Source organism: Epinephelus moara, chromosome 5 (genome assembly GCF_006386435.1).
Source record: "Epinephelus moara isolate mb chromosome 5, YSFRI_EMoa_1.0, whole genome shotgun sequence".
In the NCBI taxonomy this organism is placed as follows: domain Eukaryota; kingdom Metazoa; phylum Chordata; class Actinopteri; order Perciformes; family Serranidae; genus Epinephelus; species Epinephelus moara.
The window spans coordinates 21,028,081-21,099,462 of NC_065510.1; the positions used below are offsets into that span (position 1 = coordinate 21,028,081).

The following is a 71,382-nucleotide window of genomic DNA, read 5'->3' on the forward strand; positions in this document are numbered from 1 at the left end:
GGCTGATTAGGTGAGAAGGTAGACCGCAACTTAATTACAGTTGAGTGCACCATTGGTGAGCTACTCAGGATAGATTGCATCATGCATCGCTGATATGCCAGATGACTTCTTCAGTGTGAGGGCATATGTGCAGCCTGTGTGGAAAAAGGGACACAGCTGATGAGAAAGAAATGCTATTTAATGATTTGAGGATGTGTGGTCTGTTGCAGCCATTTTTAACAGTGGCCAGACATGACACAAAGTGTAATATTCTAGGCTATATTAATGGTATAGAATAGTGGATTACAATGAATGGTCCATTTTTAAAACATCACTATAATCTCATGCATATTGGGAATCTGGCATCATCTTGTGGTTAAATTGGGAAAGGCATTTTTTTTTTTTATTCTATCAGCAGAAACCAACCTCATCTGCAGACTGTAATTTCAACAACAGTGCAGCCAGTTTCGGTTTGTCTGTGAGAAAGGCCTTGGGGTCATTATGAGTCAGTGGGTAAACACTCCTCTCGTGTACATCTACTGTCCAGCTAAAGCTTAAAATACACGATATTTGAACGATGGTTGTCTGTGTGTAGCTGTGAAGCACAGTCCATGCAGTGCAGGCTGGTGCAGACAGCAGCAAAGTGTGAACAGTAGATGGCGCTGCAGCAGCGTTGAGGACTGACAGGCTGGCGTGGCATATGAGATGTTCATTGATATCTGGAAATTAACGTTTCAATGACTTAAAGCTTGTTTTCTCAGACTGTGTACGCTATTTCCGGCATAAATTGCGAAATACTCGCTCCCAAAACACCTTTATAAGAATCCACGTGTAATTTTTTAAAGTAAGAATGCATTTCATCCAATATCCTTGATTTCTTAGGTGCGTCTCTTTACGTGCGTTGAAACGGCTGTGTGTCTGGTTGGATCATGAACGCACCACAGCCAGACTGTTGTCAAGAGAAACGTTGCTAACATTAACTTAACCACACGGCTAATAGCTTGCAAGTGATTATAAGTTTGAGTGTGTCTTTGTCTCTTCGGCAGGAGGGTAAGATTAATTTCAGCTTCTTGTTCAACATCATTAAAAACCATTAAGTACATCAGTGCTTACGACGCAACCTAATCTAAGTTAACACAGCTAGCTAACAGTTGGGCGAACACAGTGACAACCTGTTGTCTGAACCGGTTAACTGTCATCTGAGTTTTGAAGCTAGTTAGCTCATTTCGTTAATTAAAATCAGAGGTAACTAGCTATCAGTTTGCTAACACGTGGGTAGACCGTGTGCTGAAGCGCCACTAAACTCGCCCAATCTTTCTAGTTTAACATAAACGAAATGTTCACGTTTAGTCTGAAGTTAGCATTAGCGCTAATGCTAGCTACCACAATGCTATTGTTTTGGCTGTTGGCTAGCCTTCTCTCTTCAGCTCTTCCTTTCACATTAGCATGGTCCCATTTTATTGTAGGTTATATATTAGTGTTTTAATGGTGGCTTACGATCAGTTGACCCTCTCCTGTATTGAATGCTGCTTTTTTAAAATGCAGAATATTGTCTAAACTACTCTGAACACTGGCCATTGTCATCATGACACAGACACTAGTGTTTCAGTCATCACAATGGGATTGGGAACGTGTCGTGTGGCAGTGGTGGAAATTAAGAACGTACATTTAACGTTACTCAGGCACTGTGCTTAAAAACAGTGTGGAGGTAGATGTACTACACTTGAATATTTCCATTTTAAGTTGCTTTGTACTTCTACTCTGATACATTTAAATCATATGATCAGCTTGTTAAATGTGATGCCTTGTTATAGGTCAAAATGCCCATCTGTATAAAAGATGGCATTTAGAGCTGTACCAATTCGTCAATTAATCGATTAGCTGTGGGATAGACAGGTAGCTGGTAAGTAGCTCTTATGGTAATTGTTTATGGTTACAGCTCCTTTTTTTCTTTTTAACTTTTATTGTGTTGCATTATAGTAAATTGAATAACATATTTTGTACAAGACATCTGGTGATCAACTTGGACTCTATGAAATCTTGATGGTTATTAGTATTTTATTTTATTTTTTTTCCCAATACGTTTTAAATGTTAAAACCAAATATAAATAAAAAAAAAGAATATAGCAGATTAATTGATAATGGAAATAATAATCAGTTGCAGCCCTAATAAACACAGCTCCAGCTTGACCAGCTACAATGTTAATAAATGCAAATAAAGCCCACTTGAATTTTAAAATTTGATTATTTAAATAACATTTCATGGCACCGCTTATCCTGTTAGGGGTCACAGGGGGGCTGGAGCCTATCTCAGCTGAAACTGGGTGTGAGACAGGATACACCCTGGACAGGTCACCAGTTTATCACAGCGCTGACACATAGAGACAGACAACCATTCACACTCACATTCACACCTACGGGTAATTTATATCACTAATTAACCTAACCTGCTTCACTTTGCACTGTGGGAGGAAGCCGGAGTACCCAGAGAAAACCCACGCTGACACGGGGAGAACATGCAAACTCTGTACAGAAGGACTAACATACAGGATACAGGAATAAGTTAGATGAGAAAATGAATAATTACAAAAAGAGGGACTATCTCACTCAGATATTAATAGTAATAGGACTTTTACTATTAAATGAACTGCTTGTACACAAATACTGTATATGTATACACGTGCCTACACATATCCATATAAAGCACAAACAGACACATGAATACGTGTATGCACATATCACTCATGTTCACTCACATAGTGAACAAAAGAGTGATGACCACCCCGATTCATATAGATACATTTTGCCTGACCTTCTCCAGTGTTAATTACCATAGCCCTGTTTGATCGGGCAAAAATATTATGTCTTATAATGGGGTAACCCATTGAGAAATATGGAGTGCATGTGGTAGTAGTACTTTTACTAAGTACTGTCTCCCCCCCATGTTAGTTGATATTTATAATGCTGACCTTGCATAAGTGTTTTAACTTCTTGGCTTTGATCACATGCAACCTTATACTTTATACTGCCAGGTAGTTTTTTGATCCATAGCTTGCAATGATATTTCTTGCACTCAAGAATGAAAATCAAAGAGTTACCCCTGCTGTAGGACCGTCCATCACCGATGGCTACGGGAGTCAAATTTGTCTGCTTGTCAGAGTCAGATTTTTCCACCTAAATTACAGGGTGTCCGCGGGGTCTTTAAAAGTATTAAAAGTTGATAAATCAAATGCCAGAAAATTAAGGCCCTTAAAAAGTATTAAAAAGTCTTAATCGCGATTTTATGACATATTAAATTTTCTTGGCATTCAAACTTTGACAGAAAGTATCCATGAATGTATAATTTATTTTCCTCCTCGCGACTATTACNAATCAAATGTCAGAAAATTAAGGCCCTTAAAAAGTATTAAAAAGTCTTAATCGCGATTTTAATGACGTATTAAATTTTCTTGGCATTCAAACTTTGACAGAAAGTATCCATGAATGTATAATTTATTTTCCTCCTCGCGACTATTACAAACAACGATGTGTAGGTAGGCACACGCGTTACTGTGTGACATCACGAGACGGCGCACGTCCAGGCGCCAAACAGAGGAGCAAAAGACAATAAAAAATCCGTCTCATCTTATCTGAGTTCTCTTCTATGTTTGTGCTCCATATATTTAATTGCAAACTACAACTGACTAGTAAGTTAAAGATGCGTTGCTGCTAAAGACAGCTTGAAGTGGCTTTGAGGTCTTAAGGTTTTTTTGTAAGGTCTTAAAAAAGTCTTAAAAAGGTATTGAAATTAACCTCAGGATTCCTGCATATACCCTGAATTACTTAAGCGCCCCCTGTCTTTTCTCTGTCCGTGCTGCAGAAGATGCTGGGGTATATCTGGCAGTACGTCTACACGTCATTCCTGAGGTACTGGCTGAAGTGGTTCATCAGACAAGCAACAGGGAAATGTGAGCTGCAGAGAATATGCTCTGGATACAAGCCTGGGGCCACAAGGACAACAAAAGCAGGTGAATGAAATTATCCCAAATCCAGTTTGCTTCTCCTGCTTAAGTATACATTATTTTCCATCATATTAATCTGCTTCTCATGTCCTGTTGTAGAATATTCTCTCCGCTCATCAAAGAGCAAGGTAAGAAAATGTTAACTCTCAGTTTTTTAGTAGATATGTTTGGTTATAGAGATACCAAGCATTGCTCCTGGGCGATTTCCAGGGTCAGCTTAAATATTCGTGGTGTAATAATAGCTTTCAGCATGACTATTTGTGCTATTACTATTACTGTACTATTTAAGTTAAATTTTCGTTTATATGGCTGACAGACAATCACATGATCACTTCAGCACAAACTTGCTGACCAACAGCAAAATGACCTATAACAATTACGGTAATCTGTCAGTGCTTTTGGTCGGTAAGATGTTTTTTGATTTTTTGATACGTACTGTATATACACAGTGGAAATATTGTATGGGCCATGAAAGTAGGTCACTTAATCAAAATGCAAAGACATGAGTTCTTCAGATGCATTAGAAGCTGTTTTTCTCCAATGCCATGAAAGCAAAACTGTGTTCTCAGACTGTTTGAGTCTGCACTGTGAGTTGGCAGGCAGTCTTTGTTGGGCAGACTTGAGGCCCTTTCAGAAATATGATATGAGCAACCATTTGGGATTTTCAAAACAAACAGTATGTCTGCAGCCAGTGTTAACACGCCAGGATTGGGGCAATGTGATCCCTTTCTGTAGATCTGGACAGTAGTCTCACTGCAGATGTGTGTGATTAATTGTTGTAAAACTATGCCGGCTCACAAAGAAGTGTAGAGGAAACACCTCTTGCTAGATTACTGACCTGCTCATTATCTGTAAGGCTGTTGTAGGATGTATGAACTCCAATAAAACATATCCTGTGAGCGTAATCAGTTCTTATCTTAAAATATACTTGCCAATCTCAGATGAATTGACTCTACTTGTCATTTAGAGCAAGGTAAGCATTTTCCGATTCAACAGCCCATTCAGTGTAGAAACAGAAATGCCTGGCCATCTTTTTCATTGTTTCTGAGGCTGACTTTGAAAGGGTTTTTTTTCTCTGGCTGACAGCACAGATTATTAAGAAACCACTGCGGATTTTCTGTCTGGTTGCTCACTGTGTTATTACCCTTCTGTGGCTACCTCCTTCTCTCCTGTGCTTTCCTTCTCTGTAGGTTTTAAGAGGAGCTTTGGAAACCAACAAGGATAATTTAGAGCAATGTGTGGATCAAATTATGAAAGAGAAGAATATCAAACCTCAGAAAGATCCGCTGTAAGCTCACTTCTTATCTGTTGTTTTGCAATTACTTGTCACCATCAATTTCATTATGTCCAAATCATATTAAATGTAGTGGTAGTGTGATTTTTGAATCAGTGTATTCATTATTTGCTGAATCCCCTTATCTATCTAGGTTCAGGGGAAGCCTACACATCTGTCTGTTACAGATAACAGGAACCAACAGCCTGTATGTTTCTGTGGAAGAACTGAGAAAGGAAGTCTTCAGCTCTGAGAATGAAGAGCACGAGGCCATGCTGTTGAAGGTGTGTGTTCGTGTGTTCCTGCTTCTCAATCCATTTTTTTAGCCGTATGGTAACTGTTCCTCAGAACAAATGAGGCCCCGATCACATAGAAACTGCACCGCACAACACCACTAGTACTGGGGCGGCAGTAGCTCAGTCCATAGGGACTTGGGTTGGGAACCGGAGGGTCGCCTGTTCGAGTCCCCGTCCGGACCAAATATGGAGTGTGGACTGGTGGCTGGAGAGGGGCCAGTTCACCTCCTGGGCACTGCCGAGGTGCCCCTGAGCAAGGCACCGAACCCCCCAACCGCTCGGGGCACCTCACCAAGGGCAGCCCCCTCACTCTGACATCTCTCCACTTTGTGCATGTATAGGTCCTGTTTGTGCATGTGTGTGTCTTTTGGACCTGTGTGTAATTGACAAGCAAGAGTGAAAACATTGAATTTCTCCTCAGGGGATTAATAAAGTATATAAATTTAAATAAACTTAAAAAAGCTTGCTGCGCCTTTTTAATGTTGCCAGGCAACCACCCCAACATCTCCTTACCCTAACCTCCCTGTGTTATCAATCTGCCATTTATTTATTTGATTTATTTATTTCACAGTAATTTGTATCTAGTTACTAAAACGGACAGGCAGAGGGTACTTGCTTTAGCTTTGGTTGAGGGTGAGAGGCGCTCAGCATGTAGTTTGATGGGCACAGCGAAACAGAGATCTCTGTGGGTACATGACACCCTAAAAAAGAGGGTGGAGTACCACCAGTTGGTCCAGCAGTTCCGTCTCAATGACGGCTGTTTCAGGCACTGCACTTACCTGCTTCCACACCTGCTGTTTTCTATGGAGATTGTGGTAACTGTGGTTTGTAAAGTCATATAGCTCTGGGTATTCAGCAACCGCTACCACTAGTTTCTCCTCCAATGTTTACCAAGTGTTAACTTGTCCTGACCATCACAGAAGGCCCGCATTTCAAATCATCTGATTTGATAATAGGAAAAAAGTGGAGATGACATGGGGTGCTTTTCTGCTCTGAGTTGAAGTTTTTTCAGCTTGAGGAGTTCAGAGTGCTCCAGCAAAACACCAGGCGTTTAGAGCGCAGAAGCATGAGGCTTGTAGCAATGCAAAAACAACGAGCCAAAAGCTTAATTCTCATTAAAAACAATTTTAAAATGCCGCCTCCAGCTTCTATAACGCTTTGTGTGATCAGGGCCCAAGAATGTTCAGAGTACACATATATCTATTATGGTACAATTCTGAACATGGTGAACCACTGACATATTTTTACAATTCAGTGGTATTTTGGATGAGTCTTTGAGGACCCGTAACACAGTGAAGTGACAGTTTGATTTGATTGATAAATACAGCATTTTTAAACAGACTCAACACCATGAACCAGAATTATTACAGTTATGTATTTTTCATTGGTATTTTTATATATTTTGTTTTAAAGTTTTTTGTTCGCAATTCAGTTAAGTTTCACTTAGTTTTCATTGTTTAAGTTTCATTTAGTCTCAGTATTAATTTTAGTTTTTTAATTGACAAAGACTAAATTTTTTTTAAACAAAAAACATTTCCTGCATATTTTTATTTGTTATTTTTGTAAGTACACCATATTGTTAGTTTTTTTTTTATTTCAATTAACTAAAATGTTTGTTCACACCCAGTTTAGTTTTAGTATCTATAATAACCTTGCCATGAGCTAAAATGGGCATATTGAAGATAGTTGAGGCTTTAGAAGGAGATTTATGAAATGTAATTGAGTGAGACAGCACAATAAAATGGCATGATTTAGATTACATTATTGAAAGTATTGATTATGAATCTAGAATGTTATGCTCAGTGTCATTGTACCTGTGACTCAGCACAGTGGCAATTAAAATGTGTAACCCTTGAATTATTTGTGCTCTCAGCTGTGGGACCTGTTGATGCCAACGGTCAAACTGGAGTCGAGGATAACCAAACAGTGGGGAGACATCGGATTCCAAGGAGACGACCCGAAGACTGACTTCAGAGGAATGGGCCTGCTGGGCCTCATCAACCTTGTGTGAGTCCTTAATAAATAAAAAGGAGACATTTATGAGCTACTAAAGAACTGCAGATTATATCAGTACTGACCATCAGAACCTGAGACCATTACCATCCACTGTCATCTCTTTCACCACTTACTTTATCAATGATGGAAAGACATGTACCCTTTTAACTCGTAAGTTTAATTTACATCTAAATACAATCACATGAAAATTGATATAAACCTTTTGTAACATACTGGGTTTTATATGATCTTAGGCTTCTCTCTGGGCAGTTTTACCTCTAAGTAACCTTGTTGCAAGGCAGTCAGTAAATAAAAAGCAACAAAACATAAGGAAAGAGTGAGACACGACACAGATAGAGAATCTGACCAAGCAAACTAAACCTGTTTTCCAGCTGTGTGTCAATAGGAGCTTGAAAGTTCAATCCCAAATCTAAAAGGATATATAATCAGCTGGACTTCATACTGGTGCCGAAACCAAGCAAAACTGCAGCGAAGGTTTTGATTGAACTGGCCCCATGTACAGAGAAGCTTCACAGATCCCTGTTAATGATTCATCTGTGTAGGGTCATGCATGTGTGTTTACGTCTGGCAGTCTAGTTGCCTATGTTGTAACATACCATGATGAAACACATGAAAGCCGGGGCAGAATATTGAGAGAAAGAAGTATCAGCATCCTCTTGAGTCTTCTTGATGGAAAAACAGACCATGGAGTTATCAGAGCCCTTAATCGGTATTACAAGAGGCAGTTATAGCTGTGACTATGACAAAGCACATGAAGAGTCCATAGGCTGCAACATGTCGACAAGGGTGACAACTGTACCCTGTCAGAGTGTAATAATAAAAAATAATATAATGGTTGATAAAATGTTCACCATGAGAAATAGAAGCATGTTAGATTTACTACTCACTGTCATCAAAACAACCATCATGTCCTGCACTGATGACGCAGTCTTTGTTGGGGACACATGAGTATGGCGTCCTAGACAACCTTGGCAAGTGGTTTGAGTGATCGGATCACAATACATATCGGTGGCTGGTTACACCTGTACTAAGTGCTGTCCATTTGTGATCAGATCACCCGAGACGCATGTTAATACCAGGTCTAAACAGTCTCTAAAAGCCAAGGACACCATCGGCGCCGTTTATGCGAGTTCCAAGTAGTGACGTGTCGATACTAGTTTTCCTAGCACATTCACCATACCATGTGTCACACGCTACATAGCATAACTCCAATATAAGCTAAAGTTAAAGGAGATAGAGAAGATAAACTCACAGCATCAGCAAACACACTCACCGTGCAGCATGGTCTGAAACAAAAGGGATTCAAATAGGCCACTCCCACACTTAAATAACCTCCCTCTTCCTGGATTTTCTCCTGAGAGGACTGATTGGTGGATCTCTCCACCTGATCTCAAGGAGTTATGTACCCTGCTTAGTAGGTCCCCCTGCTAGCCCCCAACTGACATTATTCCTCCTCATCCAAATCCACTGACTAGATCTAGCTGCTTCATCTTACAAATTATAATGAAATGTTTATATTACAGTTTCTTCAGTGAAAACTACACAGAGGAGGCTCGTCAGGTGTTGTCTCATGCAAACCATCCTAAACTCGGGTAGGAGACATTCATATATGTACAGTATTAATATCCCCATATTTTCAGTATTATGGCTTTTATGTGCACAGTCGCTTTTGGCATGCACTTTATGCTAATATCATAATCCTCATATTTCAGGTATTCATATGCCATCGTTGGGATCAACCTGACAGAGATGGCCTACAGCCTCCTGAAGAGCGGGGCTTTGAAACCCCATTTCTATAACACAGTACAGGGCGCACCTGAGCTCCGGCACTTCCATCAGCTATACTGTGAGTGAAAAACAATACATAATTTTTCTATTCTTCACCATCTGCTAGAAAAATAAAACACATTTTTTAAAAGAAACTGAAGTTTGGTTGTCTGTTTTTATAAGGAATTCTCTTGTGTGTGTGTTTCTTGTCTTCTAGGTTATCTGGCGTATGAATTTGATAAATTCTGGGTGGCAGAAGAACCAGAAAGCATCATGCAGTTCAATCAGTACAGAGAAAAATTCCATAACATAGTCAAGATGCATCTACAGGACCCTGCCGTAACCCTCACATTGACTGTCCGCTCTAAAAACTAACATTATTCAGAAGTGTTCCCTCACCTCTCCACCTCGCCCTGACGAAGGCAAGAAGCTTAAGCAGTGCTGAACATTAAAGGCATAAAAAACAGATTGAAGTTGGCCAGTCACTCAAAAATCTGAACACATGAATCCTCTTATATTCGGTTTTTGTGGCTCATTAGTCCTGCTCTGTTTATCCTGTTAAAGTGAGAGTTAAGGGTTTTAAAATGGAGCACAAAGCTAACACCCTATACCTCAAAAATGACCATTCCAGTGTTTAATTAACCTTCGTACTGTGGAGGCGAAATGAGAGCTGCTGCAGAGGACTGTACAGATAACGGGTCTGTCTTTTGTGAGGCTTTAAGCACTTTCAGCGAGCAAGCAGCCAAAATTGTTGCAGTTAAAAGATTAAACTACCATATGTGTAGCTGTCTTGTTTGTAGTGATGTAAACAAGATCTCACAGTTGTTCCACTCAGGAATTTGATTTTCTATGTCCAGAGACCATGGCTAAGTTTGTGCATGTTCTAATGTGTCCCCGTTGATGGCATCTGTATTCTGTAATATAGGTGATGTGGAACTCAAAATGGTTGTTTGCTTCCTTTTTCATGAATTTGTATGTCTGAAGACTGCATTTTTATTACCTGTTGTTATTATGCTGTGATCTGCTTTTGAGGAAGGTATGTAAAGATTAACACGTCTGACTCAGAGTTAATAAATACACATTTTAATGTTTTGAAATGTGTTTCGTGTGGTGGAAGTGATCGCACAAGTTCATTAGCAAGCACCAGTATTTTTTATTATTGGCACCAGTGTTATGGAACGGTGCACTGCTGTAAGCTGCCAAAAATGTACGGACTGTTTCAGACGTCTCATAATATTTTAAATGGGTCCTTTTGTATTTCTGTTATATTTGCAGGATATGTGAATGACATACGCTGACAGGAAGTAAACGTGGACCCAAGCTGTTGCCTGGCAATACAAGTGAAACAGTCCATACTTTGCAGATTTACAGATCTTAAAGTGCAAACTCAACTTCCCAAAGGAGGGCTATCACAACCTGGTGTTGGCAACATTCACTCCCATTAAATTTCAAATAGGTTCATTTATGAAAAATGATAAATATAAAGATAGAACTGCATTTCTTCATCAGTTCAACATAGAGTCAAGTACACACTGCACTCCACTCTGATATCCCTTTTTCAACAAAGGATTTCCTTCTTTGTCACCACAGGACAAAAAGAACAAAACTAAAATTGATATTATCGTATCGAGGTTCCAACCCAGTAGTTTTTCAGATTTTTCAGTCCCACTTTGAAACGGGCATCTCAGTTTCTGTCCTCAATCCTCTTCTTTGTCACCATCATGGCTCTCTTGATTTGTTCGAATGAGACAAACATCACAACGTTCCACGATCCCAGCCTCAGAAATGAGGGAATAAACCTTGAGGAGACAAAGAAAATGAAAGGTTTAATAGGTCTGTAAATGCAGCTTAGCTTAAAACATTTGTTATCAAATGACCTCCAGCAAAGGCCTAGGGTTCATTTTTGGGGGACGTCTACCATGACATTTTGGTTGATTTGTATGCACCAAATAGTGCTGTTTTTCATTCATTTATGGTGTTAATGTCTTAATTAATGTCTTAATTAAAAGTTTTGATCTTCCATGCTACTTCCATGTTTTTATTGGGGGTGGCAAATTCATGACGGGTGTGTGTCCTCTACTTCCCCCCCTTCCCTACACCTGCAACCTCAAGTACCAACATTCTCTGAACCAATGAGAGTGTGCTGGGGTCAGAGAGGAGGAGCTCACCCTTTGTAGAAAGCCGTCGGCCCCTCTTTCGTCATCATGGTCCAGGCACAGTTGATCGCGCTCCTGTACTGGCCCGGTGGTGAGTTCATGTATCTAGTTTTCACCACATCTACTGGGGAAGCAATCACGGTGGTGACAAAGCCAGCACCAAACGCAGATACAAAGTGGCAGGGCAGATTGTCTGTGGAGAGAAAGATTGTGAACAAAGTGAAAAGTATGAAGGCAACCAGAGGGCCTTTGCTCTGAGCTGAGCAGGACAGAAACTCATGTCAGCAGATTACGTAACGTTGTGAATGAGGCAATATAAATGATTGAGATAAATGTTGTATTAACTACTGTATTTACAGCGCTGTGGGGGGGATATTGCACCATGTTCTGTACCAGCTTGTGCGCTGTTATCAGCTGTGGAAGAGTTGAAGGGGCGAGAGGGTGTGTGGATCTCTAACCAATCAGCTGTCTCTCTGGGATGGCAGTGTGTGTGTGTGTGTGTTGCTGTAACCCAGGCACACATGAGCTTTGTCACTCACCTGACATCAGATTGTGTCTGAGGATGGCCTCTTTGATCAGGTCGTATGTCACCAGCTCTGTGCAGTTGACCAGTGCATTTCTTGTGATGTTGGGTAATGTGCCTAAAGGGGCCAGAAAAAAGAAACCACACAGTTAAAAGTCATCTCTGGGTCGTATTTTCATGTTAGATGAGGCACAAAGTAGCACCTTTCCAGAGTCCACGTAAACCCTCATTCTGGAAGATGTGTTTGTAGGCCTGCATGGTGCCACTGTAGCGACGGGCAACGCCGTCCAGGTTCATCTGGGCTTGAAATCGAACCTTTACCACATCAGTGGGTTGTGCAAAAGACACTGCCATGGCGCCTGTGGTGCAGCCAGCCAGGATACGGATCAGCACACTAGGGTCTGGAGAGGGATAGATGGAAAAGATCAGTGGTGGAACATAAGTACATCTACTCAATCACTGTAACTAAGTGCAGCTTTGAGGTGCTTGTACTTTGATTTATATACATATGTGTGTATGTGAGTGTGTGTGAGAGGGAGTATGTGTGTATATATTAACACCTGCTATCTATAAAACTCAGTCTTTTGCATCCATGCGCTGCTCAGATGCTCTCTTTTGCAGAATTGGGAAGTTGTTCCTCTGACTTCAGTGTGTTAATGAGCTTGAAGTCATAATGTGGAAACAACATGGATGCTTCAAAGAAGTTGTGTTCTATTTTATTGCTCAGAGCATTCAAACAATACGTTAATAACAGTTTGAAGCTTCATATTACAAAGTGATTTTGTCCCAGACTGATGTTGGACTAGCACATGCCCTAAATCTACTAAAATGTTGCTTTAAATGACTAATGATAGTAAATAGCGCTTCTAACTACCCTAGGTTACTTGACATGGACAACTACCAAAGTTTACAACCTAAAACCATATTTCAAAATACATGTGGGCAAAAAATGTACATGAAATGTGTGAATTATTACCATCAACTGAACATTTACTTTTATCTGCCATGTTTCTGCATGTATGATGTCAACTCGGCAACTCGTGTACCAACATTTGTGCAGACTTTTGGAGTTGTTGTTCCGACTTGAGGGGGCGTTCATGTGAATTTTAGTCGGCAAATCATTTTTCTGATTATTTTGACACCATGTGAATGAAAGTCTGACTCTGAAAACATCAGTTTGTGTCACTGCCCTCAGATCTTCTTCACTTTGCCCTAAACCAGAGATACTCAACTTGCTTTACCACAGGGGGCACTTCTGCAAAACGTCAAGAGGCCATTTAATAAACAAGAAATAATTTATATATAAATATGCTGTATTTGACTGCAATCAGGGGGGATCCTCCCCTGGCACTTTGTTTTTTATAAACAAGCTCTAATTTGATGCTTTTTAATACACTCTTGCAACTTATTTACACCAAAAGTATTTCATAAAAATTTCCAGTGTAAATCAGTGTATTTTACTTTTGAATTAGAAAATGGTCTGATGGGCCAACCCAGCTCTAAGTTGAGTATCACTGCCCTAAACTCTTACTACACCTGATATTGACTTCATATTACATGCTGTGTACTTTATTTACTTGGTATTGTAATTGTATCCCAGTATTAATATTCTGCTGCTGTTACATCTGTCTGTATTATATATACACAGAAGCTGTTGCACATATGTCAGTGCTGGATAACAGGTACCCACTACTGTTGCCCTTCCTCAGGCTTCTTGCTTTTTCCTCCAGTTTGATTTTTTGTTGTTCTTTCTTGTTTTTTTTGATTGGAGGAAAATTGGTTTTCTTTATCTACACTGATAGTCTATGGATAGAGGGTGTGATTTGTTGTGTGCATTGTAAAGCCCTCTTGAGACCGAGGAGTGATTTCGAGCTTGATAAATAAAATTGACTGGTGTTGCTATTCACCTTTCATGTAAGGATTTTGGTTATTGTATAGTCTGGCTTAAGTTAAGTTTATAAGTTTATTTACTTTATCAATCCCCCTGAGGGGAAATTCAATGTTTTCACTCTTGCTTGTCAATTACACACAGGTCCGAAAGACACATACATGCACAAACAGGACCTATACATGCACAAAGTGGAGAGTTGTGAAAGATTTATTTAGAAACATGTAATTAAAAGAAGCCCTGCAAATAACCACTTACTGTCTGTGCCCCCAGTGTAGAAACTTTTGACATTGTCGTAGAGGCCGATCCTGATGGAGGCAAAGCACACTTGTCTCTGCAGCCCTGCCACCAGCCCGTTGTACAGAGACCGGGGCCCCTCCGTTCGGATCATGGTGCTGATTGTGCCAAACACCCCTCTGTAGCGGATGCCTGCCACTCCCTGTTTCTCTCCCTGAATCTGGGGTCACAGATTTTGCTCATGGTTAAAACCAACTTTACAGAACAGATGTAGAAAATATTTAAACTAAATGTTTCAGCGTGTTGCTACAGAAGTACAATTGATTTTAGGAGTAGAGAAGTGGTCAAAGTTTAAAAAGTCAAGCTCAGTCAATAGTGGCCAACATCGGACTGTGTTACAAAGATCATTAACACTGTTAGCTACATTGTAGTCAATGTGAAGACAACATGTTTTATGATACTGGTGATGAATGAACAAAGGTTTTCCTCTTTCATTGTCAGTATCACTGAGTGGATACCTGTAGTCTGACTTTAGCTGTGTCCAGAGGGAATGTGACAAGGTCTGCTACACAGGCTGCAGCACCAGCACTCGCCATCTTCACCCCGAGTGGAGGGGGAACATCTGAGGGTTTAAGTCCTACCATGTTTCCTAATACTGGGGCTATAGCTATGCACAAACACACAGAGACACACAGTCAGAACCAGGAGGAAAAACACCATGTAAACATTAACCTCATGTACTTCATTTCACTGTAAGGTTAGTGAATATTTTATAAGCCAGTTATCAAAGTGATGGTAAAAACATAAAGAGATACTTACAATGTTTGTCTAAAATGTAAGGTTCCTTTTGATCCTCAGTCGTTTGTTGCCAGGCAGGATTTGATTGGCCAGATTATAATCCATAAAGGGCGCCACTCCGCAGAAAGCAACGATGCATCTTTAGCTCTGTATTTATATATATGCTGGCTGGGCTTTTTTTTTTTTTTTTTCTTTATGACATCCACAGAGAGGCGTTACTGTGTACTCCTTGACGCACAGGTCAAAGCAAAGTCCACTGACTGTCAGAAAGTCAATGTTCAATTTACCCCTCAGTGCAGGCACATTTCAGACAACTCTTTTACTTCCCCTGTTGTGACTCAATTTCACAAAAGTGTCTATAACATTTTTTAATTGCTGTTCTCTTTCCTTCAAATATAACCAACATTATATCCATTCACATTTGGTACAATGAGTATATTTCCTGTCTGTCCTATATCTGTCACTTAATATTAAATAATTTACTTAATTAGACCAACAGTCTGCACACTTAACAGTTGTGATAAAGTATTATCAAAAAACAGCCAATGACAGAGCAGGTGTGAACAACAGAGAAAGCGTATGGAGCTGATTGGCTAAAAATCTTCAAAGCCTTAAATCACATTGTTCTTTCACTTTTGTAGCAGCATTATTGTATCAAACAGTATTTGCTCACTTGTTCATATACACATTGTATTTGATTTAAGCTATCATAATAACACATTACAAAAGAGGTGCACTTACTTTTTTTTGAAAAGCTTTTGGGGGGGCGTAGTGACGTGAAGTAGAGACTGAAGTTCAGTATGGATCAGATAAGAACTTTGCGTCACAGCATGTTGGCCTCTCAGCAGTTTGGCAGTGAAGGTGCCTCTTTCATAAGACTCTTCCCTAAATCCAACCTTTGCAGTTTCTCATGCATCATAGAACTTCCATGGCAAAAATTTGATTTTGGGGAAAAAGAAACAGGGATGAACATGCGACCTTATTCCTACAACACTCAGTTGCCTGTTTGAACTACTGGGGCTAAAATTAACACAGCCAAATACAACAGTCCTGCAATAAATCCTTCATGAAAGTTACAGTATAATGTTCATGTTTGGTTCAAACTGTTTAGGAGTTAATGGTCATTTTGGAGGCTGTAGTTTGTGGTGCTGTTGAGTTGTTTGTGTTACATTGAGAGGTGTTCCTAATATTTTGGCCATTATCACCAATATTTTAGTTGACTGCAGAGGAATACTTTTAAAAGTTAAATCTGCCTCTCTAAAACTGAACATAGGGCTATGACCTTCACCATGGTAGGAAGTATTGTAGGCCTCTTGTATTAGACTGCATTCATCTTAGCAGAGATGAAGTAAGATTCTTTGTGTGTGCTGTAGTCTAAACTTCTCGGTTCATTGTTGTGGTAGCCGGTCTAGACATGTGCATGTGAATCTTTGTGAGTGTGCCCCACTGGGTAGTTTATCGCACGGCACTTAAACGTCAGTTACTGCTGATAACACTTGACTGACTGACAGTGGTGGAACAGCACTGTTGTAGAAGCACAACAACCACAATGTGGTTCCACCCCCTGGTTAACAGTTAGCTGTGTCAGCATGAAACCAAAAAAGTTCCACTTCTGGATATAAATGACCCAATTTTACATGTTGTTCAGCCCATCGAGCAAGCACACCAAAGACTAGAGACATGACGTACCCCAGAGGTTGTGATTCCACAGTTTGGCCATTACGTCAAATTACTTGTGGGCATGGTTAGCTGCTGGCCACTGGAACAGCCTTCTCCATGATGAGAGCTGTGTTGAGGCAATCCCGGCTCAGACTCTGAATCATAGATATGCCCTGAATGTTGCCTACAGCTCCTTTACAAAACAAAATAATGCTAAATATTGGAGAAAACATTGATTTTATGTTTGAGATAGTTGAACAGGAGCTGAAGCACAAGAGAGAAAACCAGACTTTAAAGCTTCTTATCAACTGTCTTTGTCATCATGTCTCTAATAATATCAGTAACTATTAAAAAGAAACCTTTAATATCCATATTTGATAGATATGATAAAACTTTACAAGACTCTTGTCTTTTGAGGTTAAGAATTTCTTGGAATCAAAACAGTGAGACAACCCCAGAAGAGATAAGAAATATGTAATCTGTCCTATTTTACAATGATTGTTTTTGATAGATTAATCATTTATAACTTTCATGTGTCTGAGAGGGGAAGCCTCTTTAAAATGTGCTGAACGTCCTGTTTTAAGTGAGCTCACTTTGCTGTGATTGGTCAACCTGAGCCACATCCCCAATCTGTTTGGTCTACCGAGAGAGACAGAGAAAGGCCCTGTTACCAACTGATGTTTGATACAGCTGTACTCAAGGTACAGGTTTTCTCTTTCCCTCTGAATTTTAGGAGTAAAAGTATAATGTGACATGAAAACAAAATATCCAAGTAAAGGCAAGTACCTCAAATTAGTACTTGAGAACAGAACTTGAGTAAAAAGTACAGAGTTACATTCAACCACAGTGAACAAGATAAATGTGCATGTGCTTTCACAGTGAGCATGTTTGTTGTATTAATACTCCATGTGGACTATATCAGTGGTGAAAGAAGTATTTAGATCCTTTAACTTAAGTTAACAAAATAATACCATAAGTGTAGTGTAAAGATACTTTGTTACAAGTCCTGCATTAAGTTAACTAAAATATGAGAGTTATTAACATTTGTTTACATTATTATTATTATTATTATTTTTTTTTTTTAAAAAGGTAAAAGTACTCATTATGCAATGTCACAAACCAAACACTTTAAAGTGTACTCCTCAAAAGTGCTTAACCTCAATTTAGCATTCACAAACTACAAGAGTCACAAACCAGATTGATCATATATAACAAATCAAGCCTAATGTGTTACACTAAGGCAATCATAGCCTTACCTTAGCCTATGGATCGGACGAGCCCCCATTTGTCACCAACTGGCTCAGTGAATGTGACAAGAAGGGAGTCCACACAAAAGATTTACTTAAAACAAGACAAATTTATTAAACTAAAATTAACTTAAATAATCAATGGAGTGTGTAGGTCAGCAAAGTCAGTTATGAAAGCCATGCATGGGTGAGTGTCAGGTGTGCTGTGGAGGTGTAAAAAACCAAAGATGCACAGTGGATATCAGCTGAAGGAGGGGAGAGACCAAGTGAACAGAGGAGGCAGCTTTTATAGCCTGGAAGCCCAGGTGAGCCTAATCAAGGTAACAACCCTCCCATGTCAGCCAACTTCCTGATGAGGCTGGCTGGAACATTGTCCAAGACAGTGGGAGGGGCATCACAGCAACAAAATGGTCCCTGTGAGTACTATAAGATTAGATTATGGTTACTAATACATGAACATGTGAGCACCATTTTAATGTTGAAGCTGATTTAATCAATACCCAGTGGTGCAAAATAACTAAGTACATTGTACACTTACTCAAGCGCTGTACTTAAGTACAATGTTGAGGTACTTTATTTTAATTTTCTGCTACTTTATACTTCTACTTAACTGCATCTCAGATGGAAACATTGTACTTTTCATTCCAGTGATTTTATTTGATAACTTTAGTTACTTTGTAGAGTCGGATTAATGACACAAAATATAATCAAGGAATAAATTCTAAGATAAGGTAAAACTCAACTGGTTCATTGGGGGTAAATTCACAAGCTACCCAACAGTATACACAGTAATTAGCATTAACTCCACCAGCTGCAACATTAAAGGACCAGTGTGCATGATTTAGTAGCTCTTTGCACTGAGGTTTCAGATTGCAACTACCTGAATATCCTCCAGTCTGAGAAGCTACAGTGGCCTTTAAGTAATTTAAAAATGTGGATGGCCCTATTTGGAGCCAATATTTGTTTGTCTGTTCTGGGCTACTGTAGAAACATGGCGGACTCTGTTGAAGAGGACCAGCTCCATATGTAAATATAAACCGCTCATTCTAAGGTAACGAAAACACGATGACTATTAGTTTCAGGTGGTTAAACACTAACAAAAATGTAGTTTTAAATATTCAGTTTCTGCCAGTAGATCCCCCTAAATCCTTCACACTGGACCCTCAAAGTAATGTTTACATTAAAGCAGCTGTGCAGAACTTTTTACCATTTATAAAACTGTCCCTAGTTCGTATCACCCCCCCTTGAAGATCTGCATATTAATTTGAACCCAACAGTGACAAAAAAGCCTTTCTCTATATGGCTATTTAGCGTAGCCTGGCTCAGGTCAGACACAGCGGAAGTCAGCAAACCAGAATACGGCACCTGGAGGCGGAAGTAAGTCTGCATGCCCACAGCGGCCCGCAGCCATTAAACCACAGAAGAACAAAGAGCCATGTTTACAGAGAGTGTTTTTCGAGTAAGCGGTACGCAACGGGCATTGCTGAACACATAACAGTTTTACCAGAGATGTATCTATAAGGACTTGGTTGTACTTTCGATGTCATGGCGGATAAAGAAGGAGCACCATCTAAAAGAAAAAGAACAGAAGAAGGCTAAACGGGACAGTGATAGGGCTCGAGCCCAAACACGTGCAAACCTCGGTCGGGCATTCACCAAGTGGAGAGAGCTGAGAGATTTGAAAGGTTTTAAAACTGATCCCGAGTTGGCCCTTTTCCTAATCGACAGGTATGTAATTTTTGTTTTTATTTAGAGAATACACCGCAACTTGTTAGACGTTGTGTCACTTCAATATATGACGACATGGAAGTTATAAGCAAGCTAAATGTAACGTTAGCTGATGTGAACCGCTTTTGTCTAGTAACGTTACAACAAACGCCACAAAATTATCTGTGACTGTTACCATGAACACAAATATACAGCAGGCAGTTGTCCTCAGTTTATAAGAAATTCAGAGCTACACCAGAACATTTATGATTTTCCTCTCGCTCTCCATAACAAATGCATGCGGTAATTGCCGGTTGCAGTCGAGATTTTACGAATGAAGCCGAATGCCGGCTGCAGTCGGAATTTTACAACACCAGGCTGTGGGTGTCATACCTCTTCGACCAAAGGGGGCGCTATAATCAACAAAAACGTAAAGTTCCGCACAGCTGCTTTAATACATAAATGATTATGCTCTAGTGACACGTTACTCTGAGATGGGCCATATTGCTGAGTGCCTTTGTTTACTTTCAAGGTTCAGTGTGTAGGATTTATGGGAATATTTCAACAGAAATGGAAATGAATATCCATAAGTATGAAAATAAGAATGGTTGTTTCGTTACCTTAGAACAAGCCTTTTAATGGCTACATACAGAGTAGGTCCTCTTTACATAGTCTACCATGTTGTTCTACAGTAGCCCAGAATGGACAAACCAAACAGTGGCTTTAGACAGGGCCATTCACATTTTGCGTCGGCCACCGCGGTTCTCCTACATGCTTGGCACACGGGAGAAGTTTCAGTTGATTGCAATCTGCAACCTCAGCACTAGATGCCACTAAATCCTACACACTAGACCTTTAAGTATAGTTTGATGCCAATACTTTTGCACGTGTCCCTATACTTTTTGTACTGAAGTTAAATTCTAAATGGAATTCTAAATTCTAAAAAGGACTATTTCTACACTGTGCTATTGCTAGTGTTACGATCTGAGTAGTTCTCCTACTGCTGTATACAAAATACATTATCTTTTGGAAACTGATCTTATGTTTTGTATATAAAATCTTAATCTGCAAATTAAAAACTAACTTTAGCTGTCAAATAAATGCAGTTGAGAAGAAGAGTATGTTTCCCTTCTCCTGAAATTAAGTGGAATATGAGTGAAAACTAACATGAAAATAAAAATAGTACAGTTCAAGTAGCTTCAAAATGTACTTAGTAACATTTTACTTTACTAGAGTCACACTAGTCTGTGGCAGTTATTTAAATAATGTGAAATATTTGTGAATAACAGCTTAAACTAGTTCAAAGACAAAAAAATGGTAATACAATTTCTGCATCTGTGAATCATATTTCACAATTAAAATTGATGTCTTCAGTAAATAAATGAATGGTAGGATATAAGATCTAACACCAGATGGCAGCAACACTCAGTGTTTTCTGTCACATGGTAGCACTCAGTCTGATGAAGTCAATAAAAAAGGCTTGAAGCGCTGTTCTGTGCAGCTTCGAATCAATCGTACTGTTACTTTAATTAGATGGAGTGACACACAATGCATCAGAATCCAGAGTAATAATACCTGGACATTTAAAATAATAATAAAAAAAAAATATTCACATAAAAAAACAGCAATGTAAAAATGTACAGAGCAAAAAGGTTAAAACATGTTAAGAAAAAAAGGCCATAATGTATTAGTGGATCACATTATGTTGTAAACGTACAGAAAGTGCAGGTCCTTCATTCAACAGTAGTGTAATCATCGTTTCTTAGGACACGTTGATTCCTCAGCCATCAGGTGTGTTTTCTTTTGAGTCAAAAAAAAAAAAAGATTGAGATTACCAATAAATAGCGGGGGAAACGGCAGTTATTGGGAACATTATTTTAGTGAGTGTAGGTCTAGGAAGTCGTAGGTGTGTGTCTATGTGTGGGTGTGTGTGGAAAGCCAAAGTGACACATAATAATATGTACATGAAAATTCATTCATCGTTGAATTTTCACAGCTTCGTTTTCTATCTGTATTGTCATTCGATGAAGAAATTAAAAACGTTTTGTGATTAACAGCAAATGGAATTGAAAGTAAGGAAGCGATAGTTTGAGCTTGTATAATGTTAGGTGATCGTACGTAGACTATCGTTATCCCAGTTTGGAACTGTAAGGTTTCTGTGGACATTTACATCTACATCGCCTAAGAGTACTAGAGATTACAATATTAACACCTATGCATAATATCTTTATAAAGTACAGCTACTACAGTACATGTACACACTGATTTCATCTGAGCAAACCTTAATATTAACGTCCAATTCTCTCTCAGCTGGACAGAATCTGGTGATTGTTATAATAAAAGTCTTTCACATCTGGTAAAATTTGTCGCTAAGAGCAGTTTTTGGTCACATTCATTCAGCTATCATACACATACACTGACCTTCATTGTCCTCTAAAACTCAGCGAGACATTTATACACAATGACTGATGATCACATTTCCCTTTTAAAAAGTCTGTGTGTGAAATCTTTAGCCAGATAGCGAGATCTCATAGTCACTTGTCGACAGCGAGGGGCGCCCGACTTTCCGCACATTCTTGGCGTTAGTTATACGAGCAGCCACCTCCACTGGCTTCTCAAAATAATGCACCAGGGCCTGCTCAGTGAGCACCGAGGCCAGGAACTGCTCAAACGTGATGGCCCAGTCTTTATCAATGCTTGTGCTGTGAGGCAGCCCTCTGTCATGGGGTCCACCACCGTGGGGCTGGTTACCTGTTTCACCGCTGGGGCCGCTGTCGCTGCGCACCAGCACTGTGTCGTCTGCAATGTCCTCGCACTGCAGCTTCTCATCCAGCTCGTGGGAGCCTGCGCTGAGCACCGAGTAAGACGACATCGAAGTGTCATCTTTAGTTTCATCATCCGAGATGAGCATGGCGGACGACGTGCCTGTGTCTTTGGGAGACGAGTCCTCCAGCTTGATGTCTTGCATAGGTGGCAGCTGCTCGCTCCCTTCGTCCCCTTTCCCCTCCTCACAAGGGCTTGGCTTGGTCTCCAGACCTGCAGAAGCAAAGCCGTCGCCCTGGCCCCGCTGCTGGAACACGCCATCGAGCACGGCCTCCTGGGTGGTTTTGGGATCTGTGGCATCTCTTGTACACAGGCTCGGCTCTGATTTACTCTCCATGTTGTGGTCCTTTCTGCCAGTGGAGGAGAAGAGCTTTCCCACCTCTCCCATCTCCAGCAGCAGACTGGTGACCGTCGCTGTGGCGTGATAGAGCTCCTGCTCTGCAACGTCCTCACTGAACATGCTGTAGAGGGTCTTGCAAAGCTCGATAAACTGGCTCTGGAAAAGAAACATAAGAGATCAGTTATACCCCAATGTGACTCGTCTGTTTCTTATGCACAATTTTTGAAGTCAACTTGTGGCCTGCTGTTGCTGTAAAATCCATTTATCCATTTGTTTACCTGTGTATTTATTTTTAGTGTAATACACTTTCTGTACTCTTGGTGGCAGTAATCAATTCTGGGACTGCATTTATACAGAAAGGGTAGTTGCAGTCAGGTGTGTGGCATGCCAGGGGGAAGCATACAGTTGTTCGACCATGATAGTGACGTCTGCAGGTAGCATGGCAGTACCTCAAAGTGTGGTTAGGCTACTATACTGTGGGATTGACAATGATCTACAGGGATGGAGAAAAGATATCTGCCCGAGGACATTCCGGTTTGTGCGCTACAGCTGATGCCTGCTGCACATTTCAATTAAGTTCCCCAACACTGCAGCACCAGTAACTTAATGGAAAGCCACTGTAGTTGCTATGTGACTATGGCGTGGGGGAAAGATTAGTCACGGTGCAGAGAACTGCTCGGAAAAAAACTGCAAATTAAGGTAGTTTTCTTTGTGACATAAACATGTCATAATGCTGAAGAGCTGCTGGGTGACTGGCTGTACATGTTTGACATCACAGCAGTTTAGGAATCACAAATGAAAAACTGGTTTGCAGCCATCAAGAGGGCCCATGTAAACATCGTCGGGGGTGTCAGCCAAACAGGCCCTGGTCCCCCGAGTCAAATCACACTTATGTCTGCTCTACCCATTTCACAACCAGTGGGAATAATTAAAGAATGTCCTACTAACAACTCATATAATAATGGTATAATAGTGACACTCTGAGCCTGTGTTTGGTCTTTTATTGGTGGTCATTAAAAGCTCAGCCTTGGCCAGTTTAAAGTAGCTGTACTTTAATTACTTCTTTAAGCTAGTGAGATGTAGTGGTATTACGTAAGACAACCTCAGGCATGATTAAAGGTTTTCTCTAATATCTTGGGCTTTAAAATAATTAAACACCATGTTGGCATCATCATTCTCCAATCAAAATAGATCTCAAGGCTGTGAAATTAAACAGAAAGGATGAAAAACCAATACTCACTTAGGACTTTAGAGTCTAGAGACCAGAGACCTGACAGAGAATACACACCCCCTTTACCGCAAACAAAGCTGGCAGCGATCGTGTGATGTCACATTGACTACGCTAATAGCGATTTCCCTGAAGCATTCCTAAATGCTTAACCGGTTATATGAACAAGCACATGCACTTTGACTTGTCACATTACGGGCATGAGCCATATGGTTGCACTGTTGTGTGTGCGTGTGTGTTTTTGTCGACACTCCTTGTGATAATATGTTTTGTTGTTGAGGCAATTTTCCAAAATGACTTTGAATGATATGGTAATAAATGATTGAATCTTGATATAAAACCAAAGACAGAGGGTGAAGTCTTACCTGATTCAGCTTGGGGAGGTCTTTTGTGTTTTCTAGTTTAGGTTTTGTCTCCTGGTTCCACAGTTTCAGGTAATGGCGATATTCAGGAGTGTTCAGTTTCTTCACTGTAACATGTACACAACGTGTTACTAACATATCAGAGTATCTCAGGCACAAACTCCTATTGTGGTTTTAAAAAAGCATGAAGATGTAACCAGTGTCTGACTTTATGATATAAGCGTAGAGCTGATCATAATTTTTCCCCTGGTACAGTAAACACAAATCTTCAATTAATGTGAGTATTTTGTTAAATAATTACAGCTTGCTGTTGCTACCATCTTGGATATATTCTGCATTTATATATATGTTGTTTTCAATAACTGACTATGCTGCTCACCTTTTTCAGTCTTAAATGTAACTCTGACGAATCCATCATCCCGTTCACCTCTGCACTTTGAGTCGTGACCTGAGAAGAGAGGATCAAACATCATTTGTTAACTTAAAGTAGTCAAATTATCCATTACTCCAAATAATGCTGCAACAATTACTCAACTGAAAGGAAGTTAAACTGACAACTACTTTGATAGTAGATTCATCATTTCAGTCAATTTTGAAACAAAAATGTCAACATTTGCCGGTTCCAGATTCTTAAATGTCAACATTTGCTGCTGCCTAGACACTTTATTCATCCCGAGGGAAATTCACATCTTCCAGCAGTATCCACAGATTTAAGATAAAAAGATCAGAAAAATAACACTTTGGAGCAGGACAGTAATAGTAGCTTGTCACTGAAACTGCTCATTTGCCTGTGGATGGTACTGTGCAGTGGATGCAGTGGATTGTCTATGACTGACAGGAGCCTGCTCAGCGCCCGTCTCTCTGCCATGGATGTCAGGCTGTCCAGCTCAGTGCCCACAACAGAGCCCGCTTTCCTCACTATCTAGTCGTGAGGCGTCCCTCTTCTTGATGCTGCCTCCACAGCACAGTTTTTTGCAGATGTTTTTTGCATGATGATACCTTGCGTGAATTATGGCCGCAACTTCCAACACTAGACCGGAACCAGTGTTGGTTGTGATAAACTAACAGTATGCTAATTATAGTTAATGGAGCCACTGGGAGAGGAAATAAAACATGTGGAACACACCATCTGTTGAACCTCAGATGGGATAACCTGATCGTACCTCTAAGTTACAGCACTCTGCAGGGACATTTTAGAAAATGCTAATTTAACACTAGTTAAATAAATGTAACATAGAACAAAATACTGTAACAAAGCAGTATTTACTAAACTAAAGGTGAGTTACTTTGTAAAAGAACTGTTGTCAGTGGTTAGCCACCAAGATTAGCCACAGGACTAACCATAGATTGGAAGTTGCACCTATAATCACTTCTACAGTTGCAGGAATAACTTGGATATTTTATTTTCTTACTTCCACACTACATACTGCAGGTTTTTGATCATACAGTATATACACAGAGTCCTACTGTACTTCTCTACTCCCAGGACAGGGTGTAGTGTAACAGTGTATCATCATCAGTGCCTTATAAAAATTTAATTATCCAAACAACAGCTTTCAGATCAACAAAGGTGTTTGAGGCAGTTTCTTTGTCTTCTGCATATTAAGCACAGGGTGCTCCTGCAGCCCTAAGCCTTACACACATAATGTAATTTGTGTACACATTTCAGTGCCTTTCAGCACACTGTCAGTGTGCACAATGCAGGCTGCACGCTCTGTCTGCGGTTTCAAGGTTAATACAACCACAATTTCCCCTGCAAATCACATGAGATGCCTATAACCACAAAAACAGATTTCACTTGTGCAGATATCACCATGGTATTCTCAAGTTATATTATGAATAACAACATCATCAAGAAAACAGGCCAACAAATGACTTAGGGGGAAATCTCTTTGACAAAATAAGTGATCATGTGTCATTGTAAGTTTCAGAGTTTTTTTGTTTTCATGTACTTTTGTTTGATTTATCTTTTTATTATACAATTTCTCTTTTTATCTGTCACCTCCTGGATGTCTTTTATCTTGAGTTACATGGTTCTGGGTGGGGTAAAGTGGTTATAAAATGTTATGTTGATAAGAGGGCTGAAAAAATTGGGACACCCTGTCAAAGTGTTGGGACATACAGTGCTCATGTTGATGTATGGTTATGTGATTGTGCTTAAGGAAAGGATGTAATCAAAGCAACACAAATTGGATGACAAAGTAAGTTGATCTTACCGATGGACGTCTCTGGAGTGATGTCTTCAAAGAAATACTGCGTGGCCTCAAAGGCAGAGTCAGGCTCTTCCTGTTCATGAGTGACTTCTGGGAAAACACAATTTCAGAAAATTAAATGGGCTTGTGACAAAATTCTGTCAACCTTTCTCTGTCATTATATGACACCTCTTTTCTGTGCAGCTAATAATCCTGCTCCACTGACAAAAAATATTTTCTGTAGTTTCCTAAAGTTGACTTTCTGAGATCACTGAACTGAACTGATGCACTCACCAGGTATGACGTGCATCTTGTAGAGGAGCTTCAGCTTCTCAGTGAGGTCCCCGTGATAGAGGACACCTAAAACACACCAACAAGCTTCAGATTACGGACACGTCTGAACTGCTTCAATCATGACAGCATCAATTTGTCAGCTGAGCAGCTATGATACAAACCATTACTACCTAAGAATATTTACAAGGACACATGCCCAATCATACTGTACTTACCAAGGCCATTAATAAACTCCCGAAAATTGATGAGAGTGTCTCCATTTTGGTCGAGGAGACGGAAGAAGCGCAAAGCCAGGGGGTCTGAGTGGGATCCGTTGGCCCAGGGGAACAGAAGATTGAACAGGCCTTTGAACTGCTCCACGTCAATGCGGTACTGCTCCAGGTAGGGCAGGCTGGGGTCGTGACGCTCTGTGGGGTTGCTGCTGCCGCCCCAGTAGCAGCTGGTCAGGTGCTCAGCCTGAGGAGAGCAGGAGAGGAGTGAGGACTGTGGTATCATATGCAAATCAATCCCATTTAAATATAAACTTAAAAAAAACCACAAGCATACATAAATAGATGGATTTTAAAGATAAATGTCATGAAACAATAAATTTTAGCATAGTTTCATTGTCAGGTTTGTGAAACACACTTTGACGGCATGTTTGGAAGCATTTCACTCTTAAAGTGATAAGATGTTACTTCAGGGACCTCCATCTGAAAAGATTTTGGGCTTTTACACATGATTAAGACCAGGACTCTGGACCCCTGGTTTGGAACCACTGTTCTCAAGGAAGATAGCTGGAGTGCTAATGTAAGGATTCACAGGCTATGATTTATTTTCTCTGTAAAGATTAAAAGAGGGTTGGATTTCCTGCCTATATCTCACCTTTAGTGTGGCGGCAGAAGGTGCAGAGTCCCACAACATGAATATGTAAGATGCAACTCACCTTGAAGAGAACATAGAGCTCCTCCAACTCGTCAATACTGAAGGCAGTCTCTGTTACAATAGTCCTGACCTGAAACACAACATAATTACATTAAGTAAAAATAGAACATAGAGAATATTGTTAAGCATGAAGAGTAATCGCCTGATTACTATTCTGCTGTCTGCACGATAGGGTTGAGCGAGAACATTGTCGTAAATAGAGTCGGTGTGTCCTTACCACGTTGCGTTTAGTTGTATCTTCAATGGTCTGGATGACCCTCAGTCTCTGTTTGAAACGCATCTGTTCGATCACATCTGCACGGATTGAACCGAATTTCTGACACAAAAGGAGAAGAACAAAGAGAGAGGAAAATGGGTCAATCCAGCTGTGATGTTATGCAAAATCTGTTATCACAGTGGAAACAACCAGGACAGCTGGAGACAGCTGTGAGATTGTGAGGAGACAGCAGGGCTTTTCAGCGAGATACATTTAAAGTAAATTAAATTTCATTTCAAATCATATAAACTGAAAACATACTGCATTTTATTGAAAGCGGTAACATTCCAGCTTTCTTGAGGAAGGAGATGAATGACTCAATTCGATTAGGAAGCACTTAAAACACAGCAGATTTGTGCTTTTCCCCCGCATGTCTCAACACCAAACACAGAGGAGGACACAGTTTTACACACACACGCACACATTAGGTTAAATACCTCGTAGGAGCTGCGGACCAGCTTGAAGATGTCGACCTCTGGATGGGGTTCTCCATTGTCTGTCAGTAAGGAGTGCAGGTGGGGGATGGGAGGGAGGGTGCTGTCCTTGTTGGTCACACTGTCCAAATATCTACAACACACAAATGATGTAGGGTAATATTTGTGTTTCCACAGTGACTCCTGAGGCATTAATGAAAGACACCCTAAATATCCAGAATCTGGACATTTCGTCTGTTTTACCTGCCCAGTACGGTCATGGCCTCTCCGTCATCCTTGCAGCCCAGCAGCTGATGGATGTTAGCGTGCAGCACGGATAGCGCCAGCTGAAAGATGACCTTGATGCCGTCGTAGAAGAAGCAGTCCACCACCACCACTGCACTCTCGAACGGCATGACAGACAGGAAGAGGGTGAGGAACCAGGAGAGCGAGATAGTGGAGATGACACCGAGGTCCTGCATGCAGTCGTACAGCTGAGGAACATACTCGCGGGCCAGCTCCTCGAACACCCCCTGATCCACCAGGGCACCTGGGGAAGACGCGGTAAAAAGAAGAGGACGTTAAACACATATATATTTTTCAATCAAACACCCTAATAGACAGAAGCACGTACTGACCTACGACCCTAGTGTTGTAGTAGTCAGGCAGCATCCTCTCACAGAGCGCCACGAGCAGCCAAAAAGCCTCCTCTTCTTTGGCGTAGAGCAGCAGCACAGATGTCACAATATTCATAGCCTTCGGTGTTGAGGGAGAGAAGAATAAAAATTCAAGTAGTGTCAAGGACTGCAGGGTTTCTGTCAGTCTGTGTCAAAATCAAAACAAGGCTGTGTGTACCTGACAGTATCCGATGTTGGGGTTTCTGAACGCGTAGGCTGTGAGGACCCTGCGGAGGGCAGCAATGCCCATCTCATTCTGAAAGGCCGGGTGCTCGGGGAGAGAGCGGTGCAGGTCCCTCTCGATCTCCTCTGTTGCCAGGTTGTATTTGCCCATCGACTTCTCCACCAGGTCTTCGTAGTAGCCGGGGTGGGTGGCCATCTCGTTGATCGCTCCTGTGGAAAACACAAGATCACCTGTTATCTATCTGCGTACTTTTATGTTTTTTAAATCAGTAACATCTGTACATCTATTGTTGCCTTTTTGTATGTGTTATCTGTCCGATATTGTCTACATGTATTTACCACCATTAGGTAAACAAAGGAGAAAAAACAGTCTGTGTGATGGGGTTGATTTCATCCAAAGCTGTCATTAAATATTTAAACCTATAATATCAAATCAGCTTTATTGAAGGGGGAATTTAAGTGTCACACCAGCAGAAGTACACAAAGATATGCAAAGATAAGCAACTTTTGCACAAGTAATAAAACAATAAAACATCATACACTCATTAATATATAAAGGATTGTGCTGGTGATGTTAAAAAAAACTCAATTTATAAAGACATCTCACCAAAAAAGGAAACAACTGCTGTACTTATTTCTGATAACATCTACACATGGTAAGTAAAGTAGATCTGCTTATACAGTTTGGAGAACTGCATAACCCATCATGTTAAACACCAAACCTTGAACTGATCTTTATCGGAGTTTCAGTCATGTTACATCATTTCATTATGTATTCCAGCATCTTATCAATGTGCACATCACACTCTTATACCCTGCACACTGTCTGCAGCCTGACAGCTACAAGGAGAAACAGTCGACTCCTCTGGCTCCCTCAAAAGTTGCTTTGCAGTCCTTGTTGTCACATCAAGGTTGTCTTGATTTGGCATCTTCTTGTGCTGCTTTCAGACACCTTTGACGTGTATTTAAACCTTTAAACCCTGAGCTAATTGGTGTGATTACTTTCAAAGACATTGAAAAAAGGCAATGAGCAACTTGGTAAGAAGAAGAAGACAAAAAGAATAAAAATTGTACAACTATACTTATAATTAAAAGTGTTACATTTTAAAATTATGCAACAAGGAAAATTTCCTTTGTTTATTTTAACTTTCTTTCTTATTTATTTTTTACTAATTTTCTTATTTTTAATTTTCTCTTTTTACTAATTTCTTGCTAATTTGGGGGGTTGTTTCTTCTTCCATTGCTCATTGCCCTCTTCCCATGTTTCTTAAAGAAATCAAGCCATTTTGCTCAGGTTTCAAACAGAGCATCCTCTGATTTATAGAAAGGATTGAAACCATAAAGTTTGAATTTTTAAAAATAAAAATGCTGTAATGTTAAAAAATGCAAAACGACTGACCTGTTAGCTGGTTAACTGTACTTAAGTTATGTGAATAACTTTGCAGTAAAACCTGGAGGAACTTTTTCCCATCAGTCCATGCTCCAGGTTCTCTCAACACAGTTATCCACATAGTTAACGTGCTTTTTATATCTCACCAAACTGGTTTTTACACCCTCTGTTCTAAAACAAGACATGAATTCGGTCAACACCTGAAAGTTTTAAATAAACACAGTAAATATTTTTCTTTAGGACTTCAGCGTGGGTAAAACTCATTTCAGAAGGAGCAGGTAAAGGTTACTAAAGGTGAAAACAATGCAGCTATGACAACAGCATAGCGAGCCATAAGTGGGTCACTGGGGAAAGAGGGTGGAGCTGTTTGTAACCTGCTCTGCTCAGGTGAGGATGAGCACAAGCTGCTGCATGACTGTGAGTGTACACAGGAAAGACTGGAGCTGGTGCATACCTGAATGTGGAGCGTGTTTTTAAAGTATGACAGTCACGAGCTACTGGTGCTCTGTCTGTCGAGTCTGCAGGCAATGGAAAGTTTTCTCACAGCTGATGTTTAAAACTGTGTTCAAGCACCCACGGATGTTTTTTTACTTCATGCAAATCTCCAAACCAGATTTACTCAAACAACTGAATACAACATTTTAAATCAACTAATAGCCCTAGTTGGTTTCTACAGTAACTTTGTGCATATACATGCTGTATATTATGACAGTTTTTAGCAGTTCAGTATGAAAACAGAATTGCAAATATACTGCTGCATGTTTATCTTTGGGTTTCCTGCACTCTTCTTTTGGCTCCCTAACCCCGGTGGTTCTTAACCTGCGGGTCAGGTGTCTCCCAAAGGAGTCCCTAAAATATCTGAGCTTCCCCAGACGATGGAAACTATTTCTGTTACACAAAATATTTTTCTTCTCCTTTTTTTTGCTTTTTTATTCTGAAAAACTGTAAACTTCACCTCTTTAGGGGGTCTAAAAATCTTTCAAAATAAAAGCTTTTGCTCAATTTCAGATCCTGCCTGAGGCACTACATAGGCTAGAGCTGCCACTACATGTTTGCAAATCATTTTCAGTCTTAAGTAACCTGAATGCTCATGAACACTGTGTCATGAATAAAATGGTAAACTAACCTTAACCATGTGTTTGTACACGCTGCAACACAGGAAGAGGTTTTACTGCAGTAGTAGTATTGTGTCTCACAGTGGCTATTGATACTTTCATCTTGTTCTCATACTGTTTATTAGTCATTAGTCTGTGGATGAATGTCACCTGTGTAAAGAATGTGTCATGTGGTGTTTTGATCGAGTGTGAGCACGTAGTACGCAGGGTGTGGTCTCCTCAGGTGTATGACTGAATCGTTCACATGTCTGTATGCACAGTGTGTCACAGTTGTGTCTGTGTTCTCAGTATATTTGGGACTCTCTGTACATTTGCTCACCAGAGAAGAGTAGCCACAGGTCTCCTCTCATGCTCTCAGGAATCCCCTTGAGGACCAGCTCCTTCGTCTTCTCGGTGCGGTACATACACACCCCCTGTCCGTACTCTGCAAAGTGGTTCTTCCACGCCTGCTCCTTCAGGAACTCCTTCGCCTTAGCAAAGAGGGAAAACAGTAAGATGCAGTAGCTCGAGTACAATCACTGTAATCTTTTTTTTCCATTCAGAGTTCTGCTTCGACGACTCCACAGCAGCGGTTAGATTGATTTCTTGCACACTCCACATAGCAATAATGCTGTAATATTCTATAACGCAGGGTCACAGTCCCATTGTATTAAACTTCAGAACAGGTCTTGCTTTATTTATACAGTCTTACACAAGAAATATAATCTTGCTGAGTTGCTGTTAGCAGTAATCCTCCATGCAGCTTTATATCCATGCAGTGTAATGATGTGAAAATGGCAATTATGGAAAGGCAAGCACAAAATGTACAATGTTCAAATAAACTGGAGTCCAGTGCTACAAAGAGCTTTAAATGGAGGCAGAATGAATGAGAGTATTATTAAATAAGGTGTTACGACGTGCCGCACTACGCTTGAAAAGATGAAATGCTTTTAATTGTATTAGACAAAAGCTCATACAACTCACCAGCTTGGGATTGAACTCCTCAGGTGAGCGGCGGCGGTACATGGTCATCAGGGCTTGTGTGGCTGTGGGCACGCTGCTGTCGTTCAGGTTGAATGTACGCTCGCTTTCTGAGCCGAGACTGTGCTGTGGGCTGCTGGAGAGCAGGGATCCAGGCTGGGAGTAAACCTGGGGGGGCACACATCATATTCAAGCTTTGGTGCTTTTAAATGTATGCAGTCACCACCACTGTTCATAGTCACTATAGATCTTGTATTTACTCAAAGAAACTATTTTTTACCTCGTCGTCTGAGCTGTTCAGGCTGCCAGTGAGCTCCCTCTCTAGGTAGATCTTGGAGGTGGTCTGCTGCAGGAAGTCAGAAATCCTCTGGACGAGGAAGTCTCGGTCCTTCAGGTTAGCAAACAGGAAAGTCATACGGTTCTTGGTGCTGATGGAGAGCGGGCTGGGCAGCACGTTGGAGCTGTCTGCCTTCTCCACAATGGTCACCTGGAAAGACGACGGGGAGCATTCACAATCTCATTCAATAAAGTAACGAATGACAAGCAGCCATATCCACGAGACACATTCACATATACTACAACTACTGTTTAGATTGAGGTGCTTTTCCAGCTTTTGTAACTCTCATTAGTAAAATCAACCATCTTGCAAGCTGTTTATAAAACAGAGGAAGACATTTAGACAGAACAACTCACCTCTCGTAGCGGGATGATGAGGCTGCACAGCGTCTCTTCCTTACTGGTGAAGCAGATGTAGTTGGTGGATACAAACATCTGTCCCAGGATGTGCATCTTGTTAAAGGGGGTCCAGAGGGTGCAGTCTGTGTGTCCGTCCAGTTTTTCATCTTTGGGCAGACGAAAGAGCGCCCGGTAACGCTCACTCTTAGCTCTCGCATCCAAGTCCCTATAGGATGGAAATGTGGCATCATATTAGATGACAGATTCTTATAAGTATATGATGTATGTCAACAGCTTAGTGTGACATAATCATAGCGCTTATAAGGTAAAAATGTGATATACCAAAAAACTATACAGTGCTTGTGGTTTACTGTAGAGGTAGGCTATTATTTTGAACGAGAGTCGGCCTGTTACATTGACAATAACAGTCCAGTGGATAGTTTATTTCCTGATGTTACACAATTTTGGACACACACAATGAAGTATCTGTGTACAAACAGTGAAGTGTTATGCAAGACAAACCATCGCACAACCCCAAACTGCAGTTAAAACAAATCATGCTTACAATAAATGTGTTGACAAAGCAAAAATGGGATCTTGAGGCCATTCTTAAGGGCTTGTGGAGATCTACTAGAGTTCAAAAGCACAATACTCTTCTGTTTCCTAACATGTGAGTCATGCTTTTGCAGTAAAAGCAAAACTTGCAACATTATTTTTTTCATCCTCTTTCGTCAAGTGTCTGGATAACCAACTGCTGCACAAACCATAACACATTAATAATCAATCGACGCCTAATGCCTGATGCCTAATGCCTACACAGCATTTATTATTGATGAGCAATAACATTCCCACTCTGCATCAGCTCGTGCTCACCTCTTTAGTGCCGACACCTTCTTGGGTGACTTCTTCTTGAGCTTGGGAAGCGAGCGGTCCTGCTCAAAGCCTTTGTTGTCCAGGAGCTGACGCATGGCGATGTTGGCCAGTTGCTCGGCCAGCTTAAAGGTCTCGTTGATGTTGAGGAAGACGGAGAAGACGTGCTCGTTGATGCGGGTGCTCACCTTGATCGCGTCGGGCAGCAGGAGGGTGGCGCTCTTCTCCAGCTGGGTGATATCTGCCCAACGCACCACCAGCTTGGCTGACAACCACAAAAAGACATTAAAAGGAGAGACGTTAGTATATAATGAAAATGTAAGACAAACCAATGGACAAACATAGACGTAAGAATAAGGTTTAAGACTTGGAAAAGGTTTAACTTTGAAAAGCATGCACCCAGGCCTGGATCAGAGTACACTTGACCCCGAAGTCCAGTTCTTTTCATTCGTGTGAACACTGTGTACCGTACTCTAGCATGGTGCACTGATCTGTGCCCAACCCCACTTCAAAAGGTTGTCTCAAGTACGGTAAACGTGTAGTCCAGTAAAGTATGCATCAGGTGTGAGCACCAACTGTACCAAAACACTAAAGTACTTTATTTAACTTGGCCACAATGAGTTTTTAGCCAGTTATGAAACAGTCTCAGTTAAATAGCGACACCTCTATATCAGACCACAGTGCAACCTGTCATGGACTGAACCAAAACTGGCTTCGCTGCAGCCTGTAACCTGCAGCCAGAGCTCCAGAAGGAGGCCGAAAGCTCCAGGCCTGACAACGGTGCCTACTCGTCTAGTCAGGAACTTTGTCTTGCTGCTCCACCGGTCCCGACTGATGGCAGCCCCCGGGGCAGCAGTGTCCAACTATGGTGCCCTTTTCCACATTGTAGCACAAAAAATGTCACATGGATAATGACGCAAGTGTACTTGGGTACAAAACAACATTACTCATGTGAAATCTGAGCGGCACAGGAGTGGAGGGGGGGAGACATTTGTACTCAAATCAATTGTACCTAACATGATAATGCCTTTAGATATTCACAGAGGACAACAAACTCCAAATCAAAATGATTTAACAGTCCATATCACAAGAATGAGACAGAGAATCAGGCAAAAGGAAAGCTCAGGAAGACTGGAATGATATTTGGGTTAGTCAGACAAGGACCACTTACATTCTGTGACTCTAAAGTTAATAAACATTATACAAAAAGGTTCTCAGGGACAAAACCAATGCATTGTATAAGAAATCATGTTGGCAAGGTCACTAAGATAATTTCTGCGTGGGCAGAATCCCAGATGAGCTGACACAGGATGAATGGTTTTTTAAAACGCTTTTGGCTGCTAGTAAAAAAATAAAAACACATGGAATGGCTGCAAGCAAAACCAAGGACGACTGGATAATCTGATCTTTACCTTAAGACTATAGCAATATGTAAAATACTGGAAATAAATGAACCATATATACTGTGCCTCTGAAGTGTAGCCCAGGACATATGTCATTGATTGATAGTGATTGACCGTGTGTGCTGAGAATATGAAAGCCTCTATATCCAACCTTCTTTTCCTAGTAAGTAGGAGTAGAAGCAGAGGTGGTTGATGCTCAGGTAAAGCCATCCCTGTCGTGGCACCTTGCCCTTCCAGTAGCTGCAGGAGTAATAGTTGACCAGCTTCTCCTCCTCCGGCATCCCGAACAGCTTACGAAACTTGGCGCTGGCCTCCTTGAACTTATCTGTGTCGTCGTCCTCTTTGACGTCGTGGTTCTTGTTGTACTCCGCAATGATGCCCTGAGGCGAGATGGAAAGAGACAGAATGAGGTAATGAGCTTGGGGATTAAACAATGGGATTGTAACTTGAGGAACAGCAGCTGTCAATGTGATCGATGTTTTGAATCAAATTGTTATGTATGTATCGAGCATGGGCTACTTCAGTTTTAAGTAAGTCGTAGGCGCCATCTTTCCAGCAGTAAACTAGCAAAACTTTTCTCAGGAGTTGATGAAAATTTTGTGGCTTGGTCTACACTTGCTTTGTCCGATTGTCTACAAATCGACAAAGACATCATCTCATTAACGTTAGCAGGACAATGTTATGGCACATCTTAAACTCAAGCAGCTGAAGCAAACCACTAAAAACAGAGAGTTTTCTAACGTTGACAGCCTTTTCTGCTCCATTTTCAAAATCGTACAGGTCCGTAATAATATGTATAATGTCACAGTGCTTTTTTTCATCTCTTTTCTGTCTTTTTCTTTTAGCGTTTCTTTAAAATCCCATTACAAATAAAATAGAACAATTTGTTGCATGAAGGGAAAAATGGGTCAACTATGTAAAACCCCACAGGCCTGATTTTGTTTTTACAAATCACTGAGTATATTGTAAGGAAAAGATCACTCCATAACTGTTCATAGTTTTCCCTTGTAATTTTTGGTTTTTATTTTTATTTATTTTTTAATTCTTTTGCTCTGTATATGTGCCTCTGGAAAGCCCACTGGGATCTGTGACAAACATGAACATCTGACGTACACATACAGTTTAGGTTTAATGTTAAATACCAATAAAAAGTAAATTACCAAAATAAAATTCCATTAAAAATAATTGCATTGTTAAATAAACATTTTTATTTTTCTGTTACAATATGAGCTTTGTAACAATAAATAATTGTCAGATAAAAGTATTTTGATGTAAAACTTTTTTTGGTCAGTGAGTTTTTAGTTTCTATAATAATTCTTACTATCTTCAAACTATTTCAAAAGGTGGTAAGCTGACGTGTGCACGTTAATGCATGTGTGTATCCCATTGGCTAGCTCACCGTCACTGTTTTGCACTGCGCTCATATTGCGTCATCACAAAAGCATAGCGCCCACCCTCTGGTTTCCCCCTTGTTAACACAGTTAGCTTTGTCAGCACTGTTGTGCAATGTTTATGGAGTTAGCACAGTTAGCTGCTAGATGCTAGCTCAGCCACCTCTATTGTTTTTTAATTTATAGAATTAATTTCCTCTATTCTGTTGATGTTTGTGTTATAGTAAATTCAACATGTCCTTGAGTAAAAAAAAGTTTCTCATCTATGTAAGTAATGTCATAGTTTATTTCCTTTAGTGAGCATCACTGCTCTGCTCTTAATCATGCAGAACACAATCACTTGGTGGACATGTTTATGTCTATATACAGTATGTATATAACTTGTTCTGCTCTGTGGCGTTCAATAGACAGCGCCAAAGTTCCTCTGCTAAATGAAATGCATTGAGGAGCTATCAGTTTATTTTTGGATCCACCATCTGTAAATGATCTACACTCTGAATGTCTGTGAGCAACAAATAAAACATTGCTTAACAACGTCCGCCATTTCCATCTATAATCAAAAACAATCACCTCACTATTTTACACAGGACATCTTTGCATTTAAAATCCAGACATCAAACTACATTTCTGATGTAACAGAGTGAGCAGTTACCTGAACTTTTCCTTTAACAAAGGTGGTAATGTCATTCTCATTCTCAAAGATGGAGAGAGTCTGCAGCAGGTTATGTTCCAGCCACTCCCAGTGCTCTGTGATCTCTTTGCGGGAGGTTCCTGCAGAGGAGAGAGGAGGGAAAGTCAGAGCACTCAGTTGCTCGGCTCACAGGAGGAGTATGACGGTGTAATATTTCAGACATAACTGGCAGTATAATCATGATCTACGGGGGCATTACTGGTGTATTCTTAAACAGTGAGTTGGGAGATCCTCTTTAACTGGAGGACGTGCTACTGCTTGCAAATGCATCAGTGCAAGTCGAATGAAATGCATATCTTCCACGTCTAAACAGCAACACCATAATGACCATTTTGTTACTGTTATCAGTGATCAGTGAGGTCAAAACTGATTTTTTTGGCTGCAGGATGACAGATCACAGTAATGGCTGCCACTGTGGACCATTATCCTTCAGCACTGCTGCAAACAGCCTTTCAGTGAGTGCACATTCACTGAATTAGCAACGTCTGCCAGACTGCTCCACTCTCCAATCTCTGGGCTGAGGAATTAAGGACTGGGAGGGGAGGAGAGGGGAGGAGAGGGGAGGGAGGAGAGGTGGGGAGCAATTGCCATTTCAGAGCCAGGCTAGTCTTCGGTAGGCCTCCATTTCAGAGCGAGATAGTGAACTCAAATAGTATTCATTTCATGTACACATTTAAAAGGAAACAGCTGAATTAAATGCACGATAGCACTGAACAAAATCATCTTTGCCAGTGTTTTAAAAGTGTTCGACACCACATATAGTAGTAGTACAGCCGTTTGATCCTAACATCACAATCTTATCAAGCAGCATCCTGATTCACTTCTATGCATTCCCAAAGTTTGTGGGTTGCATTTCTGAACTCCCACGTATATGCAAATAAAGCACGACGAGAATCACTGGTTCAGGCATCTCAAATGTTATTATTTTCTTTGTCCTTTCTGATAGTAGACTAATACCATGTAGGTTTTTGGCTAACAAGCAACTTGGGCTTCAGGAAATTGCACTATTCTTACAGTTGTAGACTAAACAAAAGAAAATAATAAGCAAAATAACTGATAATGAAAATAACTGTTAGTTGAAGCCCTGGTTTTATGTTGGAAGCGTAAAATCTTTTCCCCAACATGAAGCTCGGATGATTTCATATTCAATGACAGACTGAAAATGATTAAACAAAAGATTGCTGCCTCTAATCAGGCTGGAGTGTGGCTACATGCTACTTAGCATGCTACTTAGCATGGTTTACTGCCACAGACGGTCTCTCGCTGGAGATAACAAGTAAAGCTTTGTATACATAGAATATGCAGATTACATTATTGTGAGACACTAGCTGATGACATGAAATCATAATGAAACTCCTTCAAGTGATCAGCCGAAAAAAAACACAACATCCACTCATATTTGAGCATCGATCCCTGCACCTGATCCTGTAATCCTGCCCTTTAAAACCACCGGGGCATGATGTAATGTTTGGCATTCAGCAGCTAACATGGGAAAAGGCAGGATGTCTGAGCATGATGTGCTATGTGGTGGCTGGGGGAGGGATGTGCAGGGGGTAGAAACCCAGAGGGGTCTATACTGGAGTAACACACATCTGTGGGTGCAGATAAAAGCACCTGAAATGTTGAAAATGAACAAACTGAATTTTCAAAGTAGACTTGAGGTTAGATTAAGTACATGCATTTAGAGTGAAGAGCTAAAGTGCACATACCATGAGCAATGATCCAGTAAACTAAAGAGTCAGGAGTCTGGTACAGGATCCTATACGGGGCCATCCGAGCACTGGAGTCCAAGACGACATCCAGGGTTCCGACCAGCAAACCTGCAAGAGTCCAAAACACTGTTATTAAAGACTGAAAAACAAATACTTCACACTTCTTCACAGAGGCTAAATAAAGCACCTCTTGTTCTGGATCAAAAACAATAAAAACCTCACACTCTAAAATTAACTGATGACGCAATTTCAGCTGTAAAACCCTCACAGACATGTAACAACCATAAATGACCATGTGAGATGCCTAACAAATAAAGTGCATTAACATTTTTAAATCATTTTGTCACACTGAAGCAGAGGGGAAACCCATGAGATGCTGTGGTTTAAGATTTGAGTATGAAAACATCCTGTGTCTTGGGCATCTCTGCCCTACATTAAATGCATTTGTTTACTTGTCAGACTTGTTAGGCATGTTAGACCCGTGACCTGATTGACTCTGGGACATGATAACTCACAGTGATTTAGTTATTTGAAGCCAGGTGACAAATGACAGCAGATAATGAGTAATGTGAAACTAATCGAAAGGCTGAGAAGGTGATAAAAGATAAAAGTCACCTGAGGAGGATGAATGCGCTTATGATATGAAATAATAAAGAGCTATGTTGCATCTAAAGGTTTAACAGGTGTCAGTGTTTCTCCAGCAAGGAAAACATGAGGCGTGTCCTGAATCCATACTGCATACTGATTTATAACAGGTTTTCTGTGTATAGAAAAATGACTGAATGACTGAAGCATACTCAAAACCAGACAGGCTGCATACTAAACATGCTTGATTTTTTTTTAATGGTGCTGCTAATTCCACAATTCACTGCACAAAGGAACTGGAGGAGCTTCTCACAGCTGGAAAAAAAAATTCATAAATTGTGAGTGGTGGCAAAACCGCTTCAGACAGATCTTGGAAAACAAAAAATAATCAGCGTTAAGAAAATTATTTTGGGGCGTCGGTGGCTTAGTGGATAGAGCAGGCGCCCCATGTACAAGGCTGTCATACCCCCTCTCTCTCCCCCCTTCACGCTTGGCTTTCCTATCAATTAAAAGGCAAAAATGCCCCCCCAAAAAAATTATATAAAAAAAAGAAAATTATTTTGCTCTCTACTTCAAAGTTTTAACTTGAAGGGGCGTTCAACGACATAGATTGATAGATGTCTAAAGTTGCACGTATTGCATAATTTCTTGTTATGGTAAAAAAATTAAAGGGATACTTTGCTGTTGTTTAACCAGCTTTGCATCATTACAATGTGCATAATGTGTGTAAATGAAGTATGGTCAACTTCCCTGCTCAACTCCCAGCTCTTTCCGCTGGCTCATGGGCTGTTCTTAAAACTGCAGATCGCACTTCCACATTTTATATGCCAGCCATCACGGACACAAAGAGTATAGAAGCGGATTGAGAGAGTGCGATGTATCTTTGTCTGTCAAAATCCGTGCTGATCAAATATATACCAAGATTTGGTTGCTGTGTTGCCTGTTTCTCACCCAGAATGTTTTCGGAAACATATTTTAGCTTACTGCAATTTGAGATCATTTGTCACTAGCTGGCTGCTGTATTGTTTCTTGTGGAAAAACCACCAAGCTCGTATTACGTCACCCACCAACATTTTGTATTTTGGTCTGGTGCGGCGCAGTGCATTCTGGTAGTTGCAGGTTCTCTTTCAAACCTCGCTCGGTATCTCACTACGGGAAGCGCCTTCAAGCCTGACCGATCATGGAAGCTCCAATAACACCACGTCTGTCACCAATCATCATCCCCTTTATAAATGCCTGCAGCATCCTGCCAGGCATTCTCGCTCTCTTCCCCGTGAAGATCACGAGAGCTCCTCAGCTGTCCTGACGTCCACATTTTCATTTAACTGTTCTCCAAGGCAGCCATAAAGGTAGTCACCGAACATGGGGATCTGGTGTCAGGATTTTTGCATTGTGTATTTTGTTATGGAATCTTAAAATTCAGTTCAGGTGGATGTTTTCGTGTTATGGGGGACATTTACCTGGTTGTACCATACGGAACAGGCTAATTCATCGAGGTGAGCTGTGTGTCCGTCTTTCTCGCTGCAATTAGCCGTCAAGGTTAATTTTCATTTTCGCTAACGCCAGCATTATTAATGCAAACCACCAGATCCTCTAAAGGGAATGCTGGTGGTGGCTGGGCAAGGACGTGGAGTCCCGCCCTTGCCCAGCCGCTTGTGGACTGGTAGTTGTAGGTTTTCTATCTCTTGAGCAAAAGCAAATGCTACAGTCCTTTCTCTTTTTTCTCTGGCGATGTTGCACAAACTTGAATGAATGACTGACTTTATTTCGAGCAAAAAAACATATAAAAACAAAACAAACAAAACATCAACAGACATGCTCGAAAAGGAGTAGGAAGAAGCGTACACTTATATAACCCTACCTCCCTCTCACTATTCATGTCTACTGCAAAAACAGTATGCCATGGCAATTAGATTATAGTATGGTTTTGGGACACAGTGATGAATGTAAACAATGCAGGTTTCAAAATATTTAAAGATATACACTTTGTACGTGTTTTATGGGGATGGAAATGCATTCAACACACTGCAAGGATTCACACAATGCATGAATATAAACAAGGAAACTTCACAGGATCAATTTAAAGACGTATTAACAGTTACAGCTGAGGACTTGATGGACCGCTCGCAAATGATTCACTCGCTTTTGCAGCTGGTTTATTATAAGATGAGAAACCTTTGACCCTTTACTAATGATTTTATTATCAACTCCACAGCCAAAAAGATTTTCACAACCTGGAAACCAAAAAGCTGTTCTGAATAATGGCTTTTGACTGATCCGAGAGCAGATACAAATTAAAAACCTTTGATACAAGTTGGTAATTAGAAAGTGGCGTCACAGTCACTTGCAATTTAGAAACCTGCAGCGAGCTACTGTAATGTGCAATTGTGATAGCATTTTCCGAGCTGTTGGTTGCTGTGAATATTCTCCTAAGTTCAGAGGAGGTATACGTTCGACTGCCATGAGAGACGGGCTATTTTTGCTCAGCGGCACATCAGGGCAACACTCTGTATGAGTCACACAGAGAGAGAATGAGGAGGAGGAAGGGGAGAGAGGAGAGACAAGCGAGCGAAGCTGAAATGTTTTCTTATTTTCGGAGGAAAACAAGTCTTAAGGACAGACAGGCATCATAAAAAACAAAACCAAAAATACATCAGTGTGGTTTGGACTCACTCATCATCCCTTTGCTCTAATTGTCTGCCATCTATCCTCCTCATGTCCATTCCTCTCTGCCTCTGTCCACATATCTGACATTATTAGTCCTCATCAGTCCCTCTCACCATCAGCAACAATAAAACAACGTGGGCCTCAACAAATAGCTGACAGACCATGATGTCTCAATAACACTACGAGGGTGATTGCCGTGCCAAATGTCATATGTCGAAGGCCTCAAATTAGAGCCACCGCGCACACACAGAATATTCCCTTGTATTTGCATCCACTTAACTGTTTCCACAGGGCTGCAGAAGTCAATCAGCTAAAGTGGAGTCCTAATCACAGTGAAGCTAATGAGATGATTCAGCTTGACACTGGTTAAGTCCCTTCGTGAGAAACAAACAACTGTTGTGAGTGTGAAGACAACTTCCTCTTTCACTGAAGTAAATCACAAGGTTTAAAACAGTCATAACAAAAAGTCAAACAGTTGCTCGCACGTTGACCTCAGAGAAGGCTTTTAACGTGTTAGCTTATTAGCTTTCCTCTGAAAATAGTAAGTGATACAGCACATACAGGTGACTGCTTGCGGTTAAAATACATGAAAAGCGGCTAATTTGGGTTTTAGTTGTACAGCGTGAAATGAAAAGTTGAGCATTCTGCGTGTGAGTTGAGGTTTAACGCAGGAAACGTGGGGGTTATGCAAAAGAAAGGAGACCACTGAAGGTGTGACACCACTTGACATCCACCCTGTCCCACCTCTGATAAGACTGACAAGTGAAACCCCAAACAGACAGAGAGACAGCTGTTTGTTTGCTGTTGTGGATTCAACGTGAGATGTTATTTATTTACAACCGGCAATCCCAGAACAGCACATGCCTGTGCCGCAACATCACACCAAAGCCCATGTGACGGCTTGTTCCAGCTCACACCTCTGCCTTTACAGAGATGATTTCCCTCCACACGCTGAATGAGTGGGTGCACAACCGAAAAAACAAAGAAAACACACAGCTGTAATGGTTACATGTTCCGTCTATTATTTCTGGAGGGTAGAAAAAAAGCTCTCCGTGTGATAAGAACAGGCTTCAAGGCTTCACATCAAATCATGTGATGCTTTTTGCCTCTCTTCTCAGAAGCAAGGACACAATCAGAGCCCCCCATTGTTGAAGCGAAACAAATCACCTTCTCTGAAACATTTCTCACTCAGGAAACCAGACCAACAACATAAGAAAACAGGCGTCTTCTTCTTTGCTTTTGTTTTCGGGTGATTGCTGATGTTTGCATTGAGCACACAAAGGAACACAATCTCCCTCAGACTTCAAATCAATACTGCTTCAGAAACCTGAGACATGCCTGAATCATCATCATTGAGGCTCATGGCCTCCTCATATATGCAATGATGTGTATTTTACAGCTTCTGCACCATTTCTCAACATTTCTCCAACAATGAAAACAAGTCATGAAGTTCAACATAACCGAGTGGCCTAAAACAGGACAGGGTATCTGCCTGACATGACACACTTTCAGCCACATGTACAGTAATCACCAGCTGGATTGTGAAATGTTGTGTTGTACAATGACTCAAATTATTGTGTAATTTTATGCCATAGGTGTCAAGCTGCGGAACAACTGACACGACGGCCTGATTCTGAGGTTATTCACAGTTTGATGAATGCAGGTTTTGTTCTGTCTTATTGTTTCTGCCTCCTCTCTGAGCGAACAGACTAATGATGATCATGTCCACATATAGACAACAAAGGACGCTTGGATGCAAAATTTCAATTTGAAAGCCCCGTCATCTCTACACTGTCCTACAAACCTCTGTGCATGCAAACTCCGTTATTAGATAAGACTCTAAGAGACTGTTAAAAGCTGGTGGGTTATCAGGTTCAATGTGTAATGCAAATTACGTTAAAGATGACACTGAGCAGGTACATCTCATACTGTAGACGTACTTGCAGCTTCACCAGGTAAAATTGTTTTTAACTCAGTTTTTATTTCAGTTTCAGCAACTTATACAATCATATTCATTTTATTGGATATTTTTTTTGTATATTTTTTTCCAGCTGTATCTACATAGTATAAAGCTATTTTAGAAAAGCAGAACAAAATTTGGGAAAATTAGATAATAATATTGTAAGTAATTTAAAAAAATAACTTCGGCTTTAAGGATTGATGTAGTGGCTTGTATGGAGGTGCAAATAAAATAAAAATGATTAATAATACAAAAACCAGAAGAAAAAATAAATAAATAAAATGAAAAGGGAGTTATGTGTGGATGTGTGTAGCAGTATGAGTGTATGTATGCATAAGGAGAGAAGTTGAGTTGGGAAGACAAAGTTAAATGTATAATTCAGAATTCATTGAAGGAATTAGATTACTTTGTTGTATAATATTGCCATGGCAGGGCTCGATCTGTTAATAAATAAATCTTTTTGGAGTCTCAAGAAGTATGTTTTAGATTTCCCATGTCTTCTCAGTCCGTATACTATATGTTGGGGAATCAGGTTTTAACTACTCACTTGCATTTAACTGCTCCTGTTAGCAATATCTGTAAAAGATGCTTTTTTGCTCTTCCTTCAGTGCCTTCCGGTTTTACTCCAAATGGTATTTTTAATGCGTCCTTTCAACGTTCCCTGCAGAGTTTTCTCGTAAACAAACTTAGCTACAGTATGGTCACATTCTTTCAGTCCAACAGATGTTTTGATGTTTTCCCTTTCTCATAAATCATCTGCAAAGATGATAGACATTACCGCCACCATTAATCAGCAGGATAGTATAAATATGTGTACCCCATCACCTGCGCAAAAGACTCAACTAAACAGGAAACCACATGTAGAGACGTTGCTCCATAGCTCTACTACTGGTCCCAATCTCCAAACGGTGCACCTTAAAATCACAACTGAGAGTACAATAGTTTAATATTTAAGGGCTCCAAATGCTCCTCAGAGATGACGCTTTATAAGGTTTATTCATATAAATGGAGTTAATTGGAGTAAACATAAAATTCATGGGGAGTTGACATTTGGAGAATTTTTTAGAAGGTCCTCTGTTTCACTTGTCAGACTCAGGGGTTTTTTGGGGGGAACTTGGACAAATACCCAGACACTGTAATTTCTCCATGTTCAAAACCCAAAGGACCCTTCACCCTTAAGCCTTGTTTATACTCCCGTGAGACATTGTGGTGCAGGCCTCCACAGATGGCGGGCAAGCACAAAGGCGTTTATGGTCAACACGCTGTTTGTTGCAGTGTTGAAATGTCAGGGGGCGTACAAACGAATTATTCTGTAAAGAAGGAAGAAGTCAACCGAGTGTTACCGGCAAAACGGCAAAGACCAAATCTGCAACTCTTCAATGTCGAGAAGGAATTGTAATATTAAAAAAACAACAACTTTCATTCACACGCTTTATCACCTTTAAACAAGGTCTGTTTTTAAAGCATTTAAAAACAAATTTAACGTCTTCCTAAAATCTTGAGACATATTAAATTAACTCATTATTCTACTTCTTAAGTTATTTACTTATGTGGCAGTCATGTCTGCAAAGCAACTTGTGGAGTCTTCACGCTTCACACCAGTGGTTCCCAACGGAGTCCAGATTTCTCCTTAGTCATTAGTTCGAGGTCCACACAGTTTAATATATTCAGCGTCATACTTGTCGCTGGACATGTCATCAAGCTAGTTTGCTCTCTGTCAAGTAGCTGTCTGTTAGTCACGTTCGCGAGTCACTTGTAGTCGATTCAGAACGGACCCACAACCCACTTTTCAACCACAACCCACCAGTTGGGAACCGCTGCTTTACACAAAATGTGTGATGACATTATTTTTGGCTTGTGGACCCTCGCATGGGGGACACTACAGTGTGCACAAACTGCAGCTGTCCATCTCTGTTCATGCAGCCTCTGTGCTGATGTTTCATAGTGATAAATCAATTATGTCTGAAAATCAGAGAGTAGCGGTCTGGTCGAGCACAGCAAGTACACATTTGCCTTTTTTCACCAAAGCTAAGCAGCTCTCTGCCTCTCTGACATCTGAGCTTGAGCCTGGTTAAGATGAACATGCAGATTTGTGCCTGGCTCTGTGAAATGCTGCATCCTTGTGCAGCTGATTGGTTGCCCCTCTCCCTGGAAGACGAGCTTGTGGGCAGTGCCAGTGTCACTGGGCGCCGAGTGCCAACTGGCACACAGTACAAGTCAGCAAGCTCAGCATTTACATAACAATGACATCATCCCCCAGCACCACTTAGCACGCTTTGTGTTGCCAAAGCAAGAACTCACCAGGGACTGAGAAAAAGATGCTGTGGGTCTCATTCTGTATTAATAATATCAAAGAGGGTCATGTCACAAATATCATATTCTAAATGTGTAACCTGTGCATTAAAGGTGGCCGTATGTCAAGTCTGATACCTGACACATTCAGAGCATTAATATAGCAGCAGACCACTTTTTGCTATGTGCAGGTATAGTAAATGGACCTGCACTTCTATAACTCTTTTCTAGTCTTCTGACTATTCAAAGCACTTTTTACACTACGAGCCACATTCACCCAGCCACACACATTCATGGTGGCGGAGGCTACCATACTATACAAGGTGCCACCTGCTATTCAGTTTTTTACATACTCACACAGATGTCAGTGTCTTGGTAGCCTGACCAGCTGTGCGTGCATGTTAGTGCACATATCTCATTGGCTAGCTCATCCCCACTGCTTTGCACAGCGCACACACAGTGTTGACCCCTGATAAAACCGTCCTGATCCACAGAGGCGGAACCAAACAGTGTTGTCGAGGAGTCGCCCACCCTCCGGCTCCCCGACAAATTAACACCATTAGCTCCGTTAGCACTGTTTGTGCTGTTAGCACCATTAGCTGCTAGCCGCCAGCTCAGCCACCTCCATGTTGAGAGCTGTGTGCAAACAATCCTGGCTCTGACTCTGAATCATAGATATGGACTGAATGTCACAGCTCCTTTAAGCCTTTATTAGTCAGACTAGGGTTGGTGACTATGACAATATATACCGTGAGATGAGCATTGTTATATCCCTTTAATATTTCTAGCTGTATTTGGCCTCCATTGGTGTGTAGTCAGACAAGACTTTTGCTTCAATATGATGACGGACTTTAATTTGTAATGTATTTAATCAACTGAATTAACTAAAAACCAATATTCCTGTCTGGTTATCTTATTCATAAAAGGTTCTGTGGTTTCCATCCGCGGGGTCAGGTCTTTCACACGGAGTCGCTAAGTCAATTTAAGCTGTCGCAAGATAAATACCAGAGTGAGAAATAATAAAACAATTAAATTCTAATACACAAAAATATATCTGTTTTGCGATTTTTTTCTCCAATATTTGCTCCTTGATTTAACTTCTCTCTAATTTTATCAGTACTTCTTGTTATAGGGTCACAAGCAGAGATAGATCAATATCATTACACAAAATTAGGAGACTGGTATGATAAGAATTTTTAGCTCCATATCGCCCACTGCTGAGTCAGACTGGTCCTCAGTGGCAGAGATTTGACTCTTATCATAGTTACTGGTGTTAGAGCTCAATGAACTGCGACACTGACTGACACCAAGTGAGAAATTCTCAGCAGGGAACAGAAACTGAGCTGATCAACACTGATTAATCACAGATGCATTGTTTTCACTTCAGTTTTGAGTCAAAAATGCCTTTAAATAACCCTGACTTATATTGCTATAAACACATGAATGGCTGTTCCGAAAACCAGATTACCAACTGAGCAAGAAGGGGGAGGGGTGTGACTTCAGGGGGACCACCACAGGCCCCAAAATGCTTCCCTGTGTGGAAGTTGGTTTGTGATAGTTTAATTATTGTGAATTTGCTTTGGAATATGACATGATCTTGCAGACCACATGTCAAATACAGCATTAAGCCCTTCATTATTCAAACCAGTGGTTCCCAAATGGTCCAGCCATGGGGTCCAGATTTCTCTCTAGTCATTAGTTCAAGGTCCACACAGTTTAATATATTCAGCGTCATACTTGCGTTCGGCCATGTCGTCGGGCTACTGTGTTGTCTCTGTCAAGAAGCTGCCGTAAGTCACTTACTCTACAGCAGGAAATGGGACTACAAAATAAAAGCTCAATGCCAAAAATTTGCTGTACTTAAAGATAAAATGTGTTTTTTAGGAACTTGGCACGTTTGAAAGTCACTTGTGGTCCATTCAGAATGAACCTGCGACCCATTTTTGGACCGCAAACCACCAGTTGGGAACCACTGATTTTAACTGATATAGGGGCCCAGCAGCTACATGCTATATGTATCAGTATAACTATCTTGACGATGTTAAACAACCTCTCATCTGTTAAATTTGAGGAAGTGCCACACTTTGTTTTAAACTCCTGCCTGCTGAATCCAGGTCAAGGAATGAACCACATTTTAACATTCAGAGTGAAAACAGGAAAGCAGTCTGTTAAAATGTGAACCTCAACCTGTCCCTCCTCCTCCTCCCCCTACTCTTCCTCATGCTCCTGCTGCTGCTTGACCCATTTTGGGTAGAATAAGCAAGCAAAGAGGAGGAGGAGTGAGAGAAGGAAGAAGGGGAATGATTCAGCATGAACAAGCAAACACACCATGTCTCAAATAGATGCAGTGTTGTTGCTGAGACTCCACAGCCATTAGCAGCTGCTCAAGGACGGCTACTAGAACTACTATTGTTTGCATTGATGTAATGGTTGAAATCTAATTTCTCTTGCAGACAGGAACAGCCTGTCTTTTTTACAGGATAGTAAACTGTAATGTGACCTAACTTCTGGAGCAATTGTGCGATAGGATAGCAGATGTGCTGGACTTTGTCCCTTACTGTCTTGGTCAAAGGTTTATCCTTCATTAAAGCAGGCTGACCAGAGTGTGATTGAATCAATTAGTGGAGGAAATACCAGCACTTAACTCTTGACATGCAGGTGAAAGGCCACCTGTGACAGCTGATCATGTGATCCTCCTCACATTATGCTGTCCATGTGTTTCCTTAACTCAGAGACTCCACCTGACATCATGTACTGTCACTCAATCAGCTGTCACCATCTATAGCCTCTACATTTAGACAATAAATTTCCTTTTGTTATCGATCCATGATAATAATAGGACTCACCGGCCAGACCTCCGCCTCCATCCCCGTGGCCCTTCCGTTTCTGAAGGATGAAATATGGATTTGCCCTCTCGGTGATCCATAACGCGCCCGCCAGTAACACATCTTCGGGACTGACCCACATAATTCTCCTGGTTTTTAAGGGAACATTGAACAAAGAGGACTGCCTGCTGCTCCGTGTGACTGTGTCCAGCAGCGATAATTAAATTATTAAACACAGATGTAGGCCTGCTCTCCTCCTCGACCCTTCAAATGTATGTCTACTACTCAATGTCCGAGCGAAACTAAGACGCGCATGCAAAGTGTTGCTATAATTAAACCCAGCGAGGCACGGATCGGATCGGATCGGCCTGCAATGTAGAAGTCCAACACCAAATTTCCTGCACGCAAACCCTCCTCTTGCAGCACCGGTGTGCAGCACAGGCTCGTAAATAAATGAATCTCTTGGAGGTTTCGCAGGCAGCCTGGCTCGGTTTGCTGCCGCACAGCAGCGCAGTGTTGGATCAGTCTTTGTTGTCCATGCTCCGAGGCAGGTGCGATCCCGTCAGCGCCGATGTTTGCGTCGTTTAGCGGAGAAAACCTCGTTGCAACAGATCTAAATAAACAGTAAACAGTCTCTAGGCTCTCCCAGCTGCGATGCCAGTCCGTGTACTGAAGCAGAAAGACGATACTTGAACTGTAAACCCGACAGTAGCGAAGCAGTCTTCTCCTCCTCGTCCTCTTTCTGCGCTGTAGCGCAGCCGCTGCCGCACGCAAAATAAAGCAGCGCGTCACGGACTGGCCATGACGCGACGTCAGCGTGCAGGAGGAGGAGGCACATGATGAAATAATGAATGTATTAATGAGTTTAGAAAAAAATACACTGTTTAAAAACTACTACACAACTTTTCATCTTTACAGTCTGTGGTTAAAACAGTAATAAACTCAAGTTATCCACATTTTTATTCTAACACGAATCTTGACTTTTGTGTCCGGTTAGGCTGCGAACTCCCTCAATATAATCAATTTATTTTTGTTTACAGACATGACAGGTTTGTTTACCTATTGATGAGCAGTAATCAAAGGTCTACCCACTGTTTCCAGTGACAATGTCACTAACCTCATGAGCTGTGGGCTACTGTAAATCTGTAAACATGGCTGTTGGAAACTCGTGAGATGTGAATCACAAACATTTCCTCTGTTCTGTTTCTAGTAAGTCCTCTGAATAACCCCCAGGGCCAGATTTACCTGGCTAACCTGCTAACCTGCCAGCCCCAAATCCCCCTAATACACACATTTCCCAACACATTTTACCCAAAGTGAGAGTCACAGAAACAAATAATTTCTATGCTGCATTAGTAACCTGCCCTAAACTTGCTTTTTATCACTTTGTTGGTGGAGTTAGTGGAGTGGTGTGGTGTAGGGTATACGCAGCTATACAGGGTGTACTCACTGCTTTTTTCTGACTGTTCACAGTATGCCCACCTGTCAGCCAAACAGCCACTGGAATATATAGGAGAGTATACCCACTTCCTCCTCAGTTACCTACATGGGCGCATTATGGGGAAATGGGCCCCTGGGCACAGATATGCAAAAGGCCCCACCACTTCTACACAGAAGCAAGACACTTTGCGCTTTGTATGTTTTGTGTCTCCTCGTGGTAGTTTTGTGACTCTTTGTAGTTGTTTGTGTCTGTTTGAGGTCATTTATGGTCTTTTTGTGTCTGTGTTTTTAGTCATATTATTTCTCTTTGTCACTCATTTGCATAGTTTTTGTGGTCTTTTTGAGTCTCTTCCAGGTCGGTAACAAGGAGTTTAAAAAGAGGAGAAGTCATGGCACCGTATTGCCTTACATCACCGTGGTACAACACATGCAGTAAAATCTGGTCTGCACTTGCCAAAAGGTTCAATAGCTGGTGCACTATCATAGAACATGGGGGTGATTGATTCATTTCACTGTGGCGTCTGCAATCTGAAATATATTTACACAGATATAACCACTGCGACAATACCATGGGCAGGCGACCTGTCCAGGGTGTCTCGCAAAGTGTCAGCTGGGATAGGTTCCAGCCCCCCCAACCCCTAACAGGATAAGCGGTTGTGGAAAATGAATGAATTAATGAATGAATTATGGAAAAACATCCTGCTTTCTATATGAATATGTTCTACTGTATATCGGCCGCCATCCACTGGAGTGTATCCAAAAATGTTCTGTCAGGCCAAATGCACCTAAAGGAGCTGAAAATAGCACACCCAAAAGAGCACCTGAGTGGACACCATCCCTTTATTCCTGTCATCGTCTGCTGTAACTATCCCAAATCACAGCTCCAGTTACATTGCGGAAGTGTCATACCCTGTAGCTCCCATGGAGTCAAAGAGCATGTCCCAGCCTCTTTTGATTAGCCTTGGTCGGTACATGCTGATTTTGCAGGTGAAGGCCTGAGGCCCCCCTGACTCTTTGGGCCCCTGGGTCTGTTTCCGATACGACTGTTCAGTAATCCATACATAATAACCTGCCTGTCTACCTTGTAGTACACCCATCTCATCAACTACCACTGCAGCACAGTTCTTCGTATGAAATTCTAGTGGTGATCCTAAACTTTCCAAAGAACCATAACATAGGGCCTAAAGAGTTAATAAAAATGCTGGAGCCATTTTAGGACTCTTATTATTTCAGTTTGAATTTGTACTTTATTTGTGCACATTACCAAACTAATTCAATTCATCAAATTACTGGAAAGTCATTTCCACAGAGACTTCCTGTGGCCTTTAAGGACCCTGGGGCACTTTGTCCACTCCAAACAACACTACTGGTCTTTAATTCTATGAGGCAAAATTCGTAGGCCTAAGTAGTAGGCCTATATATATATTTATCATACACTAGAAAAGTGATAACGTGAGAGATTAGAAGCAACCTATGACACATAAATACCACACAAACACTGTGAGAGTACGACCAAGCCGTGAAGCGAGTTTTGCTGGGTTTCCTGCACTTTGTAGCTTTTCATAAAAAACAGGATGCAGGAGGAGGGGGAGCAGCGTTTTATTCACAGGTTGACTCAGCTCAACCGAAACGTGGCCTGGGGTTGTTGTTTACAAACTTTCCCCCATTGGTAAACCGCACAGAGTCAACAGACTGCAGCAGAGTTGCAGGAGCTGACTCTACCACACGAGTTTGTTACTGCAGATAGGGAGACAGAAGTGAATGGTGAACCTTTACAGTACCTCCACTAACTCCAGTGTGGTTTCCTCTGTTGGTTTCTACATGAGCAGATAGTGTCTGTGGGTGGGTGGGGGGTGATGTGACATTAATATTAACACTTCATGACCTTTAATAAGTGGTTTTATAAATGTAAGCCTGTACTATTAGTCAACACACACTGGAGTGTGAGATGAAAAACACCGTTTGGTCTTTCTGGTTTACTTACTTACAAAAACAGCTTTAGAAAACATACAAACAAAAGCTGTAGTGTTTAAGGGAATACATAATGGTCAGTAGGATTACAGTTTTTCTCGATTGGTTTGGCTCATTTCTTGAAACAGAAATTACATTCTCAAAACAACATGGACAACCCTCCAAACCACTGGGCACTTCTTCACAACAGATTTCAAATTCTCATTCCTTTCAACAAATTGCAAATGTCTTAGCACACTTTGCAAATGATTAAATACAACTGCCTACAGTTAGCACAATTATCAATTGTATATATCTTGCTGATCTAAACTAACTGTTGATTGTCAGTCAAATGGTTTTACTCTCCAAAACATGTCAGCATTATTTCATTGTGTCAGCCATCACATGCACAAGAGTTCATTCAATTGTCAAAATTAGTCAGGAACATAATACCATGTATAACATCACATTACATGATATGAATATCTTTTGCTGATTGATAAATTGACTCAGGTGAATCTAGAACTTGACTAATAAAGGGGGTGTGTAACACATCTCAGATGACCAATCAAATGGTATGTTTAGTTACCTGACAGGTGCTATCCATGAGTATGATTTTTGCCAAACATACATATAGAGCTTGACCAGAATCAATACAATTTCTGAACATGGAGGCACCTGGCCAGGTAAACAATGACCAACTGCCTGCTCGAGGAAGAGGAAGAAGAAGAGGAAGAGGAGGAGGAGTAAGGGTGCGTGGTGGTGGAGTAGGTGGAAGAGGGCGAGGGGCACGAAGACACCATGCCGTTCCAGATGAAATTCGGGCTACACTTGTTGACCATGTGATCAATCATGGCCTCACAATGGCAGAGGCAGGTCGTCGAGTTCAGCCGAATGTGCCCAGATCTACAGTGTCTTCTATCATCCAAACCTTCCGCAGGGAAAACAGGTAGGCCTATGTACTCATTCAACAATGGAATTACTGTATTGATAGTACAGTTTACAATAGTATTCCAATTACTGTACAGCAATGCATTACAGTAGAATTTCAGTACATTACGTAACAGTAAAACAACAGTACAATTGGTAACTCATTCTGTGAGAAATTCATAAGGCATACAGTAGGTCTACAGGACAGGACAGTGCATCACAATACAAATGGTAATATTGTCTATTTGTGAATTCTATGTCTAGGATTGGACGACAACCTCGTACTGGTGGCAGAAGAACACTACTCAGCCGAGAACAAGAGCAGGAGATCTGCAATATAGTGATGGCAAATAATGCCATCACACTAAGAGAGATCCGTAATACCATAATACAGGACAATCTAACATTCCAGAACATCAACACTATCAGCATATCAACAATAGACAGGGTATTGAAGAAGCATGAGATGAGCATGAAACAGCTCTACAGGGTACCATTTGAGAGAAACTCTGATAGAGTGAAAGAGCTGCGGTTCCAGTATGTAAATGTAAGTCAGTGGTGTGTTACTGGTTATCTATCATTATAACCTGTTTACAGTAAAGCACAGAGGCCACTATATTGAACTTTTGGTGGAGAACACAAAACATTCCTATGTAATTTGCTGTTATGGTATGATTCTACCGTATAACTGATTTGATATTTTGTTGTACTGTATTGTAGAGAATAATGGCATTGGAGGGGAATGAGACTCCTCACACCCTTGTTTTCGTGGATGAAGCCGGCTTCAACCTGGCCAAAGGAAGAAGACGTGGCCGGAATATTATTGGCCACCGGGCCACGGTGGATGTCCCAGGCCAGCGTGGGGGCAATATAACAATGTGTGCTGCCATTTCTGAAAATGGTGTGGCCACCCACATTCCCACACTTGGCCCATACAATACCCAAAAGCTCCTGTTCTTTTTGGATCACCTTTATTCAGATCTCATCCCAGAAAATGAGAGAGGTTTGGTAGGGCCTCACTTGTCAAAGTTTGTAGTTGTGTGGGACAATGTCAGCTTCCACCGCGGCCCGCTCATCAGGGCCTGGTTCACTGCCCACCCAAGACTGCTAATGGTGCTCCTACCACCTTACTCCCCATTTCTCAATCCAATTGAGGAATTTTTCTCTGCTTGGAGGTGGGGGGTGTATGAGCATCGGGCTCAGAACCAGAGGTCCCTGCTTGAAGCAATGGATGCTTGCTGTGACAATGTCACAGCAGATCAGTGCAGGGGATGGTTGCGGCATGCACGTAGATTCTTCCCCCGTTGCATCGCAAGGGAGAATATCAGGTGTGATGTGGATGAAAATCTGTGGCCAGACAGACAGCAGAGAGAGGACGACCACGAGAGTGAGGATGAGGAGGACGACCATTGAGGTGGAGTTACTGGTGTGAACGATATTGCATATAATTTTCCTTTTTTTGTGTTGATGTGTTTACAGTACAGTATATTTTGCTGTATACATTTTCTTTTTACTGTGATGTTTGGCAGTTACTTTATGTTTGTGAATAAAAATACAGTAACAATTTCCATGACAGTGTAGGTCCATCATTTTTTTCAGTTTGATACAGTTTGATTTCTGGTAGCTAGACAAAAGGCATCAATTACAGTAACCATTCATTGTCAGTGAATGGTCTGGACCAAGATTGAAATGTGACATAAGTGATATTTCCATGGTCCACTGCCATAGTGACAAAACATCTAAACATTTTGACCAACAGTGCTTACACAATGCCAAAGAGACTTTGCATTTTGGGGCCATTGACTATTTATATGAGAAAATGGCTTAGTTTTGACACATGAGTTAACTGTTTTGGGAGAGATATGACCTTTTGCAGGTGAGCCATGGTGTTGTGCTGAACCATCCAGGCTATTTTGGCAAATGCATGTAGAGCTTGGAGAATGTCATTTCTGTTTCAAGAAATGAGCCAAAGCAATTGAGAAGGAAACTTGTGTTTGGGGGCCTTGACTATTTATATGAGAAAGGGACTTAGTTTGAAGCATGAGTTAACTGTTTTGGGAGAGATATGACCTTTTGCAGGTGAGCCATAGTGTTGTGCTGAACCACTGGACTATTTTGCCAAATGCACTTAAAGCTTTGAGAATGTAATTTCTGTTTCAAGAAATGAGCCAAACCAATCGAGAAAAACTGTAATACCATTAAGAATTTCCATAGTAGGACTAATACATCCTCCTTTTTATAGGTTTCCTTCTGGGAAAAGAAGATGTCCTTCTCCAGTCTGTGAAATGAAAATGACTGACATGTTTGGTACATAACAAGGTTGATAACATTCCCTCTCAGCGTCCCCGTTCTCTGGCAAACAATTACCAACAACATCGTGTCTCGGACAATCTGTTCCACTTTTTAGTTCCTGAATCACATCCCCCTTCTTTACATGCATTATTTCACTTCTTCCTTTACAATGAGGGAAGGAGAAGTTTGCGTATTGGTCTTTTTATGGACTCGCTTTGAGTTGTAGGGGGAAAAAAACAAAAACAGTTTGTTTTAAAAACCAAAACACATTGGTTTATTTTTGTGCCCTTTACATTATAAATGGGCTTAATATCAATAGACACAAACGTGAAATAGGACGTATAAAAGCTAAGGTTTAACTGAGCTGTTACAATATCTAAAGAGCTGAGTAACAATGTACACTGTAGCAGGATAGATACAAAACATCATGGCTGAGGATACAGTTAATAACAAACATCTGCGTTCACATCCAAATCATTGATTCACATCAGTTTAGTGGGATTCTTTTGTAACTACATATTGAGAAGGGATGTGGATGTCAACTATAATGTGCTCTAGGTCAGATACATCTAAGGCTTGGCAGTATATTGATAATTATATCAATATCAGGATATGAGACTAGATATTATCTTTGATTTTGGATATCATGGCATTGTAAGTGTTCTCTTTTCCTGGTTTTAAAAAGAACTTACCAGACTGTTCTAGCTGTTCTATTGTTTGCTTTTGGTAGTCATTGTTTTCACAAGTCTCAAGTCTTTGTACTCAAGTCCCGAGTCAAGACTGACAAGTTCCAAGACAAGTTCCAAGTGAACATTGAGTTTCGAGTCCTGAACACGTCATAATGTGCTCCTCACCAAATGTAATGCCATTTTAACAAGAGTAATAATAGATTTTCAAAAATCATGACTGCTTTTTAAACCTTGTTCTTATTTGTTAAAACAAGTTTGTTGGAAGTTGTTGCATCTCCAAAAACCATACAAAAGACATGCACACAACGTCCAGTGGAGTGGGTCCTGGACTAAAGAAATGTCTGGCAAAGTAAAAAACAAATATGTCCGCACACTAGACAGAAGTCTGAGGAAAAGCTGAATGGCTCGAAATGTCACTGCATTAAAATCCTTCAACAGGAGCTACGTGGTGTGCAGACTGACTTGTTTTTTACTTTGCGGTTGTTGCATCTCCATCCATCATTTTCAACCTGCACGTTTTGCATACCGCATAGTTTTTGTACATGAATTAAATTATACTTGGTCTAATTTTTTCCAACTGTCCCATTAGTTCTTCATGTTCTCTCCTGCGACTTGATTGGATGATGTCACATTGGTTCAAAGCAGATCTGGAGAATTAAGAGTCAACATACTGGGAATGAGTAGCCTCAATATTAGCTGCTTCAGGAAATAAGTTGATTCGTGGCGCACTTTTTAAATAGCGTACTTTTTAATCTTTTAGCTTGGGGGAAGGTATCGTGTATTTTTAAGTGAGAAGCTCAAGTCCAAGTCACTGGTGTTAAAGTCCAAGTTGAGTTGCAAGTATTTTTTGATTTTGTCAAGTCTAAAGTCACCAAATTTTTTGAATCAAGTCATGTGACTTGGCTCCACACTTCTGGCCTTTACCCACTTAGTCATTATATTCACATTACTGGTGATTCATCTAAAGTCTCACTGTGTAAATATTTTGTAAAAACACCTATAGTCAACCCTACAATATTGCCACAATACCTTTATCAAAGTATTTAGTCAAAATATTGTAATATTATATTTTCTCCATTTCGCCCAGCCTTAAATAAATGCCTCCATTTCCCACAGCTTATTTGTACTGAAATATAACACACTGAACTTTTTCTATCATGTGCCAACATAGACTTACACAGACTTAAAGTGATGGAGCTCAAAGAACTGTCCTTAAGCAGTTCCTGCAAAGCGTATTTAGATAAAACTAAAGTAATTTCCCTACTCATTTCCAACTAATTTCCATACTATCAAAAGAAAGTGTAACTGTTTAACTCCCTTTCAAAGGGACTTCTGCCCTGTTGAGTTTCATCCACAGTTCAGTGGAAATGACCTCTGTGGCGTCAGGGGAAAGCTTTTACATTTTATCAGATATTCCCCGACTAAGAGGGATTCTTTGCAAGAATTTCTGTTTTCTTTTCGCCATGCTGGGTATGACTGTGTGCTCTATGTTCTCACAAACTCACCACACACATACTGTACATTATAATGGGTACTGTAGTGCCCTCCATTGGCCGAAAACCAAACTTCAGTTTTTCATAATAAAAACTTAACAATAATGTTCAATGTCTGTCCAACAGAGGGCGACACACTCTTCACTATCACTTTCCTTCCTCACAGGACAAAAGTATGTGAACACTCAAACATAACACCCATGTGATTGTTGGACATGTCGTTCCAAAACTGAGGGCATTGATATGCTGCTACAGCGGCCTCCTCTCTTCTGGGAAAGCTCTCCACAACACTTTGGATCCTGTCCGGCAGCAGGGAATTGCACTGAGCTATTTCAAGCAGCTCTGTTAGTTTATTTGATTTCACTGTCACTCATCGTTTGGGCTTTGCACACTCCCTTCCCGTCGACTTCAAAGGCAGCGCCCTTGTAGGTTGCAACACACTGGCTGTCCGTGCGTAGGTCTGGCTGAATCTGCTCCCACGCCTTCTTTTTGGGGTTCAGCTCTTTGTCTGGTTCACCTGCAGTCAAAAAACCAGTTTGATGCATTAGAAGAACCTCCTTTGTTCTATAATAATCCATCTGAAATGCACTTTTTACGAGTCCAGGGCTGACTTTGTACACATCCTTGCAAAACTGACTCAGAGCAGTAAAACTATGGGCAGTAATACGCTGCCTAAAAATCTCCTGGGAAGGCTGTCCACAAGAATATAAACACTGGCTGCAGGGATTTGTTCCCATTCAGCCACAACAGATCAGAGAGGTTTGGCAGTAAAGCCTGGCTCACAGTCAGCGCTCCAAATCCTCCCAAAAGGGGTTAAAGAGAGCCATTTTTAATGCACCTCGCTTTGTGCACACGTTCAAACAGGAGTGGGCCTTTTTCAAACTCCTGCCAAAAAGTTGGAAGCACTCTGCTGTTTAATATCACTATTGTTGTTTTTTTTCCCAGCAAGAAGGTTCAACAACGTTTATTCCCTAAAGACAGAGACATTTTGTTGAGAAATTCTTTTAGCAGGGTCAAAATAGCGACAATCATTCACTCACTTATGTTATAATATTCCAGTGTTGGTTGTGAATAGTTTTATGCTAATAATTAAATGTAGTTTTATAAACCTGGTTCTGGAACAAAGACCAAGCCTCGAACACATCCCATTTCTGCCCAAAAGTATTTAAGCACACCTGATGCATTCTCTTTCTCTTCGACGCATTTCTCTCTTCATCCCTCCATCCCTCAACCCTGCAACCCTTGAAACTCAACCATTCATCCCTCACCCTTCACCTCCTCATTCCTCTATCTTCATCCTTTCATCACGCACCCTTCGACCTACATCCCTTCATCCCTCAACCCTTCGACCCTCATCCATTCATCCCTCCTCATTCCTCTATCTTCATCCTTTCATCCCGCACCCTTCGACCTGCATCCCTTCATCCCTCAACCCTTTGACCCTCATCCATTCATCCCTCACCCTTCACCTCCTCCATCTTCATCCTTTCATCCCGCACCCTTCGACCCTCATCCCTTCATCCCTCAACCCTTGACCCTCATCCATTCATCCCTCACCCTTCACCTCATTCCTCCACCTCCATCTTTTCATCCCTCAACCCTTCGACCTGCATCCTTTCATGATTCAAACCTTCAACCCTAAACCATTCATCCCTCACCCTTCACCTCCTCATTCCTCCATCTTCATCCTTTCATCCCTCAACCCTTCGACCCGAATCTCTTCATCCCTCAACTCTTTGACCCGCATCCCTTCATACCTTAACCCTTCGACTCTCATCCCTCCATCCCTCACCCTTCACCTCCTCATTCCTCCATCTTCATCCTTGCATCCCGCACCCTTCGACCTGCATGCCTTCATCATTCAAACCGTCGACCCTCATCCATTCATCCCTCACCCTTCACCTCCTCATTCCTCAATCTTCATCCTTTCATCCCGCACCCTTCGACGCGCATACTTTCATCCCCAATCCTTCGACCCTCATCCCTTCATCCCTCAACCCTTGACCCTCATCCATTCATCCCTCACCCTTCACCTCCTCATTCCTCAATCTTCATCCTTTCATCCTCAAACCTTCGACCCGAATCTCTTCATCCCTCACCCTTCACCTCCTCATTCCTTAATCTTCATCCTTTCATCCCACAACCCTTCGACCCAAATCTCTTCATCCCTCAACCCTTTGACCAGCATCCCTTCATCCCTTAACCCTTCGACTCTCATCCATTCATCCCTCACCCTTCACCTCTTCATTCCTCCATCTTCATCCCTTCATCACTCTTCACCTTCCTCGACCCTTCATCGTACATCTTAACAGCCCTCCATCCTCATCCTTTCATTCTCTAATCCCCCGATCCTCACCCCTTCATGCTTTCCTCTGAACTCATTACCCATCATACGCAATAACCCATTATAAATCTTTATCTTATTGGTCCTTGTCAGTGACTCTGTGTGTGAGGCGACAGTAGTTGGGTGTTCATACCTGTGAAGCCCTGGACAGTAACTCTGTCCCCTGGTGCTGCTCCATTTGGAGGTTCAAGGATTTCAACCCTGTCTGCTGAGCTGGCGCACACGATCATAGCTTGCGACACAACTCCTCTTGTCTTGGCTGGTTTCAGGTTACACAGCAGGACTGCCATGCGGTTCTGCATCTGTATGAGGGACGGAGGAATGAATACATTTATACAGCCCATACACCCTAGACAACAGAAAACAGAGAGAGACCAGAGGCAGCTTCTGCCTAAAGCTGAGAGGAAGAAAATACGGTTGCTATTTTTAGTCACCTTATATATTGAGTAATATTGGATACTATGCAGTTACACGTCATCTTAATTATTAAAATGTGACATAAAAGCAGGTTTAACAGCTTTATTTCAATCATTAAAAAAAAACGTCAAAATTCTCTGTCAGCTGAATCTCCTTAAGGCTCGACTATTGCAGCTCTCTGTGTCTGAGTACTGGCCTGCCATCTTCTTCTCACCTGCAGCTGGTGCAGAACGCTGCAGCAAGACTCCTCACTGGTGCCAGAAACAGAGACAGCATGACACCAGCGCTAGCATCCCCGCACTGGCTACCGATCGAATACAGGATTGATTTTAAGGTTCACTGCAGAACTTCTCTGCCCCTACTCCAACTCCTGACCTCTCAGATCCTCAGAACAACGTCTTTTAACTGTCTCACATTCGAGGCTGGAGGGTAAGGGAGATCCTGCCTTTGCGGTAGCTGCTCCAAAGCTCTGGCATAGCCTTCTACTCGCAATCAAATGCTCACCCTCCATTCACACATTTAAGACAAATCTTAAAACATACATGTTTTCAATGGCCTTTGGTGGTTTTAATATTTTAGTATTTTTTAATAATCTTTTTTTTTTAATGTATGTAATTGTTCTTACCAGTGTTATTCTGTTTTATATTTGTGTACATGTTGCATTGCTATATATTAGTGTGTCATTCTTTTAATTTGTACAGCACTTTGGTCAACTGTGGTTCTTTTTAAATGTGCTGTATAAATTATATAATATAATAATATAAACTTGATTTGATTTCATCTATTTGCATTCATTTGTGATGTTGCCAGGTTAGTCAAACTTTTCCCCCCACAGTCAAACAACTTAATTTGCCTCACCGCTGTGTCATGTGCGTACAGATATACTGTACGCACATGAGAAAATGGACCAATGTATTTGCAGTATTGTCTGGTTCCAGTTCTGGCAATAACAGCAATGTTTAAATATCACTAATGCAACAAATGTTTGGGGTGCATGTTTTGCTGGTTGCTGTCTTTTATATGCTAAAAAGTGGTTGTCCACTGATGGCAACCAAAGGCTAAGAAAATGGTTGCTCAAAACGGTTGCCAATGGCAGCCTGGCAACTGTTACCGTCGACCCCTGTAATATCAATAAAAATACCGTTCCTTCAGGTACATCCTTTTAGTATTAACTATATGTGTAAGAGCCCCAATGTGTGAATATAATATAAGTTAATTCATGCTAAATTCATTCCAGACATTGTATAAAACAGAGATAGTGTATAAAAATGCAAGAAGACTAAAATGCATGTATGTTGAATTGTAATAATGGCACTCCCCTTTCATTTACTTTTCAGTAAGCGTTTTAAACTGTACTCCATCTCCTGTTATTCGCATCTGTTACTGCGCCTACAGCTCATTAGTGGCATTTTTGATATTCAGAGGGAGTGCCACCACAACATGAATCCAGAATCATTTATGTTGTTACGATAAATAATTTGAATAATTTTCATTTTTAATTTCTTGCCAGGGATAGCATATAAATGACATGAAACATTATTAAAAGGATAACTTCGGTATTTTTCAACCTGGGCCCTATTTCCCCGTGTGTGTGTATGATTCATGGGTACAACTCGTACTAAAATTGGTTCAGTATTGAGGGAGGCGGATGCAGCTAGCAGCCGCGAGGTAGATATGGGGGCAAACGCATCCCGTATAAGTTTGCACATTAAAAGTGCTTTTTTTCGCCACTGACCAGTTCAGATCGCCAGTGTTATCTCTGTAAATAGCATACTAAGTGTTTCGAACATTGTTTATATATCATTACCTCCACTGTGTCTGTAGCTCTCTCTACTCGTGGGACAGCCGTTTTCTTGAGGAAGAGGTGTTTCGGGATTGGATGTCTTCTCTTCTTCGGCTGGCAGTAGTCATCTTGGGAGAAGTGAGCACTGCAGACCCGATGGTCTGCAAGGCGCAGTGTCTGGACAGGAGTGTTAGCATCCATTTGTAGCACAACTAGCCACAACTTCAGCATCTCGCCGTCCGACAAAGGCAGCCTATGAAAGCTGTACGGGGTGTTGCGCGACATCCTGTTCTTGCAATTCGGATAAGCACAAACACGAACCATTGTTTTCAATCGATGCAGTAAAACTCTCAACTGTACTCCGGGACAACCAGCGCCACTCGGAGCGGCGCTCAGCATGGCTCCTCTGTTTTCTTCTGGCAACAAGCAAAGCTCTCGTGAGATGACGTCACACACAGCCCAGAGGAAGTGAAAGGTAAGGGAAACGCTTAGTATGCTATTTACAGAGATAACACTGGCGATCTGAACCGGTCAGTGACGAAAAAAAGCACTTTTAATGCACAAACTTATACGGGACGCATTTGCCCCCATATATATCCTCGCGGCTGCCGACTGCATCCGCCTCCCTCAATACTGAACCAATTTTAAAACGAGTTGTACCTATGAATCATAAGCACACATACACATGGGGAAATAGGGCCCAGGTTGAAAAATACCGAAGTTATCCTTTAAACATAAGAGACTGTGCGTTTATTTTGCCTAATATTTATTTTATCAAAGTATAAACAGACAGTCAAAGACTATTTCCATCAAACCAAAATGCATTTCTTCAAATATTTCACCTTTGTCTGCTTTACAGAAATGGAGAATGTACTCTAGATAAAACCGTTCACAAGACAGTCAAACAAGATTAAGATTTCAGACTTACTGGTTTGGTCAGGACTCTGCATGAGCCAGTCATGTGTTTTCACAGACTGTCTTTGTGCAGGGGTGTGCTGTCATGTTGAAACAGGAAAGGACCTTCCCCTGACAGTTGCTGCACAGTTTCACACACACTATTGTCTAAAATCTGGGCAGGAAACCTCAACATTACAGTTTACAGTGAAAATGCCATTTTATGCTGTGAAACAAAACCACATAAAACTGCCCCAGGCCAAAAGTATGTGGACAATGAACCAGTCAGAAAGCAGCAGTAGCAGGAGAAGTTTGTTATTCAAGCTGCAGTCACAAAGGACTTAATAAAGCTGTGGTACAAAATGCCAATGCTGATCTAACATCTTGTCTGTGTGCATGGAAAGGTTGCCCTCTGAGGATATTTGAATTAGGCTTTACAGCTTTTGGCAAAGTCAGGCAGCGTTTTAGATCCATGACCTCAGCAGACATGTGTTTCGATTTAAATGACACACTATATGACCAGAAGTATGCGTCCACATTCTTTCGGTTTGGGGCTGTTTTCTGTGTCTTGGGGGAATATGACTGCTACACCATACTGTGATGTTTTAGACAAAAGTGCAACTTTGAGGCAACAATTTAGAGATGGACATTTCCTGTTTCAACATGACAGTTTCCTGTAGAGGAGCCTGCACAGAGTCCTGACCTCAGTCCCATCTGACCCCTCTGGGATGGACTGGAATGCTGACTGTGAACCAGATCAGTGCCAGACTTCACTAATGCTCTTGTGTGTGTGTTTATTAATCTCTACGTTATTTCTGGGAGATTGTTGCAAGTAAGCCAATTCAATAATTAAAAAACTTCTGTGACCTCGTTTCTCTTTATTGTAAGAGCTGAATGATTAGTCTGCTGTAGAGATGCAACAATTAGTCAATACGTGCATCTTAAGGTAATTAATTGGGTGGCACGGTGGTGCAGTGGTAAACATTGTCGCCTCACAGCAAGATGGTTCCTGGTTCGAACCCTGGGTGGAGGGTTCGAACCAGGTGTCAGCGTGGGTTTTCTCCGGGTACTCCAGGCTTCCTCCCACAATCCAAAGACATGCAGGTTAATTGGTGACTCTAAATTGTCCGTAGGTGTGAATGTGAGCGTGAATGGTTGTCTGTCTCTATGTGTCAATCTGGCGACCTGTCCAGGGTGTACCCTGCCTATCGCCGAATGTCAGCTGGGATAGGCTCCAGCCCCCCACGACCCCCAACAGGATAAGCAGTTATGGAAAATGAATTAATGTATTTTGATAATAGATTAATTGATAATAGCAAATGCTTTAGTCATCTTCCAAACAAAAATGATCAAACATTTGCTAATTTCAGCTTCTTAAATGTGAGAATTTGCTGTTTTCCTTTTTCATTTATGACCATAAACAAAGAGTTTTTGGATTTTGGACTGCTGGTTGGACAGAAGAAGCAAACTGAAGCCCTCACGTTGGGCTCTGGAAAAATTGTGACAATAATCTGTAGACTGGTCAATAATAAAAATAACAATCATTATTTGCAGCCCTAGTCTGTTGACATTTTACTGAAAATTGATGTGCAGTTTTTTTTGTAATCCATTTATTGTCCCCTTTCCTGCTTTATTCTATCGTATAGATTTGTAAATTAAAAATCTTTGGATATTGGACTGTTAGTTGGACTGACAAAATGAGAAATCCAACTGCCTCATTTTGGTTTATGGGAAACTGTTGTCAGCATATTTTCTCGTTTTTTTTTTTTTTTCACTTTTTGATAAAAATTACAGATAAAACAATTAATCAAGACAATAATTAGTAGTTAAAGATAAAACACAACGACTGGCCAGCTCACTTAGTGTAAAAGCTCATTGTACAGGCAGGCAGTCCAAAAATGCATCAAGGCACTCTGACTGTAGTTAAAAATCCTTTATTAATACATGAATATAAATGGATTTACCCATGTATTAATAAGGGGTTTTTAATGGAGTTTTCCACTAAGTGTCTCATCCTTGAAGAGCACCTGATTTTTTTTTTACAAGTTACTACGCAGAGCCTTAACCCAGTGCAGCACTCCATATTTTTTCCTCATTATCAAAAGAATTAATAGATTTATTGTTAAGATAAATTAATCTTAGGGTTGAAATCCTACTGATTATATCTACAAAAAAAAATCATGATACTAAAGAAATTCCATATTCCCTCTACAAAACCGATCATATTTGAGCCTGACTGTACCTGGTCCAGAGGTATGTGCTTCGCGAGCTCGCTGACCACTGTCCTGGGAGAAGCCTCCCCAACATCGACCTGCCCCACATACAGACTGTCGGCCTCTGGAAGCTGCAGAGCTGTGATTATACGTCCAACACGCAGGTCCAGACAAGACACGTCCACCTTGGCCTCCTCTTGGCTCGTGGCTGCCTGCTTCTTCTCTGCTTTCTCCCCTGCTGGCATCAAAGAAACACAAGCACTGTTATAATAATCATGCACCCAAACTCAGGGTGGATTTAGCCTTGAAATATTCTTTCATTGCCATTTTTATTTGCACTTTATTTGCTCTGTGAGTGGAAATCAGATGTAATAATGTGGCAATGTACTGAGCATCTTCAGCACAGGTCAGAGAGTAGATTTTCATCAGGTTGAGGAGAGATTTTATGCACCTGTGTTATTAAACTAAATGTGCATGACATCATGAAAAGGTTTTTTCAAAAGCACTGAAAATATTTCTGCGAACTGCTAACATACATGAAAATATCATAGTGGAAACAATTCTGGACAGCTGCCTGAAATCTGCAGCATATAATGAATGTTTTACATATAACTTGGTTCCAAATTTCTGTCAACGGCTTGAGAAAGACCTTTTCCTGTTTTAACACGCCGTTGCCCCCGGCCCCCGACACAAAGCCGATTCCTCAAAGCCTCACTCAGTTTGTTGTGGAGAAACTTAACTGAACTTCACAGAGCCCCGACCTCAACCCTGGCTAACACATTTAGGATGAACTGGAATGCAGACTGGGAGCCAGACCTTATCGTTCCCAACGAGTGCCTGACCTCACTAATGCTCTTGTGGCTGAATGGAAGAAAATCCAGTGGAAAGCCTTTGAGGAGAGCGGAGGCAACATGAGAGCGGCTGTGGTTTTGGAGTGAGTTTGTTGAAGTACATACAATGGAAAATGAGGACTGAAAGAGGTTTGCCTTCTCCCTAGTCTCCCTCTTTCTCCAGGAAAGATTCAGCTCCAGATAATCTGCTGCTGGTGTGAGCTCATGGTTGTAATTGCTGACATTTCCCTGACTAATGGGGTTCAGTACTTCATCCTGAGATGGTTGTGTGGAGAATAAAAGGTTAACAGAAGCCAGCCAGCACAGGTCTTGTGTCCAAATCTGTCACTGCTGCCCTCTAACAGACACTACAGGGCCCTGAAATGCTGCACCTACAGACTGAGGAGCAGTTTTTGCCCCACAGCCATACACACACTGAACTCTCACCCCCAAGTCCCCCTCCCTCCCCGACCACCACAACAATTTTAAATTGCACTGCCACGGACAGATATACTTTAACTGCATATGCACTTTATCTTGTCCTCTATATAGCACCATATTTATATTATTTTAGCCTTATCCTATTTTAATGTGTAGGTATGTGAGTGTGCGTTGAGTGAATGGAACAGTTTTTCTTTTATGAGAGGCAGCAAATTTTGTTGTAAGCGAACATGTAATGACAATAAAGGCATTCATTATTCATTATTATCAAATAGTGTTTCCCATGTGTTGCCATCTGTGGCTGGGTTTAGGACCTAGGTGTCTCAGAGATGATGGATCTGAGGTTTTGGTTCTCAGACTGGGTTCAGGTTGGGAGCAGACTTTGACACAACAGCTATGAATTTTTGCAAACGTTAAGCAACAAGGCTGGATTTAGGGTTGCAGCAGTAGACCGTGAAACCATATAGCGGGATATGATCACTGATCACAGGTATCATAGTGTACATTTGCTTGTCTGCTGTATTGAAAAAACGGGACTGAAAATCTTGCTTACACATGCACCTTTCCTCCTCAAATACCTGTCAGACTTTTTATAAATCCTTACATTTAAAAAATGGGTTCAAGTTTTTATAATATCTATCTTGATAAAGTTGCTGGCTGGATTACAAACCAGTGTACTACTGCCCCACAAGTTACCTGCATATCAGTGGGTTTTGGCCATTTCATTTAGTGCAAATCTCTTGAAGAACTGGCACCGCTTAAATACAACAAAGACGCTGCATTAATTGCTAATGCTGTGGTCCTGCATCAAAATCTAATCTTCTCAAAATCTAACATACAGCTGCAATTGACTAAAAAAGTGCAATCCTAATTGCTAAGAGTCCAGAGTAACGTATTCAGACTGCTTGTGTTGTCGATCAACAATGTAAAACCCAAATGACATGTTTGGTTTATATCATGGAGACAATGAGATGAAGCAAATCCTCACATTTCAGAAGCTGGAACTGGCAAATGTTTGACATTTGTACTTTAAAACGTATATCAAAATTGCTGCATAGTTTCTCTCGATTGACTATTTGATTAATCAACTAATCTGGAGGTTCCCACCAACAGCTAGAAGAAGCCTTTGTCAATTACGCCCCAAAGCTATGAAACACACTAGCTATAGATATCAGAGAGCTAGCTCACTAAAAGAAAGCTAAAAATGTATCTGTTCACTTTAGCTAGCTCTGACTTTCCTGATACAGGTCTGAAACTGTTTCTTTTTATGCTTCACTCTAATGCAACTCTTTTTTTTATTTTTTTTTATAAATCTTAACTGTATGACTTTATGAATCAGTTATTCCATGTTTTAAACTGTTTTAAATGTCCTTTTATATTGAATTGCCTTGTTTATCTGTTTTATGTCCATTATGTCTATTTTCATGTGAAGCATTCAGTGCCCCTATTGTAGAGCACTTTGTGCTGCATTTCTTGTATGAAAGGTGCATATAAATAAAGTTTATTATCATCTTAATAATCTTTATATAAAGCTGTGATTAATCTAATTCACACAAAATAAAATAGAGAATAGAAAAATAGAGAATAGAGAATTTCTTGGGCCAGGTAGTGGGGGCCAATATGCAGAGCAGCTTTATTTAAAAAGCACATTTCAAATCACAGAGACAATTTAAATGGCTTAACACAGGTAATGAAAACCATCAGTTAATCTAATAATAAATAATAATAAAACTGGATAAAATCTATTAAGAAATGGGTCCTCAACATGCATATTTCGATTGTGAGATGTGTAAGGGGGTTGGGTCACTGAAGGTGCAACCACAGTAATGCTGTTGTGTCTGAATGGGAGCAAATGTCTGCAGCCTGGTCCCACAATCCTGTTTAATAAGAGCACCCAGAGGGAGAGGAGGGCTGTCAATAATGCTCATGCAGTCATATATAGGTGTGATGTTGCCAAAAGTATGTGTACACTAACATTACACTTGCATGTGGTCATTGAACGCCCCCCTCTCTGAACTCACCTTTGGGCTTGTTGTACGTGGACACTCGGCCACGGAAGCCCATCTCATGCAGCTCCCGGCGGACAGTCCTGGGGCTCACGGTGGCCCCGGAGGCGGTCTGAAACTCGGCGGTGAGAGCCTCCACGGAGGGCAGACAGTTCTCCAGCGCTACTTTCTCCAGAACTTGACGGTCCTCCTCTTTGAGCTTGTGCGGGCGGCCGCTCCGGGGCAGAGCCGTGGTTATTCCTCCACGTTTCCACTTGAGGATGACAGCGCTCACCGTGGACCGAGGAAGGTTCAACAGGGCGGAAATCTCACGAACAGACTTTTTACACAGGTGACAGCCCACCACGGTGCCCCGCTTGAAGTCACTGAGCTCCTCACTACGACCCATCCTGCCGCAGATGTTTGCAGACTGCATCTTGCATTGATTTCTCACCTCCTCCTCCTAGTCGACCCTTTTCTTCTTCTGTGGTTTATGGTGCTTTAGATGCTTCTGGGGACATTACTGCCGCCTACAGGACGAAAACGCATTGCATCAATCACAATCATACTCAATATATTTGCTAATAAGACAGAAATAAGTACTGTACAGGCGCAGGTATGGATTTCAGAGGGGACCCCCCAACATTTGTAACATGTGCATTTAGCCCCACCCCCAAAATAAAAACACTAAAGCAGCGGAGGACTTTTATCATGACAAAATTAAAGGTATTTACACCATAAAATGATGCACAAAACGGTGCATAAAAATCACCAAAATGCAGGAAGTTAATTGTTTTGATGCAACCCCCCTGTTTCAATTGTGTCCCCCAATGCTGAAATGAAAACTAAGCCCTTGTACAGGTAAACAGAGACATTAAAATACATAATGAGAGGCACATTTAAAAATAAGATAAGAAATAAAAAGATAAACTATACAAGAGCAATTACAGTCAAAATTACACTGCGAGTGTGACATAGTAGTGTGATTAGAAGCTGCAAAGTCAGCAAGGTATAACCTTCTGCGACCCGCACTTTTGTTTGGTTTTCATTTTTAATTTCTCCCAGCTATATTTGGGATTTATAGGACCTGATAAGTATAAAAAACTAAACACTGTCAACACTAATAAAGTCCCTATATCATCAAACATGATGATAAGAAAGTCCTAATGTCCTTCAAGGAGCTGATGATAAATTTCTTATGTCATTAAATGAATACTTTCTAATTAACAGTGTCTTAACTTGTTACTGTTGCTAAAATTGGTGCAATCTGTTGGCATGTCAAACTACAAGTGTTAATAATCATAGATAAACAAGTTTCAACCATTAAATCTGATCAGGTTTTGGACCTTGTCTGTGTTTGTGTCAGGGTTGGCTCCAGACTGACTTGGCAGAGATGGCTGCCATTTTGTTTTTACATGGATTGGTGTCCCACTACCACTAGATGGCACAAAAAGTGTCCACGAATGAGGACAGCAGGTCTAAGTTAAGCAGAATGAAGTATAAGGTCCAGTAAACTCAAAATGTGATGTCCTTGTATGAGGACACAGGGTCTCAGGAGGATAGTGCATATAAACAGTATATACCAGATTATTAATATGATTAGGTAATGATACTTATTGTTTGACTGTATTAATATAAAAATATATTACATAATGTAGTGAAACAGTACAACATATAATAGTACTGTCTATCACTTAAGTTGTATTCTATTATAGCCTACATAGCCTACTGTATGAGCATGTTTTAGAGAGAGCCCGAGAATAGAGAATTTCATTGCAAATGCTTCACTGGATTTATTGTGCATATGACAATAAAGAAATAAAGAACACAATGTAGTATATATAGTACAGTAAAATACAGTATGAGATAAAGCATACATAAGGTGAAATGTAGCACTGTTTTAGTA

At 41.0% G+C, this 71,382-nt stretch overlaps 4 protein-coding genes across 5 annotated transcripts; 1 reads left to right on the forward strand and 3 right to left on the reverse strand.

Annotated features, from left to right (window-relative positions):
• Positions 1-880: 880 nt before the first annotated feature.
• elmod2 (ELMO/CED-12 domain containing 2) lies at positions 881-10,276 on the forward strand. The gene is made up of 9 exons (XM_050044109.1): positions 881-1,029; positions 3,839-3,986; positions 4,080-4,108; positions 5,171-5,268; positions 5,408-5,537; positions 7,423-7,556; positions 9,089-9,157; positions 9,278-9,411; positions 9,550-10,276. Exons 2-9 carry the CDS (start codon positions 3,842-3,844, stop codon positions 9,705-9,707), a joined length of 897 nt encoding a protein of 298 aa, XP_049900066.1. The 5' UTR covers positions 881-1,029; positions 3,839-3,841; the 3' UTR covers positions 9,708-10,276.
• A 123-nt stretch (positions 10,277-10,399) lies between these two features.
• On the reverse strand, positions 10,400-15,115 carry ucp1 (uncoupling protein 1). The gene is made up of 7 exons (XM_050044107.1): positions 14,956-15,115; positions 14,655-14,803; positions 14,158-14,356; positions 12,215-12,412; positions 12,028-12,129; positions 11,501-11,681; positions 10,400-11,131 (listed from the first exon to the last, which is right to left on the reverse strand). Exons 2-7 carry the CDS (start codon positions 14,778-14,780, stop codon positions 11,017-11,019), a joined length of 921 nt encoding a protein of 306 aa, XP_049900064.1. The 5' UTR covers positions 14,781-14,803; positions 14,956-15,115; the 3' UTR covers positions 10,400-11,016.
• A 2,837-nt stretch (positions 15,116-17,952) lies between these two features.
• On the reverse strand, positions 17,953-50,535 carry tbc1d9 (TBC1 domain family, member 9 (with GRAM domain)). Its single transcript, XM_050044659.1, has 21 exons — positions 49,797-50,535; positions 39,444-39,554; positions 37,696-37,814; positions 35,804-36,032; positions 34,253-34,514; positions 33,398-33,605; positions 32,985-33,191; positions 32,708-32,872; positions 32,064-32,214; positions 29,235-29,449; positions 29,018-29,135; positions 28,644-28,929; positions 28,404-28,533; positions 27,928-28,026; positions 27,712-27,780; positions 27,002-27,242; positions 26,787-26,852; positions 26,517-26,603; positions 24,680-24,748; positions 24,304-24,407; positions 17,953-22,866 (listed from the first exon to the last, which is right to left on the reverse strand). Exons 1-21 carry the CDS (start codon positions 49,915-49,917, stop codon positions 22,057-22,059), a joined length of 3,867 nt encoding a protein of 1,288 aa, XP_049900616.1. The 5' UTR covers positions 49,918-50,535; the 3' UTR covers positions 17,953-22,056.
• Positions 50,536-56,633: 6,098 nt separating this feature from the next.
• Positions 56,634-69,959, reverse strand: LOC126390212 (aminoacyl tRNA synthase complex-interacting multifunctional protein 1-like). Of its 2 annotated transcripts, none has more exons than XM_050044406.1 (4): positions 69,513-69,959; positions 66,250-66,455; positions 61,047-61,215; positions 56,634-59,086 (listed from the first exon to the last, which is right to left on the reverse strand). In XM_050044406.1, the coding sequence occupies exons 1-4, from the start codon at positions 69,910-69,912 to the stop codon at positions 58,920-58,922; spliced, it is 942 nt and encodes a 313-aa protein (XP_049900363.1). In that variant the 5' UTR covers positions 69,913-69,959; the 3' UTR covers positions 56,634-58,919. The 2 variants fall into 2 exon arrangements, with proteins under 2 accessions (XP_049900363.1, XP_049900362.1); XM_050044405.1 differs by having other exon boundaries at positions 66,250-66,458.
• Between the last annotated feature and the right edge of the window lie 1,423 nt (positions 69,960-71,382).

Excerpts from the sequence above, each read along its gene's own strand:
- elmod2 (XM_050044109.1), top strand. The coding sequence starts at position 3,842 with ATGCTGGGGTATATCTGGCAGTACGTCTACACGTCATTCCTGAGGTAC. Across the intron at positions 3,987-4,079 it reads CACAAGGACAACAAAAGCAG|AATATTCTCTCCGCTCATCA; the intron begins GTGAATGAAATT and ends GTCCTGTTGTAG. Across the intron at positions 4,109-5,170 it reads TCCGCTCATCAAAGAGCAAG|GTTTTAAGAGGAGCTTTGGA; the intron begins GTAAGAAAATGT and ends CCTTCTCTGTAG.
- ucp1 (XM_050044107.1), bottom strand. The coding sequence starts at position 14,780 with ATGGTAGGACTTAAACCCTCAGATGTTCCCCCTCCACTCGGGGTGAAG. Across the intron at positions 14,357-14,654 it reads CAGCTAAAGTCAGACTACAG|ATTCAGGGAGAGAAACAGGG; the intron begins GTATCCACTCAG and ends CTGTGACCCCAG. Across the intron at positions 11,132-11,500 it reads CCGACGGCTTTCTACAAAGG|GTTTATTCCCTCATTTCTGA; the intron begins GTGAGCTCCTCC and ends TGTCTCCTCAAG.
- tbc1d9 (XM_050044659.1), bottom strand. The coding sequence starts at position 49,917 with ATGTGGGTCAGTCCCGAAGATGTGTTACTGGCGGGCGCGTTATGGATC. Across the intron at positions 34,515-35,803 it reads CTACTTACTAGGAAAAGAAG|CCAAGCTGGTGGTGCGTTGG; the intron begins GTTGGATATAGA and ends TGTGGTTGTCAG. Across the intron at positions 32,873-32,984 it reads TGAACAGCTCAGACGACGAG|GTTTACTCCCAGCCTGGATC; the intron begins GTAAAAAATAGT and ends GTGCCCCCCCAG.
- LOC126390212 (XM_050044405.1), bottom strand. The coding sequence starts at position 69,912 with ATGCAGTCTGCAAACATCTGCGGCAGGATGGGTCGTAGTGAGGAGCTC. Across the intron at positions 61,216-66,249 it reads AGCACATACCTCTGGACCAG|ATGCAGAACCGCATGGCAGT; the intron begins GTACAGTCAGGC and ends TCCCTCATACAG. Across the intron at positions 59,087-61,046 it reads TACTGTCCAGGGCTTCACAG|GTGAACCAGACAAAGAGCTG; the intron begins GTATGAACACCC and ends TTTTGACTGCAG.